We start from the raw sequence: 72,089 nt of genomic DNA on the forward strand, positions 1-72,089 counted from the left end.
CAGAAGCAGTGATGCTAGTGTTAAAGGCATGACCCTTCAGAGGGAGCAATGGACCCTAATTCAATGCCTGACTGAGATGCTGTCTCCTTTTGAGGTCTTCACACGTGAAGTCAGCAAGGAGGACTGTACAATGGGCCAAGCTATCCCATTGTTGCAAATGCTAGAGCATGAGCTGAATAATGTGTCTGAATCCTACAAAGGTGTAGAGGACAGAAGGCAAGCCCATGACTTGGTGGAGAGCTTATCCAGGCGCTTATCAGAAAATGTAAGGATACAAAATAAAATTTTGTCACAAGACCATTACATTTGTGCCACAATTCTGGATCCACGTGCAAAATTAGGACTATTCCGTTCTTTTTCCGACACTGATGTTGCCCGCTACAAAAGTTGTATAGCTGAAGCAGCCATCAAGTTTGAAAACGAAGGGCTGCTAATTAAAAGCCCGCCACATCAACCCACAACAAGTACTGATACTGAAGCAGGCCATGCAGAATCAAGTGCAACTTCGTCGGCTGAGGGCAGTGCGGTTGGCTCACAATCGCAACACTCACCATCACCATCGACTACAAAAACAATAACTGGATCATTCTGCCGAGTACAATCATTATCAGATTGGTATGTAAAGATGGGCCTTAAGCACAGTGCTGATGCACAGAAAAAACAGCACAAAAGCTTACCAGCAGCAACCCTGAACATTGAGCGGATGGTCCAGGCCTATCTGGACGACCCAACAGAGGTGTACGTTGATCAAAACCCAGTGCAGTATTGGCATAGGAAAAGGTCTGAATGGCCACAGCTCAGCAGGCTGGCGATAAGCTATCTGGCTTGCCCTGTCGCAAGTGTCTCTTCCGAACGTGTTTTCAGTGCTGCAGGTTCCATTGTAACCTTGAGAAGGACCAGTCTATCTCCCAAAAACGTGGAGAGGTTAACAATGATCAAAATGAATCAGCACTTCATACCACCAAATTACACAATGCATGAATCAACAGAGGAAGATGAGGACAGCGGCTCAGGTGACGGAAGTATTGTGTCAGATGATTACCTACTACTGGAAGATCCCCCAGAGTTTGAGGACGAGCTATACTTCCCTGACAATTAGGCTCGCACTTACTGTCTTCCTCCCTTTTTTCCCCCTTTGTTTGTGTCTGTTGTTCCGGTTATAAACGTGTGAATCGCAACCAATGCATTATCACCGTCTTCTAATCTTCTAATTTAAGATACAAGTTTCAGGTGTCTGCCATTTGACACTACAGTCCTCAGAATCCAGCTCCTCCGCTCGATCATACTGCATCTCCTGGTCAATTCCATTTCCCTCATGAATGATGATTGGATGATGGTAACAACAAATTCAAACTTTCCTCGTCCTTCCAAAACAAGTGGACCATGAATCTGATGACTTCTATAGCTATCCTCCTTCAGAGCCGAGAGAGACTGGCCATTAACTGAAAATAAGATGCAACAGGTAATGATTGATGCCATGCATTGTCCGCAGAAAAGCAGACTGAGTGATGTAGATTTTGTTGTGTGTGTTGCGCATGAATGAATTGATGTAATTGTGCACTGCCACTAATCAACATTCTACAGAACACACTAATTTTCCTCTTCTGGCAAACAAGAAATGTGTACTTCTCCTGCATCTTGGTGATACATTGCTTTTAATTCAATACAGGAAGGGGACTCACTACATCTGCGCAATGCAAATGACTGTGACTTAACAGCACCGTCCATCATGATGATGGCGAAAGAGACGGCCTGCAGCGTTAACGAGATGAGATGCAAAAGGTAATGATTGATGCCATGCATTGGCCGCAGAATAGCAGACTGAATGATGTAGATTTTGTGGTGTTGCGCATGAATTGATGTAATTGTGCACTGCCACTAATCAACTTTCTACAGAACACACTAGTAATTACTAATTTTCCTCTTCTGGCAAACAAGAAATGTGTACTTCTCTCCTGCATCTTGGTGATACATTGCTTTTAATTCAATACAGGAAGGGGACTCACTCAATCTGCGCAATGCAAATGACTGTGACTTAACAGCACCGTCCGTCATGATGATGGCGAAAGAGACGGCCCGTTAACTTAAGATGAGAAGTAACAGGTAATAAATGATGATAATTAATGGCATGCATTGGACACCTGACTCTGAGCTATTGGTCTTTGTGTTTGCGTTGTTTGTTGTGCACAAAGTGATGTCAAAGTGTACTAGTGTTAATCTATCTTTCTGTACACAATAAAGAATGACTCAAGTCAGTAATATTTATATTTCTACTCTTGTTGTGTTATAAAAATTACACTTGTACTGCAGGCCGATCTTCAGTCAGTAGAAGTATCAGAGCTGATGATGAAGTCAGGAGGATGTTTCATGAGTGGCATAAAACGGAAAAGCCTAAAGGTAAACACGTGAACCACAACCACAGCACACCCAAATGTCTGTGTAGAAGTTGAATAGAGTGTAGCGGTGGGATGACTGCAGTGCATTGATTTTACTAACTTTAACTGTAAAATGCTATGTCTGGAATGGATAATGTGCTTTGCGTTTGTCCAACTCTTTGAGAGAAAAAAAAAAAGGACTCTAAAGTGTTAACGTAGGATGTGCTAATGGTAAGCACTGTGGGCCTGATCTCTCCTGTTACTGTTGAAGGTCTATGCTGGAAACAGACTACAGTAGAGATGATGCATATGCATACATGCCACCTCGGAAAGTGTTCTTGTTGCACTACACCATCACTTGTGCATTTGTTTTCACTTTCTTTCTGAATATCCCCTTTGGTTTTCAATCTAAAATTACAGGCCGGGCCTTGTCCAAAACTTTGTAAAACATTACAATGCATATTAATTACCTTACCAATCAATCACCTTTTTATTCCAGCCGGGCAGTGGCGAGTGGTGAGGCGACACACCCAAGATTGATGGACGAGAGGAGCAAGAGGAATGCCGAGATGCAAAAAACAGTCCACATTTTTGACCAGGATAAGACAGTAACAGTATCCACTTTTCACTTCTTTTAAATAATTTGATTAATATCTTGTATACATTCTTTACAACAGTGTGTTCTTGGAGTTGTTGTTATCAATCATCATTACGTTTGCTCTGTGTTTACGATTCTTCACTACCAATATTTTAAATTTCTATTTGCTATCTGTTAAAGTATTAAGGCCGGAACAGAACAAGAAATAGAAGTGTATGTAATCCGGGTCTCATCATGCATGCATTTCCTTTTTTATACCTTAACATATGGAATGGATATGGTATGGTAGTCTTCAATGATTGTCGTTTGTTTGTCTATGTATGCATACTGTTTTTCTATGTCAAACCTTTCCCAAAATCCCCCTTCCCATCCAATCAACGGACCCTAACCCTCTTCCCCCGGGCTGTGTGACTTATTGTCGAGGTGTAACTAAATTAAATGTACACCAATACTTAATCACACACTTGCTGGGGCGGATGTGGTGAAAGCAACACTACTTCAATTTCAATGCAGAGCGATGAACTTCTTCTGCTTGCCCACCCATGAGTAGGATATTTCACAGGTTCTTTTATTTAACAAAGGAACATATACCTCAGCATGAATTGCCGGCATTGATTGGATTTGTTTGTTGTCATTCCTCATATACAGCACTAACTGTTAGACTGTAGGCATAGCCAAGTCGACAAAACTATAGTTTGTAACTCTGTCTAGTAGGCTATCCTCATAATAACCAGCATTCAGTTTTTTTGGCAAATATTTGAGCATATAATTGTTGCTCGGTAAATTCTGTGATGTACTTCATTCAACTACTCCTCTAACAGTCTCTCAAAGGCGATTGACTATCTCCTTTTCTTTTTTTGGAAATGCTGCCACCCTGCCAGTGTATACTACTACTACTATACTACCACCACCACCCCAATCATGGCATGTATGAAAAAGGAAACCATCTTCACCATGCAGCCAGTGCTGTGCCACAGTTGGACATAAACATCAAGCACCGGTAAGAGAGAAGTTTGGGGGAGGCAGAATCAATAATGGACATGTTGTCAATGATGTCAGTTTCAAACACCACTCCAAAGAATGCATAGTAGGACCAGTCAATGAGTGAGGTGTGTCGCATCTATCTGTTTGTGTCTTATACAGTCAGCAAATTATTGAAATCAAACACACGCTATGGGCGGCCATGCACCAGCAAAGAAACAGTGTGATGTAAAACAGTTACCCCACCTACAAAACATTAACAACATTGCATGTAACATAGAAAAATATATTTAATTGACCCTAACAAATAAACTAAACCCACAAAAGCTAACCCACCCACCTCCCTAACCCCAACGACTGTCCATAGAAATAGAGAACGCCCAAACGAGTCAAGAACGAACAGGAATTAAAAAAGGGGCAGTGACAGGGACTAACTGGTGGGGCGGGACTGGAGGAGGACACGAATCTGGTCCTCTAAATGGGCGACGCGGCGTCTAAGGCCGCGGCAGTTGCAGCCACAGTGGGGGGGGCACCGGAGATGGCACGGTGGCGGCGGGCAGCCGCCAGACGGTGGCGCCGTACCGCTGGAGGGCGGTGGCTGGGGCCCGGGGCACTGGAGGAGGCTTGAATTGCTGCTGCAGTCTCCTCCTCCTCCTCGGCTAGGACCACCAGCCGCCGGTATTCATGCTGGATTGCCTCCAGCTTCCGGCGCCGTGCCTTGGCGGCCAACTCCTTCCGGTTGATTTTTGGAGTAGCTGTGTATCAAAAAGAAAAAGCAAGACAATTGTAAAATATAGTCTTAATAAAACAGTAGGACAAGGTAATTATTTACACACATAGTGGCATGGTAGAGTAGCACTATAAAATAAAGCACAGTAGTACATAACATTTTAAATGTCGCCCGTCCTTCTTCCTTCCACCTGTCTTACACTTTTTAGTTGAACAGTGCACCAGGTGCTCTTCTCCATAAAACTTTCAAAGCGGAGTTGAAATCAGATAGATGAGGCCATTGGTTACTCAATACTCTGGCTCCTAGTCCTATACCAATTAAAGGGAATTCTAGTCTTCTAGTTCACTCTTCAAACGTCCCCAAGAACTCATACTTACTTACGACATCGGATAGCGGGCGGACTTTGTCCGCCCGCCATCCGACTGCTAAAAAAGGGTGGGGGTCCCGTGGGGACAATTAATTAGGATGATGCGCCCGGCACAGTGGCGGGCGCACCCTGTTATTTTAAATTTAAATTCTGGTTGGCTTTGCTGAAAGCAATGCTAAAATGTTGTGCTGCTTTTCCAAGCACAACATGACGGGCCTCGCACGGAGCCTGTCACGTTTTGCTTTGAAAGTCGGGGGGGTACCATAGCATCGGTAGGTACCCTCCATGGGGGCCCCCAAGCATACTCTGCAATGTGTGCATGCCTTTCCGTGGCGGACGGTAATGCCGCCACGCAAAGGCATTCCAAAATGCAGATTATATGGCTGCCGGTGTGGTGAGAGAGACACCCACCGCCATATTGAACCCTTTTCCGCCTAGACATGTCTGAATATTTTCTACAGGGATGGCGGGAGGTTTGCCCCTGCTGTGACGGCAGTGAATTCCAGCCAGCCCGGCGGGGGCAATACGCCCACCATCCTAATGGGGCCCTAATTCACATTTTTACAGTATACATATACATACAGTACACCTTTGCAGTGAGTGTGCTGTCAAGTTAAACAATAGTTAAAGATTATGAATCTAACTTACCACCGCCTGCCACTGGTGCTGCCACTCCCCCTCCGTTGCTATCTGCAACTGCCGCATCCTCGCCCTCTGCGTCGCCTTCGCTGGCCCCAGCAATGGTGGTCGGTAGTGCGCCTAGAAAACATTACACATTTATTAGGCAACATATACACCTCCCCCCTATTGATCAGTAGCAAGGTTGAAAAATGAGTTAATACTAACATAAATCACTAGTACAAATCAGGTAGTAGTAGAGTAGACACTAAGTTATATGATCATTGTAGCATTTGCTTGATTAGCCCTAGCCATGCACATGTGACGTTACCTTTACCTTGCAGCTTCTTAAGACACCTTTGAGCCCACATGACCTGCCTCACACTGCTACTGTCTAGTCTACGCGCTGCGTACAGGCGGTCAACAAACATTAACAAGCCACTTTTTTAGGAAGAACTGGTGTACTACTGTTACTGTTAGTCCATATTGCTTATCCATAGATGCTACACTTTTTGGCACGGCTGAGAAATGCTTGCAAGTTGCAATATACTAACGCACACCATTTCTTTTTTCGCATTACAGACGCAAGATTCGCTTCTACGAACCAGAGCTTCTGAACGATGCACCAACTACCAGTACTAGGTTCTTCTGAGGTGAGGGGTCCCTTCACTCACATCTTCATTTATAAATGTATATAAACTAAATTGCTATGGGATGGTGGTGCTGCCTTCCACCACTTCAGTTATCATGATTTAATTCCCAACTGTATAAGTGTAACAATGTATATTGTTTTAATGTTATTGATTTGCCGGTTGGTGCTGCTAAGAAAACAGTGTACAGACCTTCTCAAATCGAAATAAAAATTTGAAACTTACATAGACTTTGTGGTATTTGGTGTGGAGTGGACTAACTTACACGATTGAGCAAATTAAAGTAAGGGTGTGCATGTGAATAGCTTCCACGACAGAGGTTGCGTGTGTTAATGTTCTGGGTTGTCTACTTGTTGGTTATCTTGGGGGGAGGGTTCCGAGACCTAATAGGTATGACAAGACAGTACTATAGTCAAGCAGTGGAATTGTGGTGGGTGCGGAATTTCTGATTGAGGTGTGCAAGGAAGGTCCAACCTACCATCACCAACATCCTATTTTCTGGTGCAAATGTATGTGCAAGATCCCTACAACAGTTGTATGTCCTATAGGGTATCATATCAAAATATTAAGAAATCTGGTAGGGCTGTTGCTGTGAATTTTCAAAGCCTAAACATCAACAAGAGTAAAAAGTAGTACAAGACAACAACCCAACGGATTGTATGAGCTACTGGTGAATATGAGTTTTATATTACAACCTTTCACAAAGAGTGGCACTGGCCAACTGGGCAAAACTAGCTACTACAGTACAGACAGACAGACTGATAGTATGTAGTGGTACTCAGTCATCATAGCGGAGGCAGAGATAAGCTTTTTGAAACCGTACAGATCGAAGGATAATTGGTGGTAAAAGAATAGCATTTGGAAACACACTATAGTTCGGGAGAAATGGGGCAGTAAAAGTTATGGAATAAGAAATATTATTAAAAACAAGAAGACTTACTGGGGCCAGCAGAGGAGCCCTCAGCGGTGTCCTCCTCGTGGTGTTCCTGTCCCGCCGACTGCCCAGTCCCTGCCCGTCTGCCCCTGGGTGCTGGTGATGAACAGGAAAGATATAAGAAAGAGACAAACATTGATGGATGGTGTCAACTTAAGCAAATACAATATTTTTCAACAACGGTCAAAAAACACTTATGTAAACAATTGCAATAACTACATTGACCGATCTCATCTGGTCAACATGTAATATCGGGGGATTCGCAGTTCGACTACTTAAGTTACTATTTATCAACAGTAATCCATTCTTCCATTCTGATTCCAGAAAACTAAGTTACAAGTAAGCCTAAGAATTAGTACAACGTACCACCCAACCTAGCCCACCTATTCCAGGCATGCCAATTGTACATTAAGTATGCATTTCGACTGTATTCCTCAACAATGTGTATGATCCAATCATGGAGGACACATGAACATGACTACATTTTTTGTATACACCAAATTTTGGTTTGATTGATGCTGATCTGCTACTGCTAAGTAACTGCAAAGCCTACCTCCACTCATTGAACAAACTAGAAAGGTTCTAAAGACTGGCGTACTAGCAGCACGTCACGTAAGTGAGTGAGGGGGGCATCACGCATACCACTAACCAATTAGAAGCTCATACAAAGTACCTAAACCTATGTATCAATCCGCCCCTATCTATTAGTGACAGGACAAAGTAAGGAGTGGACGTGAGTCACTGTAGCATTACGTAACTTAATTTCTCTAAAATAAACTCGTAAAGAATCACGCTAAGCAAGCGCAAACGGAAAGCTGCAAACAAGTAAGATTAGTAGTAGCGCAGAAGAGCACCTGTGTCATAATCACAGAAGACTTTTAAACGTTATTAACCTGGAATGTATTGCAAGCAGCAACATTCTAGCTGGTTGGAAGGAAAAAAAGATATTCGCAATATATAACATAGAGCAGAAGAACAGACACAAAGTTGTAATAATTAAATAGGTACTCACCAAGCCCCGGGACCTCCACTCCTAGCAGGTCCAGGATGTCAGACCACCGGTGCGTCAGCTGTGCCTGGGTGCGCCGGACCCCAGAGATGCGCGACACTGCCCGGCGCACCTTCCCCCACCGCTGTCGACGCTCCCGGAGGCCGTACCCGGACCCAGGCCTGCCACCTGCTGCCAGGGTTGAGGGGAGGTGGCGCTGCACAAAGAAAATTAGTGCAGCCAACTCCGCCTCCCCAAATAAGGCCCGTGCATGCACCCCTTGTGGGCGCCGCCTTCCGCAAGGAAGGCGGTCGCGGCTCTGGCTGCGCCGGCGAACAGCCCTGCCCTTGGACATGGTTCTGGGGACGGGGCGGGAAAGAAAAGGTAAAATAAATAAAGGAGTAAAGGAAATAAATAGCGGGCAATACAAAGAGAAAAAGTAGCTAAAAAACTAAAAAAAAGTACACAAAAACCAAAAATATAGAGGCAGGAAAATAGTTAGAGAAATAATAAGTAATAAAGATCCAAAAAAAGTGGCTATAAACAAAGGATTGAAAAGATTTAGGGAGGATTGAAAATCAGGCCCCAGAACCATGCAATAGAGTGGAAAACAAGATGGCCGCGCCCGTTGCGACCACGTGCGCAAGTTCGCGCGATATTTTCTCCCTGAGCAAGCAAAAAGCAACGCGATCAAGTAAAAGCGATCGCGAACAGGAAATATCGACCGCGAACATGCATTGCGCGACCCGAAACAGGAAGTAAACAATGCCAGAGGGCGGGACAAGTGAAAACAAGATGGCCGCGCCCGTGAGCGACCGCATGGGTAAGTTGGCGACCCGCGAACACGCAAAAAATACCGCGAACAGGCGGCAAAAAAACTTCCGCATCTTCGCGATATTTCCGGCATGTTTGCGGAGATTTTCTGCATTCTCGCGATAATTTGCGGAGGTTAATTCCGCAAATTCCGCCCACCCCTAGTTTCTGGTCCAGGGAAGACATGGCTTGGCAGTTCGGGCTGGACTGTTCCCATGAGGCACAGGGTCAGACTGATATGGATATGGCCATGTCTGAACTGGGGTGGTGGAGTGAGCTAAAGAATGATGATGGATTAAACCCAGATCAGTTGACTGGGGGTGAGTGTTTGATTTGCTCAAACGCTCCGTCCATCATCCCCTTTGGTATCGCTTTGTTCGCCTCACTATGTTGCAGCACGATGTAGGAGTGGAATGCAGCTCAAAACAGCACCGAGTGTGAATGAGACCTTGCTATGGTGTCGGCTATATTGGTGTGTCCATTCCATTCACTGTCAGATGTCCCCTGTCAATAATGTATATGTGAGTTTCTGTGTGTTTTGTGCAATGTACTATATATGGATCTGCTCACTTGTCATCTGCAAGACACACCTCCACAGCCAGACCAGGGGGCACCCCTGGACACTGCATCCCCAGACAGTAAGTTCGAACATACGGTTGCAATGGCTGTGTGGGCGACCGTGTTTGGGTTGGCCAGTGCATATGTGTGATTTTCAGCCACATCATTTATCAGGCCCATGTGTCAGACATCTTGCCCGGGCATTATCTTTGTGAGTGACTGGTACCACGTGTGCAATGTGTTTTAGTATAGAAGGTGTGTGTATGGCCAGCATCGGTGTTATTTGTTTTCAAGTCAGGATCTCCTTCTCCCCCAGGCCAGATATCCTATCATGAAGCGTGCCACCATTGCAGTGGGTGCAGGTTATTTTTCAGGATGTCAGTCAGTGCAGTCCTGGTGTTTATTGGTGCCCAGTTCCCAGCATGGCCTTGTGCTCCCCACAACAGAGCCCATTGTCAGACATCTTGTCAGTCCATTCCCACTGCCTGTGAGGCAAGCATGGTTCAGTGTGAGCTTGCTGGGCCATGTGGGTGGGTGGAGAATGTCTGTGACTGCAACTCCCATCATGCTTTTGGCTACACCCCCCTTCCCAGCATGTCCATACTTCCTTCCTTTTGACTCTGCTTCCCTGTGAGGTAGTGTGACAGCAATGGCAAGATGGCTGACTGTGAAGTCCTGGTGTTTGTTTGGCTACAAGTCCAAAGAGAGCCCCTGTGTTTCACATGGCGGCAACCAGTACGGTGTATCTTTGGGTGATATTTCACTACAGTGTGAGTCAATGCATTATACCCGGTGAGTTGTGTGGAGTTTGTGTTGAGGGGTGTGTGTGTCTCCACATGCTGGTAAGTATGGTCAGAGTTGTCAGTCCTCCTTCCCACCTGGCCAGACATCCCACCATGAAACGTGCTTCCATTGGAGGGCGTGCACGTTGGCTTTCAGGATGTCAGGCAGTGGTGTCCTGCTTCTGATTTGCGCGCAACCCCTACCAGGGCGTTGTGCTCCCCACAGCAGGACCCAGTGTCAGCCATCTTGTCTGTCATTTTCCACTCCCTGTGATGTGGGCATGGTTCAGAGAGGTCTTGATGGGCCAATTGGGAGGGGAAGCATTATCTGTGACTACAAACCCCATCATGCTTTTGGATACACTCACTTCACCTGCATACCCACTATTCCTTCCTGTCAGTCAGCTGCACTGTGAGGTAGTGTGTTTGTGGTGGCAAACTGTCTGACAGTGTTTATTTAGCTTTGTGCCACTGCCTTGATCTATTTGTTGGTAGGTTTGTACAAGTCATGACACAGTTACAAGTCACTATGAGATGTCAGGTATTGTGTTTGTCTGACTAGCATACACATCTTGGGATGATTATCTATTGGTTACTGTGGCTTTGCTAACGGTGCATGGTTTCACTGTCCCCTTGCCACACAATATTGAGTATGTTGGTTGTGTACTCACCAGGCTCTGGTGTGTCTGTTAGACCATGGATGCTCTCTGGTGGTAGGATGTCCTGCACCTTCTCCTCCCAGGACCTGAAGTATACTGGTTTGGAAGGAGGGCCACCACCAGTGCGCTGACTCAAGGCGTGATCTTTCTCGATGAGTTTCTTGACCCTCCTGCGCACGTCATACCACCTGTTCTGGATATCATCCTTTGTGCGCAACATTGGTGCTTGTGCGTTCACCTTGTCCACGATCCTCGCCCACATCTTTGTTTTCTGTGACATGGGGGTCCTTTGGACCAATGTACCAAACAAATGTGGCTCTACTCTGATGATCTCGTCTACCAGCACTTCTAACTCACTATCTGTGAACTTTGGATTCTTCTTTGGGGGCATGGTGATGGGTGGTGGTGGTGAGTGATGTGTGTGTGAGGGTGCAAGTGAGGGTGGGTGAGTGTCAGTTTTGCTAGGTGTATGTGTGAGTGCTTTTGGTGAGGTGCTAATGGTGTGAAAGTTGTGTGATGGGTGAGTTGTGAGTGTGTCTGTGGTTGCTGTCCGATGGTGTTCTCTGCTGGCTGTTGTCTTGAATTTGCAAAGGATCATGGTAGTGATTGGTGTCCTTTATATAGGTGGAGTTGTGGGTGTGTCTTTGTTCCAAGTTTTTTGTTGTTGATATTTATTGACTTTGTCATTGCTTGTTTGGTCCTTTTTTTGTATTTTTTCCTTTGGGTTTTCTAGGCATGAAGGAGACGTTCTTCTGACCGAGACGGATGCTGATGTTGGCTTGTGCGGGTTTCTCCGGGTCTTTCATGCTGACTTTCTTCTGTGTTTCATACGCATCGGTCGCGGAGATCTCTATTGCTTCAGTTCCCTGTTTTCTGTGCATGTCGGTCATGCAGTTTGGGCTCTGTGTGAGTCGGTCTGGTTTTACACACATTGCATCGTACTGCGTGGATTGGACATCGCGGGTACGTATCGGTCGGGTTCATTCCTGGTGCGTGTCGGACAGTGCTAATCGCGTCCGGTTTCCTGGCGAATCACTGTTTTCCCTACGGCTCGGTCGTACGGCTTGTATTCCGTACGTGTCGGTTGTAATTCACAAGAGTTGGATCGTACTGCACGGGTCGTACGGTGCCAGTCCGTGTCGGTCGGTCTCCGTTCCGGGTCCGTGTCGGTCGGTACGTTTTGCAGCCGAAATCGGAATCAGCCCCTAAATGTCATATCTGAAAGCTACAAGAAACCCAATTACTTCAGCATGATTGGCGGCTATGCTCGCAGTAGTATGACCACCAATATTTCGCTTCTGGGGGGTCTAAAAAGCTGAGGTCACCATTCTGTTTGCTACCAAGTTCCTGGGACGGGTGGAGAAGGTTTTCCTGGACACACTAGGTAGATTATTAGCTATACAGGTCTCCATCTATGACACTAGATACACGATAGCCACAATCTATGCCCCAAACGATGGCCAGGAACACTCTATTAGGGATTCCTGAAGCCAACTTCTGATCAAATCAGACAAAGATGTGCTGGTGGAAGGTGATTTCAATATTAGATTGGACACACAGAGGGACTGGATCACCCCTAGGGTGGGGCATGCTGGGGGGCTCACTGCGCGTACCAAACGGTGGCTAGGGGAGGCATGTTAACTGATGTTTGGTGAAATATGCATCCACATCTCTAAAATACACCGTTTTCTCACCCGCACATCAAACATTTTGAGTCGCACCCAGTCTTACTCTTGAGGCCGTTTCAGTGGTTATTGGTGTGGTCACTCTGTCTGACCACTCACCCATCAAGCTGCAAATCGAAATACTGGGTCAGGCAAGGGCTGCGCCAACTTTGCGCCTTAATGCTAAACTCCTCACATATGGCCAAATACACTTGGACACCTTAGCAGTTTTAAATACCTTTCTGGATATCAATGACCTACCCACGACCATTGCGGCCATACTCCGGAGACGCTGAAGGTGGTGAAAGGGGCCACTTCATTGCAATAGCCACAGCCCATAACAGAGAGAGGCAGGCGAAATATTGTCAGTTAGAAATGCCTGTTAAGGACCTTGAAGAGAAACAGGCGCGTTCGGGCTTGGTTGCAGCCTGCCAGTAATCAACAGCCACCCGGAAACAACTCCAGGAGATTGACATGGGCAGAACAGAGTACGCGCTGCTTCGCATCCACCAAAAATACTATGTTGATGGCAATAAGGCAGAGCGGACGCTTTCACACTGCCTTCGAACCCAGGGCATCAACCAGAGAGTCCTTGAAAATAGAAAGTGGCCCCCTTCAACAAGATGCAAATATTGCAAATGCTTTTTGAGCATTCTAGGCATTCCTCTGCACAGTAGTCCCTATTGGACTCAGATACACAGGTGTGCCACACGCTGAAGCCGATGTTACCACGTTCTTTGCCCTGGACACTAACATCACCACCCAGGAAGTTCTCATGTCCATCCACTCTTTCAGTGAGATGGGCACGTTACCTTACTCTATTCGTCTAGCCACGATCACAGTGATAATCACAACTGGTAAAGACCCAAAATGCTGTGACTCCTACTGCCCAATTTCCTTCTTGAATGTTGATGCCAAAATCTTTACCAGCGTTTTTGCTCACATACTAGCCCCCTATGTATAGGGCCTGGTAGATCCGGATCAGTCTGGGTTTTCTCCGGAGAGAGGGTGTAACGATAACACAAAGCGGTTGTGCCATTTGCTGGACAAGGCACAGTGTGCTCAGATCCCAGCTGTGCTGCTCTCTATTGTCGCTGAAAAGGCCTTTGATCGTGTGCACTGGTCTTTCCTGCTAAGCGTCCTTCAGAGAATAGGCTTTGGCGTCAGGCTTTGTAAATGGGTCCAGTTGTGCTACTATGCCCTTCGAGCTAGTGTGCAGGTAAATGGAGTGAAGGCTTCCCATTCCTCATCACACGCGGGACCCGGCAGGGATGCCTCCTGTCTCCCCTGCTCTTTGCGCTCGATATGGAGCCTTTAGTGGAGTGCATTCAGAACAACCCCAATATTACAGGAATATGGATGGCTGAGAGAGAGCACAAAATCAAGCTCAATACGGAGATGTCCTCTTGACCCTTATGGACCCCGAACACTCCTTAAAAGCCATGGTGACCAAACTGGCCACATTCAGCGCCACCTCTGGTTTCAAGGCCAACCTGCAAAAGTCATTGGTTCTCAGTATAGGTATCCTAGTGCTGGAGAAGGCTCGATTGGCACCCCTTATGCCCTTTCAATGGGCAGAGAATGGGATCCCATATTTGGGACTTCAGGTCCACTCAACGCTCTCAGCTACAGTAGCTCCGAACTATGTCCCCCACCTGGCTAACACACGTTCAACTCTCCTCACCTGGAGGGTCCATAACTTGTCTTGGCTTGGGCGCATTGCGGCTATTAAAATGACACTATTGCCTGGGCTCCTCCACGTGATGCAAACCCTCCTACTTCAGCCTCCCCCGACACTTTTGGGTAAATTACAGACCCTGATCTAGGATTTTAATTGAGCTGACAAACGTGCTAGATGGCTCAGACGTGTGCTTATTTGTCACTGCAAAAGGGTGGATTGAGGATCCCAAACTTACACTGCTACCTTCAAGCAGCACAATTACGCTACATGGTGGAGTGGTCTCATACTTTAATGGAGAAACACTGGTGTTTTGTGGATCAGGCAATTGCGGGCATGCACATTTGGAAAATACCTTGGCTTCCAAAACCCCACAGGCCGGCTAGTGTCTATATCTCACCAGTGCTCTGAGCCACTATTGGGGTCTGGGACCGCATTCAGTTGCGACATGGGGTCTCAACGTCATTATTGCCTTAGACTTCCCTGATAAGCAATCCAAACTTTCCCCAAGCAGCCACTGGTGCGGCATATATGAATTGGCAGCAAGCCAACTGCAAGCGTATAGGGGATTTGTTTGATCTAGATGGCCTCATAGATTTTCGGTCGCTCCAAGCCACTTACGGCCTCCCAGAGACCTCAGGCTGGCAATATTTGGCAGTGGCTGCAACTCTGGATCAGGCAGCACGCTAGCAGGGTATTGACTCCCTTTGAAAAATGGCAGACCACACAACACATGTATTAGAAAATACTCTCTGACCTCTACACTTTTTTAATACACTTCAGTCCCCACTGAAATCACCAGGGCACGCTGGATGGGAAAAGGAATGCAAGAGACCTTTGAATGATAAGGAATGGGATGACACATTGCACTGCACCCGGACATCAGCTTTAAAAACCACTAGTAAGGAAATGCTCCTGAAGATTGCCCACTACTGGTACCTTACTCCATCTAAAATGGCTGTCTAGGGCCCCAGCCGGAGATGGCAGCTGCTGGCGACACTGTGACCAACAGGGCACACTCACTCACCTCTTATGGCACTGCCACAAGCTACAATCCTTTCGAGAAAGGGTCCTAGATGCAACAGATACCATATATGCAACCGCTGTTCCACGATGTCCAAGTTATGTAATACTGGGCCTTCCAAACCCCCTAACTAACCCCTTATGGTCCCCTCGGGTAGGGCTCCCTCTTGCACTGGGGGCAGCAAAACACCTCCTCCTTAGCAAATGGGGTCCGGAAGTTATTCCGACACATCTAGATTGGCAACACAAATTGTGGGATATAATATGGATGGAGAAGCTAAGGGCAGTGGCAATGCAGCGTCTTTCCCTTTTCAATAAGATGTGGCAACCTTGCCCTACGTACCTTTCTACCGAGTTCTGGGAACTCTCATGCCCCCACTATCTATGAGTCCTGAGTCTAACATCAACAGCTGCACACACCGACTATTCTACTATCTGAGTACACCTCCTAGACTTTATCGCTCGAGAATAACAATCCCCTCTCCTCCCCTTTTATCTGTTCTTTCCTAAACTTTCTATCTTACTTATTCTCTCTAATTGACTCTACATTGTCTGCACCTGCAATCCTTTTCAGCCACCACAGGCCAATGGATGTTGGTGGGCAGTGTTATACTGAGTCTCATTTAAATATTAATAATATATTAAATGTGGCTTGTTGATTGAGCCACATAGCACCCTTTACGATGCATTGACAGGAACCACCATGACGACCGTTCCTTCCAATGTAAGTGATGGCTGCTGGACAGTGGACACCTCTAAATACAGATTGAGGTTACTCGTCATGGCAACAGAGTATTTTACTCAATCGCCCTGACGGAGTAAAATCCGTACTTTGAACTGTGAATCAGCTACTTTAGACAGGGTTATTGATAGAACGAGTCCAGGGTACAACATCAACTAGATAGTCAAATTCATGTCTTCCATGAAAATGAAAATGAATTCAGAAAGATGCCAATCTGGTAGTGGTGTGTCCTGAATAATAGTAACTTAACAGTTTACCACGTTTTGCTGTTTTAAAAAATGGGCAATAAATTGAAAATGCAATTAGCACGGCAAGTGTGATTGTTTTGTTTTTCAACAGATTTAACTTGAAATACGGAGGGCTTTCAATCCAAGCACTACAAAAAGATAATTCTATGAGAATCACTACAATGGTGCTGTGTGGGTCCCAGTCTAGGAGAACAAATGTCATCTCTTGCTGAACAACTTTGAAGTAGCCATATGAAAGTATACTTACAGCTGTTAAAGAGTACTCTGGTCAATTAGATTGGTTGTGTTTAAGACAGACTTTTACACTTAGAAGACCAGAGTTAAATTTTAAATCATATTAAGACGTAGTCCCTTTTTATCAATTGCATATCTGATTTTGAAAGGACATTTGTATCCAGTTTTCAAAGTGAGAAATGAACAAGCAAGGAGATAGTAGGTTGAGCAACTTTGAGGCTGCTATTTTTACAGACTGGTATGGACACCCAGATAGCTATCTGCACTTCAAGATTCTGTCACATCTTCAGGTCAATATCTAGCCATGAGTAAACCACTATAAAACCCTTTGTTGACCATATCTGATATCTTGTTAGCTACTACTAATATATCTGAATATATCCCTCCTTTCAGCAGAGGCCAGTTGTCCTGCAACCAAATTGTAGAACACCTCAATCCTTTATGCATAGCACCTACACCATATTATTGCTCTCCTCTACCAGCCTCCATGCCTTCATTACCCTTTCTCCTTCCTCAAGCTATCTCTCATCACTCTATCTCTCTCTTCTCCGGCTCCCACTTGCTCCCGTACAACTCTCTAGCTCTCCTGTGAAGCAATTTCCCCACCTTCCCTGAATTTATATCACTGCTTCCTCTTGTTTGTTTGTGCCAGTTTGCTGTTTCTTTTACTATGCACATCACATCAATACCTGTCAGTGCCCAGACACTATATACAACTGTTGATTATTTAAATATAGTATTTTCTTCATGCTGCATATATACCCAGAATTCCTACTTCAAATCATTTGACAAAACCTGCTCATGTTGACTGATTACATTACTCTGCCATAATCATAACAAATCTCAAACCATCACGCACAACTGATACTCGTAACCCACCTCAAAACTGTCTGCCTTTGTGCACTATCTAAATATACAATGCTCTACCATTACTACTGGCATGTCCTCTTTAGAGTAATCATCCTTTTTTCCCTTATCAGTCCCAATTTGTGGACTGATGATGGTGCTTACTGATTCTGAAAGTGCCCTGGGCCCTGCTAACCAGTCCTAGGAGCAGTGCTCTATCCTCTAAAGGCATACACTGATTGGTATAATTCTAACTGGCAAGGACAGCCTACCTGTAAGTCCCTGGTATATGGTAGAGAAGTAGGTTTAGACAGCCCAGTGGCCTTAATGCACTTACATGTGCACTGACTTTCAGGCTGGATTTAAAATACAACTAAGTCCAAATTCGACTTTAGAATTAAAAGCACTTCCAAATTCCTAAACTACCTGTTTATTATTTAAAAGTCACCCAGAAGGTCTGCCGAATCACTGATATAATATCGAAGACAAAAATATAGAAGACAAAAATATCGATGTACAAATATTGATAGTCAAAATATCGACATCCCATCTTTAAAATGTAAATGACAAAAATATCGAAAAAAATGTATAATGTAAAAAATATCGGTGTACAAAATATTGTTTTTTTAATATATAAAAAATAATGATAAATTAATTATATTATAAAATTAACAACAAAAATTACTTCTTTATAATATACAGTAAAAACAATATAATAAACAAATATTTATTTAAAAAAATTAAGCATAGATATATACAATGTAATATATAAATGTATATTTACTTTAAAAAAACAAATAACTTTAATTTATTTTAAAATACTATAAATATATAAAAATTAACCAGAGCCGCCCTGCAGGGTTGGGGGCCCCCATCGTGGAGTTGTTTTTTGTGATGTTGCTAGCATCTTTGGGGGCATGACCCGCTCACTCTACACCTGAACAAACAGGACTTCCGTGGTATTTTTGTGGTGGCAGAGGTGAGAAAGGGCGCTGTGTGAGGGTACACCTAATATTGTTTGCCACTTTTGAAACATTTTGTGCACCTAAACATTTTATTCCACATGTGCTTTTAAATGAATGCAATGATGGTTCGAAACGCTACTATAGCTTCATTTCCAGTTTGCCATAATCTGCATTGTGAACACTGATGCATTGTGGAACCTGTGGTGCCTGCTGATGTCACATGACGCAATTGGAGCACTTGCAATTTATAAATGTTTCCCACCTGTGAACAAGGCGTAAGAACGCTGAAACGCGTAAGGAGCTAAGTGGCAAAAGGGAATTAAATGCCTGATTCATTCTCAAACCTGGCTCGGCAAATCTTCTTTTTGTGTTCAGGATGGGACCCTCCATTCCCGTTGTCGCCAGAGCCGCCCTGCAGGGTTGGGGGCCCCCATCTTGGATTTGTTTTTTGTGATGTTGCTAGCATCTTTGGGGGCATGACCCGCTCACTCTACACCTGAACAAACAGGACTTCCGTGGTATTTTTGTGGTGGCAGAGGTGAGAAAGGGAGCTGTGTGAGGGTACACCTCACTCGGACAGATTTGGAGCTTCATGGCATTTCGCTTATATTGTTTGCCACTTTTGAAACATTTTGTGCACCTAAACATTTTATTCCACGTGTGCTTTTAAATGAATGCAATGATGGTTCGAAGCGCTACTATAGCATAATTTCCAGTTTGCCATAATCTGCATTGTGAACACTGATGCATTGTGGAACCTGTGGTGCCTGCTGATGTCAAATGACGCAATTGGAGCACTTGCATTTTATAAATGTTTCCCACCTGTGAACAAGGCGTAAGAACGCTGAAACGCGTAAGGAGCTAAGTGGCAAAAGGGAATTAAATGCCTGATTCATTCTCAAACCTGGCTCGGCAAATCTTCTTTTTGTGTTCAGGACGGGACCCTCCATTCCAGTTGTCGCCAGAGCCGCCCTGCAGGGTTGGGGGCCCCCATCTTGGAGTTGTTTTTTGTGATGTTGCTAGCATCTTTGGGGGCATGACCCGCTCACTCTACACCTGAACAAACAGGACTTCCGTGGTATTTTTGTGGTGGCAGAGGTGAGAAAGGGAGCTGTGTGAGGGTACACCTCACTCGGACAGTTTTGGAGCTTCATGGCATTTCGCTAATATTGTTTGCCACTTTTGAAACATTTTGTGCACCTAAACATTTTATTCCACGTGTGCTTTTAAATGAATGCAATGATGGTTCGAAACGCTACTATAGCATAATTTCCAGTTTGCCATAATCTGCATTGTGAACACTGATGCATTGTGGAACCTGTGGTGCCTGCTGAAGTCACATGACGCAATTGGAGCACTTGCAATTTATAAATGTTTCCCACCTGTGAACAAGGCGTAAGAACGCTGAAACGCGTAAGGAGCTAAGTGGCAAAAGGGAATTAAATGCCTGATTCATTCTCAAACCTGGCTCGGCAAATCTTCTTTTTGTGTTCAGGACGGGACCTTCCATTCCCGTTGTCGCCAGAGCCGCCCTGCAGGGTTGGGGGCCCCCATCTTGGAGTTGTTTTTTGTGATGTTGCTAGCATCTTTGGGGGCATGACCCGCTCACTCTACACCTGAGCAAACAGGACTTCCGTGGTATTTTTGTGGTGGCAGAGGTGAGAAAGGGAGCTGTGTGAGGGTACACCTCACTCGGACAGTTTTGGAGCTTCATGGCATTTCGCTAATATTGTTTGCCACTTTTGAAACATTTTGTGCACCTAAACATTTTATTCCACGTGTGCTTTTAAATGAATGCAATGATGGTTCGAAACGATACTATAGCATAATTTCCAGTTTGCCATAATCTGCATTGTGAACACTGATGCATTGTGGAACCTGTGGTGCCTGCTAATGTCACATGACGCAATTGGAGCACTTGCAATTTATAAATGTTTCCCACCAGTGAACAAGGCGTAAGAACGCTGAAACGCGTAAGGAGCTAAGTGGCAAAAGGATATTAAATGCCTGATTCATTCTCAAACCTGGCTCGGCAAATCTTCTTTTTGTGTTCAGGACGGGACCCTCCATTCCCGTTGTCGCCAGAGCCGCCCTGCAGGGTTGGGGGCCCCCATCTTGGAGTTGTTTTTTGTGATGTTGCTAGCATCTTTGGGGGCATGACCCGCTCACTCTACACCAGAACAAACAGGACTTCCGTGGTATTTTTGTGGTGGCAGAGGTGAGAAAGGGAGCTGTGTGAGGGTACACCTCACTCGGACAGTTTTGGAGCTTCATGGCATTTCGCTAATATTGTTTGCCACTTTTGAAACATTTTGTGCACCTAAACATTTTATTCCACGTGTGCTTTTAAATGAATGCAATGATGCTTCGAAACGCTACTATAGCATAATTTGCAGTTTGCCATAATCTGCATTGTGAACACTGATGCATTGTGGAACCTGTGGTGCCTGCTGATGTCACATGACACAATTGGAGCACTTGCAATTTATAAATGTTTCCCACCTGTGAACAAGGCGTAAGAACACTGAAACGCGTAAGGAGCTAAGTGGCAAAAGGGAATTAAATGCCTGATTCATTCTCAAACCTGGTTCGGCAAATCTTCTTTATATATATATATATATATATATATATATATATATTATCTACTGGCGGTCGCCATTAGATAGTTATAGTTAGGACCGAGTTCCCATAGGAAATCTGAAAATTCTATTTTGAATAACTTTGGCGCAAGTTGACGAATCCTCGCGAAATTTTCAAACTAATGGGGCGCTCCGCTCAGCTCCTACCCTGAAAGTCTTGGGGTGATTCGTCAAGCGGGGGCTGAGAAAAAAGGGGGTCCCAAAACGCGTTTTCCCCATGCATTTTCCCATAGGACCTTTAGTCGAAGGTACAGCCCGAACGGCTGAACAGAATTACTTGAAATTTGGCAAAGAGGTAGTCCTCAGGTCAGGCATGTGCCTTTTGCATATATGGTGTCAATCTGCTCAGTAGTTCCTGAGAAAATTGCAGTTAAAAGAACATAAATATCTATATGCGCGCACCGAGCGCGCACGGTGCGCGCACCGTGCCGTGCTCGAGCGTAATTCTGATTGGTGGTTAGATGTCAGTCAACATTCGAATCGGTCGAAATCAGGAAGTGTCGGATGCCATTTTGTGTGTGGCAGTGAAAAAGAAAGGTGGAGAACGTGAAAAGGGGGCAGGGTAGAGAGTTCCTGACACCCTAGCCTTTGTCAGGGGGTCCCTGAAGGACCCCGAAGGATGAAAAAAACATTTTATTTTTTTTCAAAAAATCGCGGGGTGCGCGCACGGTGAAAAACCCTTAAAAAAAATAAATAAACATTTTACACTGTTTATAAGTTTATAGAAGATATTAACTATGCTGTTCAACTTTATCCAAATTCAACAAAAAAAGCTGAGCCATTCCATATTACAGGATACAGTCAATCTAAAACTATATACATAGGTAGTTTATTGTAAAATAAATATATAAAAAATATAATAATACATACATATATTGGCATTTAAAAAACCTTACAAATTCACTAAAAAAAACATAGGTTTCACACACGTTATAGTTTGGAATTAGCATTTAAAAAACCTTGCAAATTCACTGAAAAAACCATAGGTTTCACACATGTTATAGTTAGCTGGACATTTCACTCGTAAAAAACCATTGAAATTCCCCCGTTATAGTTAGTTCAGGTAACTATAACTCGCGCGACCGCAATCTACTGCTGATGACGTCACATATTACATCACTGATGACATCATCCAGTGAATATGTGTCTTTCTGTAAAATAATTTTTTTTATATATGTATATCTAAAGATTAATGGAAGAATAAACGGGTAAATAAGTGTCTAAATGGATGTTTTTTTGGTTAAATTAATTGTATAACTGACTTATTAACAGTATCTTAGTGAATACAGTGATGTAATATGTGACGTCATCAGCAGTGGATTGCGGTCTCGCGAGTTATAGTTACCTGAACTAACTATAACGGGGGAATTTCAATGGTTTTTTACGAGTGAAATGTCCAGCTAACTATAACATGTGTGAAACCTACGTTTTTTTCAGTGAATATATATATATAGATATATATATATATATACAACACAACATCTAGAACACAGCAAAATGCTTGTGGAAATGATCAAGTTCTGTCTGCGCAATAACACTTTTATGTTTAATAGCCAGCTATATCAGCAAACCAGAGGGGTAGCTATGGGGGCCAGCTTTTCACCAAGCTACGCATGTCTGCACATGGGCAGATGGGAAGAGCTGGTCCTCAAAAAGGAATTTAGTGATATTGTCATGAACAATGTTAAAATTTGGCTCAGATACATTGATGATTTGTTTATAGTTTGGCACGGTACATTACAACAAGCAAATGAGTTTATTCAGAATGTCAATGTTAACAACATGAATTTGCACTTCACCGCCACAGTCAGTCCATCTCAGATTGAATTTCTAGATACCCAAGTCTAGATTAGTAAAAACAAAATTGAAACCCGACTATATAGGAAAAAGACAGCGGGTAACTCCACCCTTCATGCATCCAGTGCGCATCCCAAGCACCTTATCAACAGTATCCCCTATGGGGAAATGCTACGCATAAGGCGCATATGTGGTAATGATCAGGACCTCAAGGTGGCACAGGATGAAAGTAAGAACCGCTTCTTGCAACGTGGGTACAAAAACAGTATTATTGACAATGCGATTAAAAAATATATGGCCTTGAGCAGGGAGAAAGCCATCAAGGATAAAAAAATTTATGAGAAATCTTTTGATAAATCTAGGATATCCAACCCTGACAATATGACCCAAAACAATACAGACAGTACAAATTCGAAAGAAGAATTCCGACTGATTATCCAATATAGTCAACAACACAAAAGTTTAAATAAAATTATTCAGCGAAATTGGCCATTGGCACTCAGTGACCCAGTAATAGGACCCCTGCTCTCGCAGAGGGTGTCCATTACTTACAGTAAAGCGCCCTCAATGAGGGACAAACTAGTCCACACAACTCCTGAAGTGATCAACAACAGTAGCTGGATACAATCGGTCAAAGGATTCTTTAGATGTAAAACGTGCAAGGCATGCATTCAGGGAGTTAATACCAGCACATAAAAAACTCCTTTCAGCGATCACAACTACACTATCTCTAAATTCTTAACATGCAAGACAGAGTACGCCGTTTATGTCCTCTCATGCCCATGTAATTTACGGTACATAGGCAGCACAAAATTACCTGTCTCTAAACGTATCCTCCAGCATCTAAGAGCTATCACAAATCAGGATAATACGTACCCCGTTGCACGGCACTTCAGGGAACAACATAAATCTGACAACCATTTCCTTAAATATTTTGTCATAGATTCAATTCCACCAAGCAGGAGAGGGGGTGACCGTGAAAATAAATTAAGAAAACTTGAAACACGGTACATCCTACAACTGGACACTAAGCATCCTGCAGGTCTTAATGCCACGGAGGACTTGTATACATGTCTGATTTGAAACAACACACTTGCATATTTTTACAGATAGTAGAAGTCAATCAGACGCAGCCCTATCTCTTGAATATCTACCACAATTCGGTTTTGTTTTTAGAGTTTTTATCATTGGTCGTTTTACCTTTCATCATCAAATCCTCTTATGTCTTTTAAAAAAAAAACCGATATTTTACTATTTTATAAGGTATTTTTATTGACATCTCGTAAATTAAAGTTTTATTGTATTTACTATGGTTATAACATAATTGTTTTTAGTGGCACCTATCTAGGTGAGAGATTATGTAGATAGGTCGATAGATATAATTTTGAGGTTAAATCACCTTTTTATCTATTTGTTGGCATATTTTGCACACACTAAATTGCACTGACACGTATGCACTTTACAGGTGCGGTCGGTTCACCTTGAATGAGTATTGATATACCTGGCAGTTGATCAAGGTTTTTATCCATCAGCAATACAAGACAGAGGATTTGCATAAAAGTTATGACCATAATTCAAAACGACTGTATTGTTAACAACGAATGTAATTATTACTAGAATACAGGTCTAGGTATTTCACAAGCACACATTTTTTACATCTTTATCTTAAACGAGATTGTAACAACTTGAGGCATGTTCTGAATCCCGCCTCATGTAAAGATGACAAATCAGTTCTCAAAATAGTAAAATGAAGTCCAAATGATAATGTATCATCTATAAGAACTCCTGAAATCCATGTTGGTCCTATAAATTACTGAAATCTGGTTTATTTATTTATTAGGCTACATTTGCACACATATTGCACTTTACACATTGCACCTTTACAGAAACAATTATCATATGTTTTTATTGTTTTTGTTTTTAATTCATGTACCACGAATTATGTATTAGCGTATTAACAAAAAAACAGATATATCCATATCATGTTTTTATACTCAGACAAGCATGGGCAAATAATGGACATTATGAACAAAATGACGGTATTTTACCTAGATGTATCGAATTGGATTAATATGACCAAGTGAAATCGAAAGCAAACAAAAGGGCATTAAAATGCACATTTGACAGTAAAATTGCATCAAATGTTTAAATATTATTTAGATATTATATAAGTTTCACACAATGCATACAAGGTCAAGCTTTTCTCTATGTCCATTCAAAATCTAAACGTCATGCCTGTCACGTGGTCATGTGTTCACCTGCATTTGCACTTTAAAAGGGAGTTACCTCCATTAGGCCACTGTCATGTGATCAAGGCTCTGGTGAGCCGAAACGCGTTATGGCGACAATGGAATAAAGGAATACTTTGCACGAATTTCGGGTCTGTGTCCATCCTTCGGGAGAGCCGTCTGGGGAAAGTCAGCGGAGGAACACTCTTAATACATATATATATATATATATATATCCAATTGCTGCTTCGAAACACCAGTCAGGTGCACTCGCAGGCGGGTGCTTCTTCGTGCGGGGGTGTACCCGCATTCAAATATTGCTGCAACTCTCCTTCTCACATTCACCATCCACTAGAGAAAGACAGCACTCGCGGGGGCCGTTTCCAAAGTTTATTCACTGGAAACTGTCACGTAAACAAACAGACGCGTTTCGGTAACAACCTTCATCTATGTTTACCGAAGCGCCCGCCCGCCATGATTTTAAATCGTCATGTAATTCATAAACATCAATGAGGGACCAACGTCAATCACGTAGTCTCCAACATTTCCTCCCCAATGTCAGCGCCATCTTAGAATGTCAGATTACCAACATGCCAGGGTGTATATACTCTCGCTAATGCGCGCAAATCTACTAAATATAGGGATTGAAAAATTAATCAATGTACGTTAATAAAGCCCTGAATGGGCATACACCTGGAGGAACTCTCCAACAGAAACCATGGCTAGGGCTTCCTACTACATTCTCTATACATTAATAAATCAATAGCAAAAATGCTAGAAAAAATGCTGAGTGGGTGAGCAACTACTGAGTCTATACATCTAGAGATACTATATACAATATACAATGTTTCTACAGGGAGCAACCAAAGCAAAGTAACAAGTCATCTACTCGGGTTCAAATACAAAGCGAAATCTGCATACATACAAATATACATATAAACAATATATATACACACTATATATACAACTGCAAAATCCAGTGTCATCAGGCTATGTGGTAGAGTGAAGGGAGGGGAAGGAAAAATGTTGAACTTCATTCACCTAGGTGAACAGCCAACTCTTCACTACTATTGAGACCCCATGGTGTTTTAGTTTGAAGATCGATAATGTACCGTGACTCCAATCTCCGGAGTTTAAGTATCCTGTCACCCCCTCTAGCATTCGACGGTACATGGTCCAAAAAAAAGTAGCTCAACTCACCTCGATTACGATTATGAGTTTTGTCAAAATGACGTGCTACGGGGTAGGTCTCGTCTCCTTTACTGATCGCCCGCATATGTTCTAAAATCCTGATCTTAGTAGGATGAATAGTACTGCCCACGTAGCGCAAGCCACATGGACATACTAGGCAGTAGACTGTATATGGAGAGGTGCATGTTAGGAACTTCCGGATGTTCCTACTAATTCTCATAATGGGGATTTCATAACTGAGCACTCTTTTACTCCCTTTGCAGGCTTTGCATTTGCCACATGGGAAAAACCCTCCTAATGCCCCAAAAGGTGACCTAGGGGCATCCCTCAAGTAACTGCACACTAAGTCATTTTTAATGGACCTAGCTTTCCTAAATGTGATAAGGGGGTGGGGTGGAAGATCTGTCCCTATCACGCCATCAGTCTGTAAAATGTGCCAGTTCTTGCGCATAATCCTTTTGAGGTCCCCCGCATCTCTAGAGAAGGTGGTTATGAGTCTGAATTTGCCTCCATTGGTGACATCACCCAAATCCTGAGTTCTTTTACTTTTAAGCAAATCCGCCCTTTTGGTGACCTTCACCTTCTCAAAAGCCTTCTCAAGAACCCCTCTACTATAGCCTCGGGCTTCGAAACGTCTAATGCTATTGTTGGCCGCCTCTTGAAACTCCTTATCATCTGAACTGTTCCTTTTTATACGGAGCAATTCCCCATAGGGGATGCTCCTGACCAAATTACTGGGGTGGCTGCTCGAGGCATGCAGGACAGAATTTCCCGCAGTCTCTTTGCGGAAAAGTTTAGTTTTCAACTGTCCCTCTTCTACATAGATGTTGACATCCAAATAATTCACAGAGATCGCATCTATCTCCCCCGTAAATTCTAGATTCACTTCGTTGTTATTCAAAACCTCTATGTAGTCTCTGGCCGTGTCGAGTGAACCGTTCCACACGATGAACAAGTCATCAATGTAACGGTACCACACGACAACCTGTTCTGTCCACTGTGTGTTAGAAGTACCCCAGGCTACCTGCTCCTCCCACCAGCCTACGAACAGGTTCGCATAGCTGGGGGCGAAGCAGGTACCCATGGCCGTTTCCGAGATCTGTCTATACAGTTGTGTATGAAACAAAAAGATGTTATTAGTAAGACAAAATCTGGCAAAGTCTATTAGCAGTTCATTGTGTTCTAGGTACTTCAAAGGACGTTTCTTAAGAAAATATTCCATTGCCACCAATCCATCACAATGTGCAATCGAGGTGTATAGACTTGTGATGTCTAGTACCATCAATTTATATTCCTCCTTCCATTGTAGAGCGGCAATGTGCCCCAACAGATCTTTGGTGTCTCTAATATATGATTTCAAGTTTTTGACATGGGGCAAAAGGAAGGAGTCAACATAAATCGACATATTTTCTGTAAGACTGCCTTGGGATGCCACAATCGGTCTCCCTGGTGGTGTCGCTTTGTTCTTATGTACCTTAGGCAGGTGATAAAAAGTCGGGAAAATAGGGTTCAGCCTTCTGAGAAATAGAAATTCATCCATTGTCAATAATCCTTTGTTGTGCCACTTGGTGACGAGGGAGTGATAATCCTCCATGCTGACATGGTATTCATTGGTGTCGATGGCAGTATACGTCTGTCCATTTGAAAGTTGGCGAAGCGCTTCCTTATCATAGTTAGCTTTAGTCTGTAAGACTATGTTGCCCCCCTTGTCCGAAGGCTTACATACTATTTCCTTGTCCCTCCTCAGATCTTCTAGGGCCTTTTGTTGTTTAAAGGAAAAATTACTTTTCCTTGTTGTGTCCTTTTTGAATTTTTGTTTCCGTCGGAGCTGTATCAGATCCTTAGTAACAGCTTCCGAAAAGACTTCAATTGCATCAGGTGCCATTTGTGGTAGAAATTGTGACACCGGTTTAAAAGTGGTAAGTCCCCCATGCTGTTTTATTCCAGTTATGGCCAGTTGTTGTGATTGCCTCAAAGATGTTAAGGTTCCGTCTTCCGCTTCTGTTCTCAGTTCTTCCAGAACCATGATGGCATTGAGGTCCCCACTTGCAAGTTCATCCAGAGCCGGAGTCGTACTGGCTTGATGTTTAGATCTCGTAACTTGCGGTTTAATTTTAAAATACTTGTGCAATTTCAATTTACGCGTGAATTTAAAAAGATCGATGCGTGTCTGCGTAAATTCCATGGTCTTGTGAGGACAGAATGTAAGGCCCAGTTCGAGGACTGACTCTTCGGTTTTAGTCAATTTCTTGGTCGTTAAATTGATAATGGTAAGATTTGCTTCCTTTTTCACCGTCTCCTGTTGGAGGCTCTTCTGGTGTACGCTGTTCTGCTCCGCGTTGCCGGTGGAGATAGGTTGCCTCTTCCGACCCCCTTGTCCCCTCCTGGTCTTCCTCTTCCCATTTGCTCAGGGGGCTTGTCTCTGCCTCCCCTCTGCCACGACTGGCGGATCAATTTGAATTCCTCCCGAAAAGGAGTATACGCTGGACCAGATCCAGAGATTGGCCTATGCTCTTCCTCCGAAGATTCATTTTCGGTGACTTCCGATTCCGATGTCACCGGTACTTCCGCCTCTGCCTGAGTTGGTCTTTTGGTGTTACTTATAAGTTCATTTCTTGGTTTATCAAACTTTCTGGCGAAAGTCAAGACTCTTCCCTGCGCATAGTCATTTTCGTCGCGGTCAAATTTACTCTGTTTGCGCGCTTTAATTTTCTCTTCATAGCTTTTTAGACGTTTCTTCATTTGCTCCCTGTATTCGTTAATCTTGGTTTGGTCTTCCTCCTTCTTTAATGCTTCTTCCAAGACCTCAATGTCTTTCAGTGCCTTATTTCGGTCACTCCATGCAAATTTAACCAGAATTTGTAGCATCCCTCTGCAAGACTCAGCGGTAGGTTCCGCCCACTCATCCAATAATAGGGGATCCGGGGACTCATAGGCCGGTACCGTGTATATCCTCAGACCTCTGGGTACTCTGTTGACCTCAATGTAATTTTGTAGTGAGGTCCCTTCCCACCACTTTCTGATCTCTCGCTCGTACAGCCGTTCGAGCGCAATACATTGAGTCGTGATGTTGGATTTGCCTGTGTCCCCTCCCTCTTGTCTCTTCTCCCCTCTCTCCTCCTTCTTTTTAAACATCGTAGAGGCAGCCTCGCGGCGCTCCAATTCACAAAACATCTTCTGTTTAATTAGAGTGTCAATACACTATCTTCTTCGTGTTCCCCCTCGCCTTACACGGGTTGGTAAAATATGTAAGGAACGCCAGCCGGCGTCTTACCCGGACTTCGCCCACTCTTCGCTGTTGCGGGCGCGTGCCTTTTCGGCGCCGTGGTCCGTCACTGGTCTTCGACTCAAACCCGTCCGGTGCTCCTAAATTTCAATTGCTGCTTCGAAACACCAGTCAGGTGCACTCGCAGGCGGGTGCTTCTTCGTGCGGGGGTGTACCCGCATTCAAATATTGCTGCAACTCTCCTTCTCACATTCACCATCCACTAGAGAAAGACAGCACTCGCGGGGGCCGTTTCCAAAGTTTATTCACTGGAAACTGTCACGTAAACAAACAGACGCGTTTCGGTAACAACCTTCATCTATGTTTACCGAAGCGCCCGCCCGCCATGATTTTAAATCGTCATGTAATCCATAAACATCAATGAGGGACCAACGTCAATCACGTAGTCTCCAACATTTCCTCCCCAATGTCAGCGCCATCTTAGAATGTCAGATTACCAACATGCCAGGGTGTATATACTCTCGCTAATGCGCGCAAATCTACTAAATATAGGGATTGAAAAATTAATCAATGTACGTTAATAAAGCCCTGAATGGGCATACACCTGGAGGAACTCTCCAACAGAAACCATGGCTAGGGCTGCCTACTACATTCTCTATACATTAATAAATCAATAGCAAAAATGCTAGAAAAAATGCTGAGTGGGTGAGCAACTACTGAGTCTATACATCTAGAGATACTATATACAATATACAATGTTTTCCTTCCCCTCCCTTCACTCTACCACATAGCATGATGACACTGGATTTTGCAGTTGTATATATAGTGTGTATATATATTGTTTATATGTATATTTGTATGTATGCAGATTTCGCTTTGTATTTGAACCCGAGTAGATGACTTGTTACTTTGCTTTGGTTGCTTCCTGTAGAAACATTGTATATTGTATATAGTATCTCTAGATGTATAGACTCAGTAGTTGCTCACCCACTCAGCATTTTTTCTAGCATTTTTGCTATTGATTTATTAATGTATAGAGAATGTAGTAGGCAGCCCTAGCCATGGTTTCTGTTGGAGAGTTCCTCCAGGTGTATGCCCATTCAGGGCTTTACTAACGTACATTGATTAATTTTTCAATCCCTATATTTAGTAGATTTGCGCGCATTAGCGAGAGTATATACACCCTGGCATGTTGGTAATCTGACATTCTAAGATGGCGCTGACATTGGGGAGGAAATGTTGGAGACTACGTGATTGACGTTGGTCCCTCATTGATGTTTATGAATTACATGACGATTTAAAATCATGGCGGGCGGGCGCTTCGGTAAACATAGATGAAGGTTGTTACCGAAACGCGTCTGTTTGTTTACGTGACAGTTTCCAGTGAATAAACTTTGGAAACGGCCCCCGCGAGTGCTGTCTTTCTCTAGTGGATGGTGAATGGGAGAAGGAGAGTTGCAGCAATATATATATATATCCATACACCTATAACATAAAATATAACAATACAAACATTATATTATAAAATAAAATACTAAAATAGTTATACATTTTTAAACATACATTTTGCACTCCATTAAGTGCAACAGTAGGAAACATTTTGAATAGCGTAGGGGTAAAAGTTTATTATTTCCACTACAATTACTGCAACAGTAGGGAAAGTGTTGGAAAGCGTAGGGGTAAGAATTACTATTCCCTCTCCAGTGAGTGCAACAGTAGGGAAAGTGTTGGATAGCGAAGGGAAAAAAAATACTATTTCCACTCCAGTGAGTGCAACAGTAGTGAAAGTATTGGATAGCGGAGGAGAACAAATTACTATTCCCACTCCAGAGAGTGCAACAGTAGGGAAAGTGCTGGATAGCGAAGGGGAAAAAATTACTATTCCCACTCCATTGAGTGCAACAGTAGGTAAAGTGTTGGATAGCAAAGGGTAAAAGTTACTATTCTCACTCCAAAAAGTGCAACAGTAGGGAAAGTGTTGGATAGCGGAGGGGTAAAAATTACTATTCCCACTCCAGTGAGTGCAACAGTAGGGAAAGTATTGGATAGCGGAGGGGTAACAATTACTATTCCTACTCCAGAGAGTGCAGCAGTAGGGAAAGTGTTGAATAGCAGAGGGTTAAAATTAATATTTCCCAAAAATTTAAATAAAAATAAAAAAGAAACAAAATACCAACTACAATACAAACATTGTTAAAAACACAAAAATAAAAAACATATAAAAATATAAAAATATAATAAATTACAAAAAATATTTTATTGTTGAACAGTACTAAAAGAAATTTATACAAATATAAAAAGCATTTTACAAACAAATACCTATATTTAATATAAATTAATTATAATCAAAAAATAAATTAATTATTAATGATTTTTAAATAAACTTCTCACCATATTCCCCCACAGACACACAAACAACTCCTACATAATTGACACAATTAGCATATTTAACAATGAATTAATTATAATTAACAAACAATTAATATTTAATTAATAATAAATAGATTACCACAAACAACACTATAAAATAAAAAATATAAAATAAATACAAATTATTAATTACGTTTTTCAAATTAAATTACTTCCCACCTTATTCCCCTATAAACCCACAACCCGCTCTTAAAAAGAATGACACAATTTACATAATTATTAATTAATTAATTAAATTGTATAACCAATTAATAATTCATTAATGGAAAATTAATTATAAATACTAATAAATAAAAAAGGATTAATTACTTTATTATAAATAAATTACTTCCCACCCTATTCCCCTATAAACCCATAACCCACTCTTAAAAAAAAGAACACAAATTACGTTATTATCAATTAATTAGTAACATTTGATAATCAATTAATAAATAATTAATAACAAATATTTATAAATACTAATACATAAAAGTTATTAATTACTTTAGCATAATTAAATTACTTCGCACCCTATTGTCCTATAAACCCACAACCCGCTCCTAAAAAATACACGATTTACATTATTATCAATTAATTAATTAATAAAATTTGATAACCAATTATTAATTGATTAATTCAAAATTAATTATAAATAAAAATTATTAATTACTTTATTATAATTAAATTACTTCCCACCCTATTCCCCTATAAGCCTACAACCTGCTACACAACTACAATACACAAAATAAATCACTTCAAAAAATTGCACACATATATTAAAAAACATAAAAAAACAGCTATACTTATGCAAAAAAATTAGATCACATACTTTTAACATACATACTAAAATACAGAACTCTAATATAAATATCGATATTATTAACAACGATATTTTAACAAACGATATTAATGACTTTGATATTACAGAAAACGATATTTCTTACCTTCAAGGCGATATTCTGGTCAACGATATTCTTGCAGTCGATATTCTGCCACTTCGATATTCACAACTCGATATTCTGGCACTTCGATATTAACATCTTGATATTCTGTCTGTGCATCAGGTCTGCCCTAGGTGCCCCAAGAGTAGGATGCACAGTTTTAAAAAACAAGGACAATATAATGAATGTTTCATATGTCGTGATGAGGAACAACAGTCAAATTCATTTTTCCTATTGTAGTACTGCTAAAATGTGGAGAGCTTTAATACATTTAATAAAGTCTGTCTTTGGATTGGAGCTATATAGACATATCATTCAAAGTAGCAAATTATTAGCTAAATTAAATGCAAAAAATTGCCATGGTTGCATTTAGCATAGCTATTACAGGAAAGTAGTTTTAAAACTTACTATCCTGTAGTTACATAATGCAGTACTGTAGTTGCCTGTTCTGATTGGGCAATCGGTGACAGCCCTAGCCATGCTACTCCCTGAGTAGGTGTGGAGAGGCCTGGGGCTGCAACAATTAAGCCATTTGGCAGGAGGACATCTCCTTACTCAAGAAGTCAGGGAGAAGAAGGGGGCTAGGTACATAATTTGGACTTCAAAGGTAGGAGCTTTTGCAGAAAATAGATGTTAAAGGATCCAAACCAGCCCCATTTCCTTGATCTCTAACCAGATGGGAGCCTCCCTAATTAGATTAGGAGAGGCTCTGGAAGGGGAGTGTTGTCAGTTATTGTCCATACCAAGGAAAGATTCTCCCCATTTTTATTTTTCTGGGCTGGACATCTGCCACACTTCACAAAAAGTGGTCATACTAGAGGGAGGTAGCTTTGAAACTATTGGTTAGGGTGCCCCCCCCGGATCAAGCCCAGAGAGAAAGGATAAAAAAGGCAGCTCTGCAGATCTCACCAGATCACTTTTTGAAAAAGAAGAAGAAAAGAAGGGCTGCCCTGCTAGACCCTGGACTGCACCAAAGAGAGGATTACACTCTGAAAGACTGCACGTGCTGCGCACACATGATTCTACAAAGAAATGACTGTGCCTGAGACCAAAAGAGAAGGAGTGGACTCCCTGGCCAGCAACAGGCACAAAAGAGCTGAAGAATTGACCTGCAAAACCGAAGAGAGGACACCCTAACTGACCAGTTGTATCTGGACTTATCCTGGATTGCGCTAGTGCATTACTGAGAATGGAGTCCTAGCCCCCAATTGGCAACCAGGGCCTCTGAACACTTGGCCAGTGCTAGAGAACAGTTAACTACCAAAAGAAACCATCATGAGGTGATGCAAAGCCTCGCTAACCAGCTGCCATCTCCAACAGAGCCAACACGAGTCAATGCTAAGCCTTGCAAACCCTCACGGCACAGCTACATTGGAACCAAAGCAGCATGATGCAACTCAGTCATGGACTTTCCATCATAGCCCTTTCAGTGCCTCGAAACCAAAGCAGATGATGGGAGGCCTCACAAAGCAATGCAGCTCAGACCACCCACCAAAGACATAAGGTACAATTCTCAGTGGGCCTAACTTGGTCTGTGCCCGGCCTGCGCTCCATCACAGTTTTTCTGAACTTGTGACTTTGTCCTGGTCTAGTGTGACCAAATATCCTCATTGACGCTTTGCGCCTTTTGACGCTATTTGAACCTAAATCTTTAGAAATTCATTTCTTTGGTTTCCTACATTGGACTTTTTTTGGGGTGTAAGTTTACAGGTAAACATTTTTCCTATCTTTATAAATTGGTGTTGAATTTTTACTGTGTTGTGTCTTTTACTTATTTACTATTTTGGTGGCATGAAATGCTTTACACATACCATTCTCCTAAGTTAAGCCTGTCTGTTCATTTGCCAAGCTACCAAGGGTCGAGCAAGAATTTATTTACTGAGGCTTAACTGAACCTCTTAGTGGTTGTGGTATTATTACTAGCCAAGGGTGCATATCCTCAGCTAAGAATAACCCACCTTTCTACACCCTGTCTACACCTTTTGTGTAACATGCATCAGTCACCCCAGGCTGCTTTGTTTTCTCTGAAATACATACTCCGCTCTACGTGCACTGCTCTGGACTAACTAACATCATTCCTATATGCACATGACGGCATTATAGTGTAAGATAACAATAATTTGGGGCCACACTATTGGCAGCAATATGCTAAATGAAGGGCAATAACATGCTCTCAGAGGACGAAACTTGTCCCATGCATTGACAGTCTTAAACAATTAAATATATGCCTGTTGTAACTAATGTTTTTCCTGGATTAGGTCACACTTAAGTTGTCATAAGTGAGGGGGGACAGTGTTAAGACTACTGTCAAACTGTTGTATGCAAATCCCCAATAGCTTGGAGTTGGTGATCCATTCCTTTACCTGGCACAGAAACTATGACTTACCACCCTGTGAAATGGTACCATTGAGGTCACTTGGATTTGATGCCAAATGATACCTTAGATCCCACTTGGATTCATCTTGGACACCAACCTCTTCCTCAAGGAACACATTTCTAAAAATGACTGCCTTCTTCAAGCTCTCTCTTCTAAAAGAAAGTGAAACTGTTTGATCCAGAAAGATAATTCAGAACAGCTAATCAAGCTCTTGTACTCTCTCATCTGATTGGTGATAATGCCCTGATCCATGGCCTATCAGACCGCACAATGGCACTCTTAAAGGTATCCTACAGGCCGCAGCACATCAAATCAAGGGCTTGAAGAAATATGATCACATCATCTCACCCTCATACTAATGGAACTCCATTGGCTGTCCTTGTCAGTCCCCAACATCTTTAAAATCTGTTGCAACATTTGCAAAACCATCACAAACAGCAACCCCACTTACCAGCTAAGGGACCATCATACTGCAGACTCAGGGCCTGATTATGAGTTTGGCTGTTTCGCAGTGGGCCACCACGCCAGTGCCCCCCTACAAGACCACTAAACCCGTAGTCAAAGCGCACGCCGGATTACGAGATAATTCTGTGCGGCACTCCCATGGCAGTGCGTATCTAAGGCCCAAAGGTGTTCCTCAGACATGCAACCCGTGAGACTGCTGCGGCCTGTTGCTTCACCTAAGGAAATGCACAATGTTGTGCATTTCTTTCCGTGCAGGAGCAGGGATTGCAAAAATACAGGGGGGTACAACATTTGCATGCATTCCTAGGCCCAGAGGCACAAGCCTTGCCGCCATACTTTCCATGGCGGGTTCACCACCATGGAAATTATGGTGGTGAGGCAACCACTAATATGCTTGGCGATGCAGCAGTGTCACCGCCAAGCATATTACTTCCTCTGACCGCTGCACAACTGCCATGGGATCACAGATCCCTAGTGGTTGCGGTAGTCTTGTGGCGGTCCAACTGCCCAAGTTGTTATACAGCAGGTGGACTGCCACCATAACTATGGAGGTCCTATGAATCGGCATATTTGTAATAAGGCCCAAAGTATAAACAAAACAAAACATAGAGGCAGGCCTTTTCCAACTATTCATCCAGAATCTGCAACAACTTCCATCAGTACTGCCACATTGCTCCACTAACTGAGGAGTTGAGGACTCGCCTCTTTAAAGAAAACTATCTCGCAACACATTAACCATTCACAACCCAGTTAGCTCTCCTATCTTTTGTTAACTATATGCTTGTCTTTGACCCTCTGCAGTGCTTCAGTGCCTTTTGGCTCAGTTTAGTGAACAGGAAATGCAAGAGAGATGATGCAGTGACATGAATGTGGCTGATATTGAGAGGCAATAAGTAATGTGACCTTACAATTTCATTCCCTCACCATGTGAGGTTGACATGTGAGGATGACCAATACATTATGACTACCTACTTTCCTGCTATTTTAAAGATAGTGACTATTGCTTTAAAAACGCTTTCTCCAATATTCCTACTCTGGCTTTTCTCCCTGAGAAGCATAACTATAGAAAAGCAGACTGAAAGTAAGCATAGTGCACATAACTTACTCGGACTGGGGAGGGTTTTTCTCTTTTGTGGGCGCTGCTCACCAATCGTCAATTGCATTGTGTGCCCTTGACTCTTCCTTTGTCATTCTGTTGAAAATCGAATCTGTGCAACTTTAGGGTGAAACCCTGGTTAAGCCAATGTTGTACACAATTATAACAATAATATGTACATAAAGAACTAATTGACCCACTTACATTTGACAAGCATGCACTCTTTATACATGCATGCACTACTTCTTATTTCCTTTCTATGTTTACATTAGACTGGGAAACTCATTTGTTAGCCCACTAGAGTGTAAAGTGCTACAGTATCAGTCAGACCTGCTTTTCATGGACAAGGCAGTGATGACAAGAAAGAGAAATGCTTTCTGCCTGCAGGCCGAGAAAAAGGGCGGGGGTCTTGCTGTGCTATCTAGACCTGATCAGTCTCTCAATTATTACAGGGAATCAGCTGTTCTGTTATCACCTCTGCTTTATCTGAAATAATGACTCAGTGCAGAAGCAATGCACAGAAGGCAACTGGACACCTTGACATTCCTTGCACTGAAAAAGAAAAAGAAGCCTCTAAAAACTTGATTGAAAGAAAGTGGAACACTTACTAAAATGATGCATTCTCACAATCAATTCTCTCTGAACTAGCTGCAACCTACAGTCATGAATGTGTCCTTCTCTACGATAACAAACACCCTCAGAAAAGAATACTATTTTTTGAAACTCTACATAATGAAATAATACTAGAAAATAGTGAAATTTTAATGATGGATGGGACATTCAAAACAACACCCCATCCATTCACCCAGATTTACACTGTTCATAGTAAAATAACTCCACAATGCCTCTAATTAATGCATTGCAGCCAAAGAAACAATCCTTGGCATATACTGATTTTTTATAATTTGTAAAAGAAAAAACAATACATAAAAAACCCTAGGAAAACAATATAATTACACTATTAGGAAAATGTATCTCAGAGCACACATTGAAGGATATTTTTCCACTTTTTCTAGGCATATTGAGGAAAAAAGATATCCTTGGCAGAAGACTATATGGCTCACTGCAAAGTATAATGTGAACTTAAAAGCTCAACTGAGTCATGTTTTATACCTCATGAACATGCTGATGAGTTGTATACTTCTATTATGCAATCTGTATGTTTTTCTCAAAATGAAGGAAAACTTGCACCCTTTCTAAATTATTTTGAAGGTCATCATGGAAGAAAACCATGTTTTCATATTGAGTGGTAGAATTGTTACTTGATCTGTTTAGAGAGATGTGCGAAAAACAAACATTGCCCTAGAGGGTTGGCAAATTTGGAAAATAGAATACAAAAATGAAAGTACCACATTAACTTTAATAATTTCCTGGGAATTTTTTAAAAGGAACAAAGATACCAAGAAATCAGAAAAGCACAATCAGGTAGTCTGCAACCACAAGTCATAAAAAACTGAGAAATTAATAAACAACTCCTTTCCAATGTTCAACAATTCGTAATGTTTGGCGGGAGAGGCTACCTCGAAATCATTGCATACATTTTACACTACTAACCATAATATTAAAGCATAATCACTAATAACCTAAATAACCTTTCTCTCTTGACAAAATATAACAATTGGCAACCCTCTAACTGTCTACTACTTCATTGGCCTTCTTGGGCCCCGATTATATGCATTTGTTCTGGGAACCAAACCCTGAAGGCCATTGAACAGCCTTCTAATATTTTATTTATTTTACTCCTATGTTCACTCTGTTTAGTGCTACTTAGATTTACATTTTTACTATATTTGTTTGTCCATGGACTTAGTTTCTTTGATTTGAATATAATGCAGTCTCCTTTTTGGCTCTTGCTTACTTATTTTAGGGTTATGTCTAGAGCTTAGCTGAACTACTCAAAGGAGACCTAAATAGACTCTGCAGTCTTTACCTCACCTCTGTATAACAACTTGATCAGTGTTTTGTGGAAGATGGGATACAGTGTGTTAAGCTTTTAATCTATCTTGCATCCCTCTACTGCCGTGACATACACACAAAGATCACTAGTTCCTCATCCTATTCCATGCATGTAGTAGTTTCATTCAGAGATGTTGCTATGTCCCTAGACAAGCATCCAGGTGCAAAAAAAGAAAATTCTTCGCTCCCCCACCCTGGGATGCACATTTACAGGCCAGTGCAGCCCATGCACACCTGTTTCCTCCATATAGACTTTCACTGGATCGTACAGGATTTTCTTTGGAGACATTATTTTTCACAAACAGAATTATTTACTTACGATGCTTAAACATCACTTATTAAGATTATGACAGATCTGGAACTTGGTGGAGCTTTTGCCTCTTTTCCAAGTTTTCTTGACTTAAGATTGAGGATGTGCCCTTCAACACATCTACAGACCTCCTCTGGATCCTGCGCTCCTTGGGTGAGGAGGTGTACTGGGAGTTCCTTGGGCAGAATACCAGGTAGGCAGAAGACTAGGGGGTCCTGGAGTCCTGAGTGATGTTTACAGATTGGAGGATGCGTAGGTGCTGATTAGGATAGTGGGCGGACTTTAGTCCACCCGCCTTCCTCGCGGTGCTGGGACCGGCCGCCACATGTGCGGCTGTCCCGCACCGCTAATTAGGATGCAACCGCCACCCTGGCGGTTGCATTCTGCATATTTGACATTGCGGCGGGTGCTGCTTACAGCAGCACCTGCCGCAATACCAAAGTGCCTTGTTGTGCATTGCCATACACAATGTGGCAGGCACCGCGCGATGCCTGCCACCTTGTGCATGGCAATGCCAAGTGCAGCTCCCCACCCCCCCGGGGCCCACAACGGGCCCCCACAGCATTTCCCTTCGCAGCCCTGGAAAGGCCGGTGACACCCTGCATCCTAAACTGGATGGCGATGCCTGCTAGGCACCCCCACCATATTGAGGGCCAAGTCCACTCGGCCGGCAATCGGAACGACTGCCGACCGGCGGAAAAGTGGCGGACGCACTTTGCGTCCGCCGCTTTACCCCCACCATCATAATATGGCCGGGGTAAATCAGGTTGGGATGGCGGTCAGCCCGCCATCCTAATGACCCCTCTAGTGAGGTAGGAGGACATGCTATGTTTCGCCGGGTTGTCCATCTTCATTGTTTGTAGTTCAGTGATACGAGTCTCAGTGTAGGTTTCTCCACCTTTTTTCCACTATAGGTTGGATGTCCTGGGTACTAAAAAGGTAGATAATAGTGCATAGATTCTGATATCTGTTTTGCAGCTGTACTTAGATTTATTTATAACTTCATTAATCTCACAGTATATTGTATTTTATTGGATGTGACTTATTTTTCATGTAATTAAAGCTGAAACTCGGTTCCCTGTTCAGTCCTCAGAATGGAAGAACTTGTTGGGGGACAGATCAAGAGTTAATGCCCTGGATTGCTACTGAAATCATTACTTGGAATCTCTCTTCCTCATCTCAGTATCTAGATTTTGCCTGCCTTTAACAGTTTTAGCTTTGGCAATCAGCACGTGCCGGGGATGTGAGCTGCATGTTGCTTTATGGGTGCCCGTAAGAAGGGAAAAGTTAATAAAGAGGTTTTTGCCAACTTATTAAATATTTCATTTTTATTCTTTTCAATCAATTGCACCTGACATACCTTGTTCAGTTTTAGGAACTGCAAGTTCATCACCATTTGAAGAGATACATTTTTTCTTTTTTTTAGTTTGCCAGGACCAAGTTTTGCTGCTCTGCAGTTTACCCCAGAGACGTTTTAAGGCAGGGGCAAAGTGGGCTCTGCCCCATGCCCCAGCCTTTTAGGGGGGGGGGGTGCCTGATAGATCCAGCTCTTTACTACACACAGTCCTGCCCTGGTGGCATTGAATGATTCTTAAACATAGATTGTTTTAAATACCACTTTCTTTTAGATTATGTTTACTAGGGGTGATGTGTGGGAGACGTTTACAGACAGTATGCAGAGACATGTTGTCTTTATGCTTTCGACACCATGCCACATCAATAAAACAAATTCTTTTGAGTTCGAAACAGGAACTCACATTTAAGAAATGGCAGTGACTCACAGAGATTATTTGCAACAATATTAGTGCACTGCTGCTATATTAAAATATTGAAAACACACATCACAATCCCTGAATATTAGATGGGAGCACATTTAGAATATGGACTAGTGAGCCTGCGTAGTGTCAATGACCTAGCCAAAGACAAAGTGACAAAGCTGAAATTGGATCATGCACTCAAGGCTGTTCCAAACAGGGGCCCTCAAAATATACTAGGCCCAGGGCCCCTAAAATACTTAAGATGTCCCTGGTTTACCCTATGATAAATTCTTTTTGTGGGGCTACGTAACTGAAAATATAAAACATCTTTTACATTTTGACTTAAAGAGCAACAATGTCATTGATATTGCAGAACATAAACAAAACTTGAGTTGCAACATTATAACTGAACAATCACCACTTTTAAGTCAGTTTTTATTTTTTTATTTTTGGTATTAGAGCAATTTAAACAATGCGACAGGTTATCAAGGTAGTGGCACTTTAGTTCTGAATAGTTACAATATTTTTCTTCTGTACTAAATTGAAAGGTTATACAATGAATGAGTTATTCTTGGTTTAGAGCATTTTGTCTGAAAAGATTAAATCTGCACTTATTTTAAGGGTAACTTAATGTTCTTTGTTTTTTTCAGAAGATTGTTTGGCTTTTATATTTTTGGAACCATTTGTCTGAACATGTTGTTTGCTTAGGGCTTTTGTTTTTCCTAGTTATATTCTGGGGCCTCTGCACTTTTTCTGCTTTGCTCCAATTAGTCTTCACGCTGTTTCCATGGTTATTTATGGTGCAAAAGATATACTCGTGCCTCGGGTCTCTCTTTTCCATCATCTGTGTGCTTAATGTGCTCGTTAGGTATGACGTGAAGGTGCTTGCACAATTCATGGTAAACTGCTGCATATGGCATACAATAAGAACGGACCTGTGGGACCCCTGTATAGAACTGCTTTGCAATTGGTTAAGAGGAAGATGTATGTAAGCGTCGTGGCCCGGGAATGGCTTATACATTTTTCTACATGATAATTCATTACCGTGACTTCAATTGGTGGACTATTTCAACTCACAGAAAAAAGCTATGTTTCTTTAGAGAGGCCTTTGTTCAGGCAATTCTTAAGATAGATGCAGATTTTCTAACAAGAAAATGCAAATATATACAATTTTGTTAAAGAAAATAGAATTCACAAATTTTGCAGAACGGACTGTGTTGTTACTGACACATGATTATTTTATAGAAAGGAAGCAATTCAGCCGACAAAGAAAGGGAAGTATTCCATCACCCAGAAGTGATTACACAAGCAAGAGGCCAACAATGGATTAGACGTTAACTACATCCCTTGGACTACCCATTGTTTGGGTCCAACAATTACCTGACACGAACCCATCAACCGCACAGCTGTCCTGTCTACTTTTCATTCCCCATATTTCTGCTGCCTTCTTGTGTGAGTTCTAACAATATACGTCTACTGTAGAACTATTAGTGTGCTGGTGCATTTGTTGTCCATGTGGGCCAGCCTTTCTTACTTACTTGCAAAAGTTTTTTTTAGGTTGATAATTTTGGGTGGCAATGAATATTGAGTATTAGTGATTTTTATGATGGATATGATATGCAAATTCTGAATTAATAACATTTTAGTTGAAACGAGTTTAATGTAACTCACAGAAGTATGTTTAATAATGTGATTTAGTTGTGCCATATTTTTACAAAGATGCCATATTAACTAACATGGTAGCTCCTTCTGATGCTATTCATCTAATTCTTCTTCTCATTTCCCCCTCCTATCTCGCCCCCCTGTGCATATTCTCTCCTCACCGGCTCTGCAGAATGAAGACACAATGATATGATGGGTTTTTCCTAATGTGAATTTGTTGTTAATGACCTTCCTCATATTTCCAATGTAACACATTTCCACTGTAGTTCTGTTGCTGAGGCCTAGCAATATTCACCTGTGCATGGGTTATTGTTTGCAATGTTTTAAATTATGCAAATCTGCGGACAACAACAGCTTAGAAGCTGATCAATGTTTTCTTTAACGGTGGATTAGTGTTAAAGTTATTAACATGGAGTGTTATGCTCCAATTTGCCTAAAATGTGTTATTGTTAATCATTCCACCATGAAACTGCAGTTTTCTATGCAACAAATATGTATGAGAACCCCTTGGTTTTGGGTGTGAGCCCAATTACATTTCTGTTCTACTCTTTCCATTTGATTTTTTTAGGAAACTTTCTTTTTCTTTTTTAATTTCTGACTATTCCCCGATCTAGAACTCAGTTATTGAGTGGTCCCAGTTACTTATTTGCTACCCTGCTAAGCTAATTCTAGGTCTGATGCTGCGACCGGTGCCTCTTAGTGCAATATCAGCCTTAGAGCAGAACCGCCAGAGGTAAATATTAGATGATTTGAATTTTGAAGTGACCTGAATTTTTGGTTGCAGGGTTCTTCTCCCACACACTAGAATCTTGCTAACACTCTACTGTTCCTAACTCTGCCACACCTAAGTTTGTCACGCTGTTTGCCCCCTTTGATTTATATCTCCTCCCCTCCCCTACTACTTCCTTCTTGGGCTGATGCGCTTTCTTTCCTCCTTCCTTCATCCACATTCCTATGCTCACCTGCTACTCAGTTACTACGGGGCATATCAGCAGCAACCGGCGATAATTATCGCTAAGCGCACTTAGCGCAAGGATAATTATCGCTGGCTAGCGTAGATTTTTATCGCTGAGATAGCGTGCTATTAGCAACGTTTATCTCAAAAGTGATAAAAATCCTAGTGCTAACTGCCAAACGTGAGATTATCGCCGGAAACCCAGGGATAATCCCATGAAGTTTGGCGATAGCTTGCTGATAGGGCCTCACATACTTAGCCATGATATCCACCTTACATAGGATATCATGGCTAAGTCAGTTTCAAAGCAGGCGTAAGATAAGTAGCGATAACAGAGGTTATCGCTACTTTTCTTGTCGCTATGCTGCTTTGCGTGAGGCTTGATAATAGGAGAAATGTCGCTTAGAGACATATCTCCCGTTATCCTGGAGAGGAACGCCCACTTTGCATCTCATTAGAGATGCAAAGATGGGCGTTAGGAATTCAGGCGCTAAGACAAGGTTTCACGCGATAGCGTTACCTTGCTGATATAGCGATGAAATTATCGCCGCGAAAGCGGCGATAATTTTATATCGCCGCCTTGTAGATATGCCCCTACATTTTTTTGTAGAATATAATTCCATTGACAAAGTTCTGCCTTTGCAGCCTCTCTTTTGTCCCCTTATAGCAGTATAGGGCACTATCCATGCAATCAACACTACTTAATTCATATCTATTAGTCTGTTTCAACGATTTACTACATGCAGGGTGGTGTATTTGTAAAGGTGGCTGTAGGGCTCTGCACATTGGTGCTTGTTTGTCTGTAGATCCATATGTGTGTGACTGCTGGTACATTGGTCTGCTTGCATATTGGGTCTGGAGGGCTACATGTATGGGTGAGTGTAGGCCCATCGCTCTGTCTGTATATTTGTAAAATCTCTATCAATATGTATGTGGGTGATGGGATTTATGCAATTTCTCCGAAACGTTTTGTGCTGATTCATCATATGGCACCAATGTTATTGGCAACCCAAAAAACGTTTTTCAAGGGAAGATGAGTTTTAACGAAAATCAATGATTTGCTGTCACTGACTATAAAATATGTCTATGGGTGTGAGCATCTGTGTCCATTTCTAATATTAATCCCTTACTATAAATACACTTATACTTACCTGTCAACGCAATGATAGATAATAATGTGGCATTGGTTTTAGTAACCTAATCAATGTATAGGGGGTTGATATGATGGTATTAGTATGTAATGGATTTATAATAGTTGGGCTCTGCCGAAACATATATGCATAGGCTTCATCTATCCCGTATTCCATCCTTTCATCATTAATCAGTGATGCTTTTAAATCAAATAGGCTGATAAGAAATATACCCTCAGATATCTGGTAAGCTGTGAAGTAAAACTGAGGAGAGTAGCCCACATGCCTTGGAACCAATGTATAACATTTAGCCCATCCAAATCCAAATCATGAAGATATAAAGAACTGTGACTGCACCTGAACTCAAAGTCAACGTGGCTCCTAATGATATAATTTACTGATACTTGCCTAACATGTTTTATCAACAAACAATAACATTTTATTGCATTATGGGGTTTATTTTCTTTAGCATTTATTCACAATTTTTGATAAATGTGAACTGGATGTCAGGATTCTCCCCAGTGGTCAGAAGTTTCTTTATTTCTTCTAACTGCGTCTTGAGTTTTAGTGTGGCAGATCTAGAGGAATAGGACACAGTACAACACAAACTTTTACAACGCATGCCTTTACAATGCGGTTTTTACATCGCAACATCCATTACACCGCATGATTTTACAACACATGCCATCACATTGCATTGTTAGAAACTACACTTACAACGCATTCCATTACAACGCATACCATTACAGCGCATACCGTTACAACGCATAATACTTTTAGGGCAACAGTAGTGTTAGTGTTGGATTGTGTAGGGGTAAAATTTACTATTCCCACTCTAGTGAGTGCAAAAGTAGGATAAGTGTTGGATAGTGTAGGGGTAAAAAATTCTATTCCCACTCCAGTGAGTGCAACAGTAGGGTAAGTGTTGGTTAGTATAGGGGTAAAAATTACTATTCCTACTCCAGTGAGTGCAACAGTAGGGTAAGTGTTGGATAGTGTAGGGATAAAAATTACTGTTTTCCATTACTTACCTCATTATGCACTGTAATGGGATGCGTTGTAGTGGCATGCATTGTAATGGCATGTGTTGTAGTGACATGCGTTGTAATGGCTGCTTTGTTATGGCATGCGATGTAAAGAATGTTGCATTGTAATGACTGCGTTGTAAAGGTACTGCGTTGTAATGGTTGTTGCCCCTCTAGTGTGTGTTGGTTATCTTTCTTCACCTCACAGCACCTTACCAATAACCATTAAAAACGCCCTATTGATAACATTTTCACTTCAGCCAAATGCCACACCAAGTTAAGCCTTGATAAGAAATTCTACTCATTGGGAGATTACCAATCTCTGTTTCAGTGCTGAAATATTTTTTATACAATCAAAAGCTCGTCAATCATACCATGTATGTTGTGAAACTTATAATGCCCTGCTGTACCCTTTAATTTGCTGAATTCTCTCTATTTCTGACAGATTGGTTCCCAAAAATGCAAATCAAAAATTCAAATTGGTTACCTCCATCCCTTTTATTGAACATCATGATGTAATTTAAGGCCAAGATGGTAGCATGCCTATTTTCCATAGGTTTACTATCTGAAATGTAAGAATACCAAAAAATATGAATTCTGATCAACTGTAAATATCTCTTTGCATCAATCACCTCAACCGAAAAAGACTGATAACAAATCACAGGACACCAGCAAATGGCTGAAGGAGGCAAAGAGGGGTTTGGTTGTTTCAATAATCTTGGACAACCTATCAGGAAAATAATAACGTCAGAACAGAAGAAATAAATGTGTTTTTCTTAAATGTGCAGGTTTTAGTACCTAATAAATAAAAATGTGGGTTTCATTTTTTTGCGGGAAGTTCAACTACACCTCTCACTTATATATGTTTCAGTCTATGTCTTAAGCATCAAGAAGAAAAGAGTGAATCACTAACAGAAATTTCTTGTTGAAAGATCATGTCTATCTTTCTCCACTTTAGTACCTTTCTTTTCCCAGTCTATTTCCTAAAGTTGTTGTTCAGTCCTTTTTCAACTGGGAGCACTTCAACCGCGTGAAGTCAGTTATGCTCTAGATGAAAGTCTGCTTGAGGCAAAGGGGTATGGAATCTGTCTCTGCTTTCCTTTCCTTTCCTTTCCTTTCCTTTCCTTTCCTTTCCTTTCCAAGAGGTCTCTTTCTTCTAAGGGAAAACATTTTAAGTAATTGGGGAATTTGAAATTTCTAACTATTTCACACTAACATTCTCACCAACCTTCTAAAACCTTAAACTAAACTTTGCAAAGGAATTAAGGTATCAAACCGTGAGAAAAAGAAGACTACTGCAGACAACAGAGCTGTTGTCACACTGTTTATTGTCCAAAAGTGTTCTTGTCAATTGTGCTGACCAGTGGAACTGTAGTACAGCTGTAAGTCAAGTAGTGCCCTTTAAGCAATGATCGACAACAAATTATTTTCAAGCTAATCTTAGGGATTGTGAAGAAAAAAGAGTAGCTAATGAAATCCGTATAGAGGCCTGGGATTCCACGGTGTAGATTAGAGTATGCATCAGTGTTGACCATTGGCTTGTTGGTATGACCCCATGGTGGTCTTCATGTACATGGACATCTACCACCTTGTTCACCCTAACTGTTATAATTCTTACATTAATATTTGGATCGCATTTCAAAATCAAAATTACATGGTATGAAGACCCCAAATGGGGGGAGGGGGCATTCCGTGGTGTGTTAAACACTACTAAAAGCCAGAAATAAATCACAACAACCTTTCAATGGAAGGAAAGAATACCAAAGAGAGTTATTCATATACCTTTACAAAGATGCCTTCTGTACCAGAAACGTTACCTATACATTGATTAAAATGAGCCCCTCTAAGTTTCTCTTGTGAGATAAACAGCACCAAACTCACATTATTCCCTGTAAGGCCCAGAGAGAGAGGATTTTCATACAGTAGACATTTATATATTCTGATACATGATTCTCTTTCACTACAAGTAAGATCCCTCAAAAGAGGGGGTGTGACTTGGACAACCAATATGGCGGCCACCAACGAACAGTGCTCTGACTGGAACCCTACCGACCTGCCTATAATCAAGATCGGTAGTTGCATTCATGCCCCTTCCTGCTGCTGAACCAGCCCTGTGGGGGCACCGGCCATGCCCCGGGACTCCTGGAGACGACCCCTGATCTCTGCCAGTGTGGTGGGGCCTGCTGCTCTGTTGGGGTACCCTCCCCTCCTTGAACCCTTCGGCAGTGGATGAGCACTCACCTGAATCTTCACGCATCCGACAAGGGGTGGGAGGTCCCAATGGATGCGGGCCTAATTTGGTGATCCTGGAGGCAGCCATGCTGCAGAGGTGAGGAGAGTGCTGGTGATACGGTGAGGCCTCCTGTCGCCTTTCCTTCAGCACCAGGATATTCTGTGGGGGTTGCCCGGGGCCCTGTCCTGATGGCCGGAGGCTGCCTCGCCCCCTGGGCTGATGATGCTGCTCCTGTCTGCTGTGACCCCTGCTGCCAGGGCCAGCTTGACTCTGCGTGAGGACCCGCAGTGTCACTTTCTGCATCGCTAGAATGGGCTCCGCCCTAGATGGTGACGGCAGATCAGACCCACTGACCGGCGCCCCCGCGCCTAGAGGAGGGGCGCCCTTAGTAGCGCCACGGGACTGGACCTTCCCCAGGGACGTAAAGGGGGCGGAATGAGGTGACGTCATCGAGGTGCGCTGGAACGGTATTTGAATCCGTGCCTGGCGATCTTCAGCCTCTTTGTCCCTTTGAACCTCCGACAAGCTGCAGGGGCACATCGTCAACGTCAGCTCAATGTCATTAGCCCGGATCTTGATATGTATTCTATTTCCAATCGGGAATTTCGGTCTCCTAATGCGCCGCATGTTAAAGAACGTTTTCAAGGCACCATTAAATCTGCCAGTGCGCTTCATGCAGAACTTTTCAAGGCATCATAGTCCGGTTATTTGTTCTTATTTCCCCTGCGATTTGTTTCCTTGCTGTCAATGCTTATGGATAACAACATATATAGCGGAGGTAGTTGTATTACATAGTATTCGAAGTCTTTGCGCATCATGCCGCTGGCCTCCTGTATTTGCTGTATTTTATTGTCTTGATGAACTGTAAGTTGGGTACCGGTCGGTGATTTACAGTGAAGAATGTGTCAAGGAGTTAAGGCATGGTTTTTAGCTTTGTTTACTGGCTCTGGGGAACGTATTTCATTTACCGATGAGTTTACCATATAACCTCATGGGCATTGGTGCAAATGCAGTTAAATTATGGCCTGGATTATGAAAGAGCAATTGTTAGTCTGGCGTCATAAGAGCGCTATTTTAACTCAAGGCGTTATCACAACTACAATGTTTTAAGTGCATGTTATGGGAGGGGCGGTGGCCTTGCACACCCTGATCTATGGGGTGATCTTTGCCCGCCAGGCGTCAGTTGCGAATATTATTTTATTTTCTGGAATACGAATGCGTGGTAATGTTTAAAGGGTCCTTGCCCCGGAAGCCCCAGTTACGATGTTGGGGGAATTTTTAGCTTGATACAACTTTGGTGGTAAGTGGGACTTGACTGGCATTCCGACCACGTGCAAGTGTTGTTATTCAAGCCTGGGCGATGCTGAAGCATGTTGTGCCTTCTTGCACAATGGTGGACAATTCAGGGCGGATGGTTCAGAAACACACCATCGCGTTCAGCGACCGCACCCTAACAGCGGGCATTATTCCTGGGGGGGTGTATAACTCATGCCAAATGGCGCCGAAACACACCGCATACTAATAGTTGGTATTCTTACTGTGCGGGCATCTAATTCATGCCAAATGGCGCGGAAGCACACCGCCGCGCACAGCAACTGCACGCTAGTAGTGAGCATTGCTACTGGGTGGGCGTACGCTCATTACCACTCTCTGTACATCGCAACGAGACAGTGGGATAGGGGCGGCACAGGGAAATACTAGGAGCTAATCCAGCACAGTTTTAATAGGCGCCGGATGCGTAACGTTCCGAGCCAGGCGCCTCCATGTGCGGCATTACGTTGCTCTGCTATGGGTCACCTGGTACAATGCATATACAAGTTCTCTAAACAGCAGGATTTGCGCACTGCTTTCCCTCATTGATAAGGTACACGTTAGAATAGGCTCTTGCAGGCGCAGCCGAGCAGAACCTTACGCATTCGTCCTAGCTCCCATTACACCAACTTCAGTAAGGTTAGTTAGTCCAGTAGGAACTCTGTAGATCTAAAACCGGACAATGCTGTTACTTTAAAGGCAGCACATACTCACTTCCGTTTCATGTTACCAGCAATAAGGAAGCCAGTCATTGGTCCCAGTCACCTTTAGTACGTTTGTTCCCTATACTCCTGTCTGTCAATATATTTGTATTTATTTATAAACATACTCTTCTAATCTAGTTATGAGATTAGACCCAGGTAATATTCAAAGATCAACAATTCTCAATAAATTAAGCACAAATATGGCTGTAGCCCTAGGGGCGTACCAGGCCATATATCAAAAAAAAAAAATGAAAATGGTTTAACAGTTCAAAACTTTTACCTTCTTCCAGTTATCTGCGAAACGTTAGGGTCAGTTCAGCACAAAGGACAAAAAAAAAACAAAAAAAAAACTTGTCTTGCCAACATAATCACATGGCTGGAGTGATAGTATAGGGGGAATCAGCCTTGGCCTGGAGGGAGAACGTCTCATCAAATGCGCATGGTTCTGCTTAGAAGTCAGGAAACAGATGAATTTTTGTATGGTTACAATTACCCTTGAGCCGCTAGTGCGGGGGAACCAATTCTGGCCTGGTTGTAGTTTCTTTTATGTTTTCGCGGTGATGCCAATAAGAGTGAGGAGACAGTGCAAAAACATTCCCAGGGCTTTGTTGCAGGAGGACCCCTTCTAAAACCCAAGTTACAATCACCAGTTTGTGCCGATATCCAACAGTATTTATTCCCTTCACGTAGGGGGACCTTTGCGAGGGACATAATAACCGTTAGGTTAGTAGTCAGTTTGGGGCTGAGCGGTGAGTATTTATAGCGCAGGCTTCCGGGTCTGGCTAGTTACCAGGCAATATATTAAATCATCCAGCCGCGGCTTCCCTTGACCAAGGGCAACGCCATCTTCACACGGTATTAGCCATGCGGGGGTGCGAAGTTTGTATATTAAAGAGGCACATAGCAGAGGATACGGTAACAGGAGGCTCCCGGGTAAAGGTGGTTATGGAGTCCAATCTACAAACTTCACCTCGGGCACAGGGTAATTACCCGGCAGGTGCTACATTATCATGGTAACCCAGCCACGTATACCCCTGTGGCAGCCTTTAACCACAGGTCTTAACTGTAAGGGGCGAAGCAAAACCAGCCTGTCATACCCCTGTGGCGGCCTTTAACCACAGGTCCTAACAGTCCAAAGCAAAACCTCTCACAAAGGGAGCAGCCCTGTCAGTGGGTGGAGCAATAGCTCAGAGGGTGGTGGTGCAGGAGTCCAGGCCAGTGAAAGTCTTCTGCTGTCTTTGGATGGACACAAAATATGTAGCATAGCTGAGTGGTTTCCAGGCACAAGGAGGTGCTTGGTTGGTAAGTTAACTATGACAGACGGCAGCAGGTAACGGTATGGGACAGTAGTTGTTCTTCGGGATTGAGGCTGCAGGGAGATGGGTCACAGCACAAGCATCCACACATGCTGTGAGTCATAGGGATTCCCAGAGGTTCTGGTGAGGTTGCATAAGGCTATCATCAGCCGGGACTTAGCTTCTGGGGCACCTGGCTGGCGACAGAAGGGACTGACCTGCCGGTGGTCCCGGACGTCACCTGTGTTCGGACCTGCTGGAGGTCCGGGATTTCAGTGGCATATCGAAGAGGCATACTGGAGAGGCTCGGGAGAGTACACGTAGGGTTGCGCTAAGGTGGCAGGCATCCTGGTAGGCGGAATCGCTATTGGAGGCCCCAAGGGATTAGTTTCCTGGGGGAGGGAGGTCGATGTCATAAAGGAAAATGAGTGATAGTGTGGGGCCTTCCCAACTCAGGGGACATTAAGCGTGGCTTCTGGACAATGTGCCAGCTACTGAGGTAGTTGCCAAGATATTTTATCTAACGCATTATTGGGCCTGGTAAATTATCACAAGGCGGTAAGAGAAAGGGTGCGTCATTACGTCACCACTCAACGACCGATGGTCTGAAGGGATGTTTCTATATGTGGTCAGTAGGATAACGCGGGCAGTTAAGTTAAGGGGGTTCTGGTTAAGGCCAAGGACAAGCGTGGGAAGTAAGATATACATAGGCTACCAGTAGAAGGAAGGCAGCGGGTCCAACACCTCCACCGCTGTCCCACGAGATCAGGGGAGTCTAATTGGGTTGCGCTAGCAGCTAGGCACCCGTACGGGCGAAAATTTTATGGAGGGCATGGGGTAGAAGTTCCCTTTAGGATAGCGGTGGTGGAAATACAGCTGGTGACAGGTTCCGGGCAGGTGGTCATACATTAATCCATGGGAAACAGGTGATGGTGTAAACTAGGGTCTTCACAACTCGATGGCCACTGAAAAGGGGGCAGGTAACGTATCACAGGATGGCCCAGAGAACAGAAAGGAGAGGTGGAATCAGGATGGAGGACATCATTTTGGTAGATGGGCAGTGCCTCATACAAACAATACTAGGGGCCATTTAGGTGCACAGTTAGCGCGGGGGGAGGGCGAGTGCGCCAGGGAGCTCCTCGCCCTGTGGCGGATCAACAACTGGATTGCCCCCAGAAAGGGGTAGGAGCCACGTGTGCAGAGGGTAGGCGGAAGGGGGGACTGGCCTGATGGTGGTCCTTGACTCTTCTGCCCTAACCCACAACCTATGGACTGAGGTGAACCCTGGGGAGGCTGCCTGAGTGCAGGTACCCCGGTGGGCATGCCAGCGTGCCATGAGGGGCCCTGGTTTACAAGTAGTGCAACTGTTCGCTGTAGCGCGTTGGGGCCTGCTGGCACAATGTGCACAGCAGAGTTGGGGCTTGGTGAGCCGAGACGGCCAAGTTCAAGTGTATGGCCAAGTTCAAGAGTTCCAAATGTAATGTGGTGCATATCTATATCTTCTTTACTGCCTTTGACAGGCCGAGGCCACTAAAGTGTACGGCCAAGTTCAAGTTCAAGTGTAATGTTGTGCCTAATTGCCTGGCAGCCTTCGTCAAGTTAATACCGCTAAAGAGTGATGCTTTGATAAGTTTATATCCAAAAGGGATATTATTACTCTCGTGTTGGTCACTGGTGAATTACCTGTTTCGTGAATAAAAAGAAAAGGCTACGCCGTGAACAACATGCACTGTTTCTGAGAGTTATTGGGCAAATGGGAAGAGTGAATGTCACGTGTGCGCCTACTATGTGATTCGGATAGAGACAACTTAGGATGCCTAGTGGGAACGGCCTGGGAGGCTTCCTTCCTTCCCATAGTGCACATGATTTGTGGCCTGTGAGAGAAAACTGGGCATCTTTAGAATGCCATGGCGCACATCACATAAGCTGAATCTCGCATTTCCATTGTTGAAGACGACGTCTCCACACTCAAGGTCCTGGTCTCGACCTTGCTCTCTCAGACAGCAGAGCCCCATAGGCAGGCTGAAGTAGCGGAAAATTGCTCTCAGTGGAAGAGCATGTGCATTATTGGTGTTCCGGAAGAAACGGACGATAATACACCCCAAATGGTAGCAGATTTCTTTGAGCAACGGATTAAATCCTGGATGCCCTCCACACACTTGTCCTCATGGTTCACCACAGAGAGAGTGCTTACTCCTAAACCTCCTTCTGGTACCTTCTACCAGGCTGATTATTTCTTGAATCCTTAACTATAGGGACAGAGATGCCATCCTTAGAGAGGCTAGAATACAATTGTAACTTTGATGTGGCGATGCTAAAGTTCTTCAATTTCTGGACTACACACAGGCGGTAGAACAACGTCAGCCTTTCTATACAGAGGTGAAGCATTCAACTCAGATCCATTGTACTTCAATACCATTTGTTATTTCCGACTCAACTCTGCATCATCCATGCTAATAAGTCACACCTTTTTGATGACTTAGAGTCTGCTTGGCAGTGGCTTACTGAGGACCCCCTGATTGGTGACTCTGCTGCCTCCATGTCGCGCTGTCCAGGCTCTCCTGTCTTGCGGGATCTGGTATTGCCGCCCAATCCCCTTAGGAGGTGTACTCATTCCCAGAGGCGGAGGAGAGTAGCCCACTCTGAGTCACCTCAGCGGTCTCCTTGGATGTGGTCACCATCGCCACCTTTTCCTGCCTTGCGCCCACCTCTGGGGGAAGGAGGAGGGCCCGGATAACCATAGGCTTCCAAACGTGCTGTTGCCTGCCCCAGCAACCTCCCATTCAGATACTGATCTTTCTCACATCCCTGTGATTTGACTGGTGTGCAGCCACACCGGCTAAATGACTTACCTGTTGAGGTCCTCGAGTAGCTGCTGAGCTGTTCACACATCTGCCTCTATTGATGCTTTCACTGGGTGAAATGGCAGCTGCCATCCTATCCTTCTAAAGAGGGGGGTTCCCTTCTTTGAAGTTTCTCATATGTCGAACATATTGTTTTTCTTGATGGGGTTTTGTCTTAGGGCAACAGATGCTTATGGGATAGGTGTGTGGGGTGGGGTGGGATTTGGGGATTTCAATGCACATTGTTACTGTTTTTACCAAGTGAAATACATTGTATATATGTTTACTTCCTTTCTTCCTTTTTAGGTTTTGGCACACACTCACACTATATTTCCAGCTGCAAGTCTCTTGTCACTGCATCACGTGGTACCCCGCTGACGTGCTTTCTATGCCTCCTTTGGGCCCTGGCAGGCTTCTCCCCTGTACTGTCCATTGCATCTGATTACACTTCAACCCCATAATGGTGAAATTTTGAGCATTGTCTTGGAATGTTATTCACCTTTGCCCACCATCACCTTCCTGAAGTTATCTATAAGAAAACTATTTTTTGGGGGACCGTTGCACCTTCCTAGTGCGTTAAAGATATAACAGGTTTTTCCATGCAGGGTACTCTTGTGGGTCTCGTTCAGTTACTATCCTTTTGCGGTGCTTGTTGCCACTTGCTGTCTCCCATGTCATACGTGACTCAAAGGGCTGCTTTCTTGCATTGATGGGGCCCTAGAGGGACAGGAGGTTTCCTTAATATGTGTCTATTCACCGCCCACAGTCCTTAATATGTTGCATCTGGGACCTTTCCCAGCTCCTTCTGAACCTACCACATGGCCTTACACTGTTAGGGGGTGACTTTAATGCAAGGCCAAATCCAGAGATCAGCTCAACTGGCCCTCCCACTTACTCTAGGTGTACCGGGGTACATCGACTCATTGATTGGACCACTGCCCTTGGCCTCTGAGATGCCTGGAAGGTATGGTACCCGAGACTTCGCCAATTTACACACACCTCAGCAGCCCATCATACCCAATCCAGCATAGACTTGATCTTCCTCACCACCACTGATTGTCAGCCACTCTTACAAATTTAAATACTACCCCAGGGTATATAATTCTCTGCTTCTTCTTCAAATTGTATCCTCCAAACCTGGCTTACACCCCATGTGGCGTCTTAATGCTTGGTGTTACCAAGACAAAACTTTTGTTCAAGCCCTTAGCTCTAAACTCCAAGCGTTTTTTTGCACCAACATGGGCTCAATGGCGAGGTTGGGCACCTTCTGAGCCACCAGCAAGGCGACTATACGGGGCTTCACCAGAAGCCCTATTAGGGCACAGGAATGAGCTTGCTCCTCCCACATTACTCAGCTGAAGGCCCACGCCTTCCTTCTAGAGAGGCATCTTGCATCTGACCCCCCAGGAAAACACTTCTTGCCAACTGCGACTTGTCTATGAAGAAATCTGTCATCACTGCCTTGAGGCAGTAAAGCGTCTCTGATCGGCCATGGGAAACTGGTGTATTGGCTGGCCTCTCATCAGCAGATAAATAAAATCATCACTGAAATTTTAGATGACAGTGGCCACTCCTGCCGGGTTCTTCGGGAGATCGCGCAGGCTTTCGCTTGCTACTACCAACGCTTGTACACGGCCCCCACAAGATTTTTGGACCATTTTCTGGTGGTGGTCCCTCTCTCACACTTGTCCCCTATTGAGGAACGAATGCTGGATCAACCATTTACAGCTGAGGAGGTTGGGGAGGCCCAATATTGTTGGCATCCAGGAAAACCCCTGAACCAGACGTTTTCCCATGGGATACTATACCGCCTTCTGTAACATATTGATACCCCACCTGTTGTCTTTGTACAAAGAAGTGTGCCACATGGGCACCTTCCCTCCAGATCTGGACTTAGCCACCATAGTGGTGATTCCTAAGACGCAATCGCCCTCCACGTCATGTACAAACTACCGTCCCATTTAACTCCTCTATGGTGAGGTTAAAATCTTTGCCTCCCTGTTGGCTAATTGGCTCTAGCACTTTCTGGCCACATTGATTCATCCAGTGTGGCTTTATGTCTGTTCGTTGCACTAGGTATTGATTTGCCTCTGTCGGCTTCATGTGGCCCTGGCTCACCGTCATCACTTAACATCAAATCTGGCTCTCCATCCTATTGACTCTGAAAAAACCCTTTGATACGGTGGGCTGGGGCAACCTTCAATTAGTGCAGTCATGGGCCGCTGTCGGGTCTCGTTTGTGTGGCACGGTCCTTGCTCTATACTGCAACCCCAGTGCACAGGTCTAGATTAATGGGGTCCACTCTGCTACCTTTCCCATTGGGCATGGGATGAGACAGGGTTGTCCCCTATCCCCTCTCTTTTCCGCGCTCGCAATTGAGCCTTGGCCTGACTTGTTCACGTGGAGGCCCAATTTTAGTGAAGGAATTGGATTGCTGCTCAGGAGGATCGCATAGCTCTATATGCGGATGATGTCCTCCTATACCTGGCGGACCCCGCTAATTGCGGCCCTCTGTGTCTTCATCTGTTATTGAGCTGTTTTGCGTCAGCATCAGGTCTCAAGATGAACCCCCCTGGGTCTGTGTTGGTGCTCTTGGCCCCTTCCAGAGACTGTTTTGACTGGCAGATGAGTATTCCTCTTTGTCGACTCAGTTTCAAATACTTAGGTATCTAGGACACCTTTCACCTGGAGCTCTCCTGGGCCCTTAACATCCAACCATTGATTCAGAGGGTCAGGTGGTTTCGATCTGTTGATGGGATGGCCATAACTTTTTTGTGGTATGGGTCTCGGTCCATCTCGCTTTTTTGCATTGTCAGCGGGGTCCCTATGTAGCCCATCACTCCTGCCACCCCCACTCATAGGGGACCTGTTGCTCATCACTGTTGCCACCCCCACTCATAGGGCTTATGTTGCCCATCACTCCTACCACCCCCACCCATAGGGGACCTGTTGCCCAGCACTCCTGCCACTCCCACCCATAGGGCATCTGTTGCCCAGCACTCCTGCCACACCCACTCATAGGGGACCTGTTGCCCAGCACTCCTGCCACCCCCACTCATAGGGCACCTGTTGCCCATCACTCCTGCCACACCCACCCATAGGAGACCTTTTGCCCAGCACTCCTGCCACCCCCACTCATAGGGAACCTGTTACCCAGCACTACTGCCACCCCCACTCATAGTGACTATGTTGCCCAGCACTCCTGCCACCCCACCCATAGGGCTTATGTTGCCCATCACTCCTGCCACCCCCCCATAGATACTATGTTGCCCGTCACTACTGTCACCACCACTCATAGGGCTTATGTTGCCCATCACCCCTGTCACCCGCACCCATAGGATGGGTGATGCGCCACACATCCATCATACACCAACATTAGGTATGTTAGCAAAATACATCTCCCCTAACATCATGACAACAGTGTGTAGTCTGAGACAAATGCCCACAACAGTGATTATGACTTCGAACATACAATGTAACTACCATTACATGTGTGACCAAAAACTGAGTGTTGCCTACACAAGGCAAGCATCACTCTAGCACTGTGTCAATATAAAACTAACACCCCCTCACTGTGTATAACAAAAGTTAAGTGTTTGGTTCCAAACTGCAGCAAATGTTGAGAATTGTGGTGATGGGGTCCAAAACCCCCCTCATCACAGTGACCAAGCGGTAAGTGTCATCATGGTCAAAGCTGCAAATGCCAAACAGCATGTATGATTTCTGGTCCCAACACATGAAACACTTTTGGGGCAAAGTAGTGGTTGTGTCCCATACCCACAGAGATGTAGTGAGGCTAACAGTCCTGTGAAACCCTAACATACTCTCGGCCATGTGCAGACAAGCACCACCCATGGGGGCTGACAACGCATACAGTGTACAATGACACAAAAGCTGAAGTGACCATCAGAAAGCATACACACATCTCGAAAAGAGACACACAAATCAAAACATTCTGTGTAGACTGTAGGTGTCAGCTCACAAACTCCCATTCCATGCCAGCAATGGGACCTAACGACCAGGATGAATGTGCAGAATGATGTGATATGACTCACAGTGACAGCAGGGTAAATCACAAAAAAAACATCCAGACAATGGCCCACAACAGCAATACCAATGCACTTGTGCAGATGCACAAACACAAACAGGCAACCTCACACTGCACATCTGCCACAACATGTGTGTGTCTCAGTATCCCCAGGCAACTACACAACACATGAGGGGGGCTGAACCACAGTGAGACAGATGTGGACACAGTGCCATACAAAAGTAACCCATCAATGGGCCCCCTTTAGTGGGCAATCAGGCATTGTGAGATGAGAGGGAGCACAACAGATACATGTGACACAAGCTGGAACGAACAGCAACTAACACAGCAAGAGACTGACACACAACAGCACTACCCCTAGGGACCAGACATTGGGGTAACACAAGCATGCATGATACGTCCACTGTGCTTACAATGGTAGATTTCGTACAAACTGTGAAACCCAGACATGTGTCCTGTGCCACAAACGTACATCACACCTACACAAACACAAATCACTCAGCATGGCCCATCATCCATGGACACACGGGAGCTAGGGGCCCATCCATGCAAACATTTACAACAGTCCACCCTCAACACCACACACCCTGAACTGCACCAATGTGCACCTGTGAAGCCCACATGGACAGGTGACATTGCACATGCACCCATTACAAACACATTAATGTTGGGAGGAACTACAGTGCACATACTCATCACACAAGGACAGTCTACAACCCTGGTGAATGACAGACATACTGCACAGTATGCAGTACATGGCCATGACGTCAAAGCTCCTGTAACCTTCGGAATACCTGCCACAGTCCCAGGACAATGCAGAAGCCAAGGAGAACCACAAGGCACACATGCTGACACCTGCCAACATTGTAGCCCTGAACCTGACAAGTGGGAGCAGTCACACACACATACACATGTCTCAAACACTGAAAGGTACCACCTAGGGACAACTACATGATATTGCAAACAAACTAGTGCCTTGGGGACACCTGACTGTGTCCCATCTGTGTCTGACCACACCATCACCACTCAGAACTGACAAATCCCAGTGATGAAACACCAATTAACAGTAGTGTGTCATGCACCCACACATCTGGTAGCCCATGGCAAAGTTGTGGGATGAACACAGTACAACTCAGCAAGCATCAACAACAGGAACATATCAAGGGAACACTGCCTGTGTATGAAAAGGGATGTGGACACACACACATCCTCACACAACACACTCCATGGGCCCAGGCAATGTTACGGAACAACACACTTACTTGAGGGGACTCAACTCCCGTGGAAGCTCAGCTGTGCCAAACATATTCCCAGCAGGTCTCAGTCATGTCAGCAGAACACTTGGTCAGTCAGCCATCAGTTACCACACAATATAGGCTCTGGTCACAACAGCCTGGGTACAGGAGTGTCCATTTAGTCATCTGCACATACTCAATATATATGTCCAGCAAGTTGCACAGAGGACCCAGTTGCTCCTACACCAATGATGCCCACACTTACATGTCCAGTGGAGATGCACCTACAGTCAGAGAAATAGACAAATTGGACAATGGGAAGCACATCATATGTGCATGTGTGCAAGCCACAGATGTGACCATGCAAATGAAATGTTTACAGAGATGTTCACAAATTTTTATTCATGACACACCCAGTTCGCTGCAAAGGATGATGTGGATAACGACCAGAATAGGATACATATCTCATGGAACACATGGAGTACCTCACATCAACACCTCAGTATTCCACATTGGAAATCCAGCATGACAACTCCAAGTTCATGCTAAACATGATCAACATAATGTACAGCTAAATCAAATTCACAAGGACAAAGACAAATGATTTATTCAGCAATTTTTAAATGCAAAGTCGTTTCAAAACAAAGGCCAATGGCCAGTCCATATGCAAATGACAAAAAGCTAACTTGAGTGACAACTGTCACATGTTGCTTGCCTGCACTGGTAAGGACAGGGGACATCCCCTCGGAGGGGCAGGCCAGGCACCGCAGGGACAGGATCAGGGCTCAGCAGAAGGAGGCAGTGAAGGGGTGGTGGATGCAGGAGAGTCACTGGCAACTGCAGTGGAGGTGACTGAAGTAGTGGGTGCAGTCCCAACTGTGGGGCACAAGTCAGATGGGGTGGGTGCCGGCACAACTGCAGTGGGCAGATCAGATGGACTGGGTCCACACTGCAGTGCCCAAGTCAGATGGGGTGGTCGTGGACTCCAGTGCAGTGCGGTAACTCAATGGGAGCGGAATGGGGTTCAGGTGAGGTCGGCAGGACAGGGGGGGAACACGGTCCCCACATCAGTGGCACAAACTGTCTGACCGGTGGTGGTGGGGGTGGAAGAGCAAGTGGTAGGGGGGAGGGCCTGAGCATTTTGGGGATGGTGTATCTGTGGGTGGGGGAACCTGGGGCAGTGTGTGGTGGGGGAACCTGTGGAGTGGTGGCCTGGGGGATAGAGGACGGAGACTTCATCATGGAGCTGCGGGGCGGGGGTGGGGTCTTGCTCTTCCGGCTCCGGGGGGACCTGCGGGTGGGGGCCTCAGGACTGCGGAGTGGTTGTGGGTGACTGTGTGTGTGTCTGCAAACCATCCCCTGTGAGTGTGGTATCAGTCCCCTGAGGTTGCATGTGTGCACGTCAAGCCCTTGGTTTGGGTGTTTGTGTGCTGCCAGTGTCTGTGGGTTTGTGAGCATGTGCTGTGTGTGTGTGCTTGGGACAGGTAGGGTGCTAGGAATTGTGGGTGGTGCAGGGGTAGGAGGGGTGCGGGACTGTTGGAGGAGGCACACTGCTGCCATCAGGGAGGAGGCCATGGACTGATTGGTCCTCTGTAGGGCAGACATGCCCGATGAAATGCCCTCCATGAACGACACCAGTTGTGTCAACAGACTGGTGTGTGCATGGAGAACACTCAGCATTGATGTCTGCCCTACATGGATCTGTCTAAGCAAGTCCACAGACTCCTCACTCAGGGCAGCAGGGGACACAGCGGCAGGGGGTGCGGTGCCTGGCACAAAGGAGACATGCTCCCGAACACGGGAGCCCCCACGGACCTCTGGGATGGGAGCCGATGGGAGGGTGGTGATGGTGGTGGTGGGGCGGTGGCGGGAACAGCCTCACTAGCTGGGGTTTGGTGGCTGCTGACAACCGCCTCCACAAGGGAGTCATCCTCCGAGCTGCTGTGGCCCTCAGCTGGGGTGGATGGTGCAGAGGACTCCTCGATATGGCTCCACTCGCCCTCGGTGTCACTGGGTCCCTCCGACTCCTCGCCTTCTGTCCCAGTCAGGCTCTGTGGCTCCTCCTGGTCCATGGAGCTGTCCACTCCTGTGGCCGTGGATGTATCTGGATAGAATTATGAAAAAAGAGAACAACATCAGTCACCTGCACTGACTGCACACACCACAGTGAGTACAGCACATCACAGGGCAAGCCCTGGCATCATCAGCTGAACACTGATCACAGTGCTCACACTGTTTAGAATAAGCCAATTGTCAGTCTCACCATCAACCATGGCACTCATATCCCTCCTGGACTTGCACCCATATGTCTGTTGCATGTTGGATGCTAATACCCCAATGTGCCGACATGCACCACCTACACATTTTTTGGACATGCAACTGAACATGTAGGAGTATGACACTATACACGCATCACATCTCTTGCCACTGACTCAGTACAGGTGTCAGGATGGAGGGATGGCCAGAGTCTCATTTCACATGCTTGTGATGCATGCCAGCAACACACACTATGATGTTCTCATGTCCTGATAGTCAATGCCACAATGGGGCACATTGAGCACATTTGAACACAATGCAGGTTCACTCATAGCAAGTTAAATGCCATTGCACTGGCATGCCTGGAAAGTCAGTCAACACTGTCTCCTGTCACAGGGGCAGGGCAGTATGCACTGTGTCACAATCATAGCTCATGGGTAAAGCAAACTGTGCAGCTGACAAGTGCACTTGTCCATCCCCTGCAAACAACATATCCCGGACCCAGAAGACCCCACATCATACAAAACAGACATATGAGTCTCAGCGAACACAACTCCCTGTACATGAGCACATCACAGTCTGTTGTGCATGAAACACAGCTGCCTGAAGTGCACAGTTGCATGCACCATTGTGCACTGTCTAGTGATCACACACCTATATGTCACACAGGGATTGTCTCTCATAGTCACATCTCAGATGTCCTGCTGACCCTCAAACTCATGAACAGCCCAGTTGTACGGAAAAGGAAGCCACACCACAATGACAGAGAGGCAGACACCTGATGGCACATGTCACTAAGCACAACCTGTAAGTTGATACACAGGAGTGGGATTACAGAGTGTTTCTAAATGCCCTTGAGTAGGCATGACTGCCCAGGTCTACGTGAAACAGTGTTTAGCCCTGGACAGTAGTCAGGTGGCTAAGCAAGTGTGAAACACTTGATATACATACTCCTGAGGCACACAAATTGGAGTCCCCTGCTGCATGGGTTTGTTTGAAATACCCCAGCCACATGTGGCGAGTCAGACCAGCAATTGTAACACATATCAAGGGCACACACAGATCACATGTCAGATCTCAGGCATTGTGTAAACAATTGACCCACCCATGAAACCCACAACAGAGTCACGGTAACAGATGCTGTCCGGAAGCTGAAGCATAGCTGACTGCAGGGACACAGTGCCCTAGTGACACAAGCAACAGACTGTAGGGTCCACACCTGCGGATCAGATGAGGAGGGTGCATCACACAATTGAGGGACATGAGTATTGGGCTACAGGACCTACGTAATATGGAAGTGTGACCAGGCCAAAAGACTGCAATTAGCATGTCAGACATAGTACACAGATTAGGCATGGACTTACCCCCTCCTTGTTGCTGTCTGGCCTTCAGGTGCCTATCCAGGTCCGGGAAGACCACCACCAGGATCCTGAGCATGTGGGGGCTCAGGGTACAGTGTCCGCCCCTCCTGCGTGGAGGTGACAGCTTCAGCTGGACTCTAGCTATCCTCCGGGTCCATCCCCAAAGGTCCTGCCACCTCTTCTGGCAGTTGCGGATCCGGCGCTTGTAGACCCCCACCGATCAAACTTCCCGGGCGATGGTCAGCCATATCTCCTGCTTCTGGTGGGCAGCAACCTGTGAGGATGACAAACTTAAAATCCATTAACACACATGGCCCATATTTGTGCTGCACACAGTTGGATATACATGTCGTCATCATAAAGGAAAATGAGTTACACAGGGAGTGCACCCATGGAAATGGACAAATACCCTGCATGTCTGACATCTTAACAATGCCTGGGAAGTTTAAGCTTGCACAAATGCACTTTAGCTGCAGAACACATGTTCATTACATGTACCTACACACTTTGGGGGATGAAAGTACTCAGTGAGTACGCTTGCCACTGGTGTACTCACTGCTAGTACTGCTAGTACTGCTAGTCAGACAACATTCACAATTAGGAAAGCAGTGGACTGCACACTCACCTGCTCCCCTGGTTTCCCATACAGCTTGCTGTACTGTGGAAGGAGCCCGTCCAGCAGGGCCTGGTTCTCCTCCTCGGTGAAGGCTGGGGCCCTCTCCAGAGTATGTGCCATAGCAGTAGCCAGAGGATGCAGAGACAGCAGCAGTGGTAGCAGGGATCTGGTCCAGTAGCAAGTAGTGCAGGCAAGTGAGCTCCCTGGGGGCCAGCCAGCCTTATATCTGTGCTGCAGAGGCAGAATCTGTGCCCTGTGTCCCAAGTGATGGGTCCAACACGGTTTATTCTATGAATCTGGCCAATCCATGGAAATGTACGACTCGTACACGTCTTCCACATCGTTCAAATTTTCACCTTCATAAAACCCTAGGAATTGCAACATTGTTGTAAGCATCCAACTGAATTTCCAGCGTACGACTCATACAAGTTTTGAATCCGCATCCGTCTCCAAGACAGTCCAGAGCCAATAGGTGCGCACGGCTCGGTCAACTGACTGTACAATGCGTAGTTTGAAAATACACACGCACCCGTCTCCATACGATTGAATGGCCAAGGCGTACGCAGGTCTTGGTCCATGTCTGCCCGACGCGTATGCATGATAGTCACCCGCGTCGGTCCTCATTGCAGTCAATGGCTAAGCGTACGCACGGCTCGGTCCTGAACTGTGCAATGCATACGCATAGTCACCCGCGTCGGTCCTCATTGCAGTCAATGGCTAAGCGTACGCATGGCTTGGTCCTGAACTGTGCAATGCGTACGCATAGTCAACCGCGTTGGTCCTCAATGCAGTCAATGGCTAAGCGTATGCACGGCACGGTCCTGAACTGTGCAATGCGTATGCATAGTCACCCGCATCGGTCCTCATTGCAGTCAATGGCTAAGCGTATGCACGGCTCGGTCCTGAACTGTGCAATGCATACGCATAGTCACATGCGTCGGTTCTCATTGGTGTGACTTTTTGACGGCTTCCATACACAATTACTTGCCAGGGACTCAGGTGCACACCTACCACACTACAGCATGTGCCACACTGTGTCCCATGGCATCTAAGGCTGCATTCCCTGTGTGTTTGGGGGGGCAACATTTTGTTTGTTGTGTGGCACTTTTGTGCAGCCACTCCCAGGCTGTGCACGTGTTCATGGGGACAGAATCCTTTGTGTGTTGTGCACATTACCACTGTGATATGCAACTGTACAGTTATGGGCATGAGCCATGGACACAGTTTCAGGTTGGATATGTTTAGGACATGTCACGCACACTCTGAGTCCTGGGGGTGATGGTATGTACGTCACAGTGAGACCTATAGCCCCAATTCTGATGTAAACCCACAGTCTGTGTGCATGCTGTGTCTCAGATGTGGCTGATCAAATGTGCCCAATGGGAGACAGTCTCCACATCCATGTGGTTTGTGCATCAACATTGATGTTGTGTGTGTGTCTAAGAGACATACATGTAGGGCCTGCAGAGACAACAGTGGCCACTACCTGTGGGACTCACGGTTGTCTTGTGGCGTGTACATGATACTCCATGTCATGCCAGTGTCCATATGACAATACAGGGACCCTGGGTATCTGCATGGCAAAGATCTGTGATGCCTGGGAGACATCAGGCCTCACTTGTCACTGTGGTGTGTGTTTGTAACGTGACAGCAGTACATAGGTAGTGTGACACAGCCCAATGATTGGCCATTGCACTACATGGGATTTATGTAGACATGTGGACTTGAGATGTGAGGTGATGGGCATGTAGGTGACATATGTATCCATGTCCAACAGCACACACCTCAGTACATTGTGTAGTGTCATGATGTATCATGTGATATTTTGCTTGGTCATAGCCACACGGGTGGATGAATCGACAATCTCCCTTTGTTCATCTCTGTACTGCAGGGCACCAGCTGTCCATAGACCGTTCCCAGACCTTGAAACCATGCAGGAACGCGACTGCATCCGACGGTACCGCTTCACCAGGCCACTGATTAAGGAGTTGGCGGAGTAGTTGGCGCCACATCTGCAACCTGGCCCGACATACCCTACAGCACTGACCCCAGAGGTGAAGGTGATGGCAGCCCTGCACTTCTTTGCTACTGGTACCTTCCAGTACTCTGTGGCTACTGCTGGTGGTAGGTCGCATGATGCATGCCAGTTGGGGGTCATCAAGCAGTCCAGACCCCTCTGCAAGGTGCGCCCTCTGCCCACCACCCCTCCCAGCACCCCTATCCACATGGACAGCACCTGTGGTGGCACGCACAGCTGACACTGGGCCCCCTTGGGTGTTGTTGCTGGTGGTGTTGTCTGTAGCTTTCTGGGGGTCCTGTGTCCCTGTGCTGTCGGTGTTCTGTGGCCTTGGTCTGTCCGTGTTGGTGGGGGTGCCCTGTCTGATGCCAGATGCTGGAGGCGTGGGTACAGGTGGTGCAGATGTTGGTACTACTGGTGCTGCATGATGACTCACACCGGAGGTGCCAGGTTGTTCGTCATCATCTGAAAAGGACGGAGACGGATCCACACCAGAGAGCTGAGGGTCCACCAGAGTCTGCGACAGGGACTCCTCTTCATTTGGTGCTGTGTCCCCAGTACCACCGGTGTTTGGAAGAGACACACAATGTAATTTATGTTTCTACAGGCATCAATGGTTCACATACATGACATTTTCAACTGTGCGCGAGGATGCGTGCCTGCACACTGCTTTGTCCAAGGTTGTCACGGACATAGATTGATATTGTTGTGGCACATTGCCCAGCCAAAGTGAAACATTTCTATGTGCATGTCGAAGTGTGTGCCTGCCCAGCTCATGTATAGATTTGGCCTCACGTTGCTGACACAGGTGTGTCATCCCTGTACACATTTGAGCTTTAACAAGGACATACGTGCAATTCCACTGAGGAGATGTTCTAAGATTGGGGCATGTGTGGTAGCAAATTTTGCTAGTCTTTGTGTGTCACATTGGTGTATTGGTATGACATGTTCACAGTCCCGTATGCCTGTGATCTCTTTGGAGAAAGTGTTTTTTTGCAGTGTTCCTAGTTTCCATCTCATTTCATACAAGTGATGATGTCACCATCGTTATTGAGTCTGGTGCTGAGTTTTGTACGTGCATATGTGATTTGACTTGTCAATGTTCTCCATGGAGACATGGATTGGGCAAGGAAGCACTCTGGCTTTTCAATGCTCATCACAGTGAGAGCCGGTAGTGTGTGTGTTGCAGTTTGGCTGCTGTGAGTAGCATGTCTCCTCCAAGGCAGTCCAGGTTAGACGTTGTGTCTACAGTGTCTATGTCAGTGAGTGGTGTGTTGTGTGAAGGATGCATATGTTGCGGCACGATGTAGGAGTGGAATGCAGCTCACAACAGCACCAAGTGTGAATGAGATCATGCTATGGTGTCGGCTATATTGGTGTGTCCATTCCATTCACTGTCAGATGTCCCCTGTCAATGATGTATATGTGAGTTCCTGTGTGTTTTGTGCAATGTACTATATATGGCTCTCCACACTTGTCATCTGCAAGACACACCTCTCCAGCCAGGTCAGGGGGCACCCCTGGACACTGCACCCTCAGACAGTGAGTTTGAACATATGGTTGCAAAGGCTGTGTGTGCGATCGGGTTTTTTTTGGCCAGTGCATATGTGTGATTTTCAGCCACATCATTTATCAGGCCCATGTGTCAGACATCTTGCCCGGGCATCATCTTTGGGAGTGATTGGTACCACGTGTGCAATGTGTTTTAGCATAGAAGGTGTATGTATGGCCAGCATCGGTGTTATTTGTTTTCAAGTCGGGCCTCCTTCTCACCCAGGCCAGTTATCGCATCATGAAGCGTTCCACCATTGCAGCGGGTGCAGGTTAACTTTCAGGATGTCAGTCAGTGCAGTCCTGGTGTTTGTTGGTGCCCAGTTCCCAGAATGGCCTTGTGCTCCCACAACAGAGCCCAGTGTTAGACATCTTGTCAGTCCATTCCCACTCCCTGTGAGGCGAGCGTGGTTCAGTGTGAGCTTGCTGGGCCACGTGGGTGGGTGGGTCATGTCTTTGACTGCAACTCCCATCATGCTCTTGGCTACACCCCCCTTCCCAGCATGCCCATACCTCCTTCTTTTTGACTCTGCTTCCCTGTGAGGGGGTGTGACAGCAATGGCAAGATGGCTGACTGTGCAGTCCTGGTGTTTGTTGTTGCCCAGTTCCCAGCATGGCCTTGTGCTCCCCACAACAGAGCCCAGTGTCAGACATCTTGTCAGTTCATTCCCACTCCCTGAGAGGCGAGCATGGTTCAGTGTGTGCTTGCTGGGCCATGTGAGTGGGTGGGGAATGTCTGTGACTGCAACTCCCATCATGCTCTTGGCTACATCCCCCTTCCCAGCATGCCCATACTTGCTTCTTTTTTACTCTGCTTTCCTGTGAGGGGGTGTGACAGCAATGGCAAGATGGCTGACTGTACAGTCCAGGTGTTTGTTGGTGCCCAGTTCCCAGCATGGCCTTGTGCTCCCCACAATAGAGCCCAGTGTCAGACATATTGTCAGTCCATTCCCACTCCCTGTGAGGCGAGCATGGTTCAGTGTGAGCTTGCTGGGCCATGTTGGTGGGTGTGGAAAGTATGCGACTGCAACTCCCATCATGCTCTATGCTACACCCCCCTTCCCAGCATGCCCATACTTCCTTCCTTTTGACTCTGCTTCCCTGTGAGGGTGTGTGACAGCAATGGCAAGATGGCTGACTGTGAAGTCTTGGGGTTTGTTTTGCTACAAGTCCACAGAGAGACCCTGTGCTTCACACAGCAGCACCCACTGCGGTGTATCTTTGGGTGATATTTCACTACAGTGTGAGTCAATGTATTCTACCTGGTGAGTTGTGTGGAGTTTGTGTTGAGGGGTGTGTGTGTCTCCACATGCTGGTAAGTATGGTCAGAGCTGTCAGTCCTCCTTCCCACCCGACCAGACATCCCACCATGAAACTTGCTTCCATTGGAGGGCGTGTAAGTTGTCTTTCAGGATATCAGTCAGTGGTGTCCTGCTTCTGATTTGTGCATGACCCCTACCAGGGCCTTGTGCTCCCCACAGCAGGACCCAGTGTCAGACATCTTGTCATTCATTTTCCACTCCCTCTGATTTTGGCATGGTTCAGAGAGGTCTTGATGGGCCACTTTGGAGGGGGAGCATTATCTGTGACTACAAACCCCATCATGCTTTTGGATACACTCACTCCACCTGCATACCCACTATTCCTTCCTGTCAGTCAGCTGCACTGTGAGGTAGTGTGTTTGTGGCGGCAAACTGTCTGACAGTGTTTATTTGGCTTTGTGCCACTGTCTTGCTCTATTTGTTGGTAGGTTTGTACATGTCAGGACACATTTACAAGTCACTATGAGATGGCAGGTATTGTGTTTGTCTGACTAGCATACACATCTTGGGATGATTATCTATTGGTAACTGTATCTTTGCTAACGGTGCATGGTTTCACTGTCCCCTTGCCACACAATATTGAATATGCTGGTTGTGTACTCACCAGGCTCTAGTGTGTCTGCTAGACCATGGTGATAGGATGTCCCACACCTTCTCCTCCCAGGACCTGAAGTATACTGGTTTGGCAGGACGGCCATCGCAAGTGCGCTGACTCAAGGCGTGATCTTTCTCGATGAGTTTCTTGACCCTCCTGCGCACGTCATACCACCTGTTCTGGATATCGTCCTTTGTGAGCAATGTTGGTGCTTGTGTGTTTACCTTGTCCACAATCCTCGCCCACATCTTTGTTTTATGTGACATGGGGGTCCTTTGGACCAATTTTCCAAACAAATGTGGCTCTTCTCTGATGATCTCATCTACCAGCACTTCTAACTCACTATCTGTGAACTTTGGATTCTTCTTTGGGGGCATGGTGATGGGTGGTGGTGATGAGTGATGTGTGTGTGAGGGTGCAAGTGAGGGTGGGTTAGTGTTGGTTTTGCTAGCTGTATGTGTGGGTGCTATTGGTGAGGTGCTAATGATGTGAAAATTGTGTGATGGGTGAGTTGTGAGTGTGTCTGTGGTTGCTGTGTGATGGTGTTTTCTACTGGCTGTTGTCTTCTTTTTGCAAAGGATCATGGTAGTGATTGATGTCCTTTATATAGGTGCAGTTGTAGGTGTGTCTTTGTTCCAAGTTTTTTTTAAAAATATTTATTGGCTTTGTCATTGCTTGTTTGGTCCTTTTTTTGTATTTTTTCCTTTGGGTTTTCTAGGCACGAAGGAGACGTTCTTCTGACCAAGACAGACGCTGATGTTGGCTCGTGTGGGCTTCTCCGGCTCGTTCACGCTGACTTTCTTCTGTGTTTCATACGCGTCGGTCACGGAGATCTCTATTGCTTCAGGTCCCTGTTTTCTGTGCGTGTTGGTCACGCGGCTTGGGCTCCGTGCGAGTCGGTCTGGGTTTACACGCATTGCATCGTACTGCGCGGATCGGACATCGCGGGTACGTGTCGGTCGGGTTCATTTCTGGTACATGTCGGACAGTGCTACTCGCCTCCGTTTTCAGGGCGAATCAATGTTTTCCCTATGGCTCGGTCATACGGCTTGTATTCCGTACGTGTCGGTTGTAATTCACACGAGTTGCATCGTACTGCACGGGTCGTACGGCGCCGGTCTGTGTCGGTCGGTCTCCGTTCCGGGTCTGTGTCGGTCGGTACGTTTTGCAGCCGGAATCGGAATCAGCCCTTTAGTGTCCACACATTATCTGTTATGCTTACCACAGTTCTTAGCTATGAATCACCCTTATTATCACAGTTGTTGGGTTTTAGTCCATTTTAACGTATCTTCAAAGTTCATGGTGTAGTCACCTGGTGTTTCACATTTTGTTTTTGTAGTGGGTTTTAGTCCCATCTACGTCATTTGTAGTGGGTTTTAGTCCCATCTACGTAGTTTCAAATGGGTACAAGTTCCATGTTTTGTAGTGGGTGTTAGTCCCATCTATGTAGTTGAAATGGGTACAAGTCCCATGTTTTAGTAGTGGGTTTTAGTCCCATCTTTGTCCTTTGTTTCTCCAAACTGTCAACCTCTGCACAAGAGTCTCTAATGGGTTTAAGTTCCATGTTTCTGTAGTGGGTGTAAGTCCCATCTAACTTGTTCTAATGGCTACAAGTCCAATGTTTTGTAGTGGGTTTTAGTCCCATATACGTCGTACTAATAGGTACAAGTCCTTGTTTGGGTTTGAATCACATGTGTATCATTGTTTGTGCATACTTTGTGCACACTCGTTGGTTGTCTGCCCCTAGGCCTGATTAGCTGTATGGTTAGCAGTCAACATTTCTTTCCCCTTAACCATACTTTTTTTTGTTCATGTTTGGTGTAGATGTTCCATGTTTCTGGTCCATTTATTGACCAGTTTGTTGGGAAAAGTCAGTTCAGGTCTCCGTCACCCATTTCAAATGCTTTCTTGAAAAATTATTTGAGGATGATGGGTGGGTGATATGTATATTCATCTTTGCATCTCCTCTACATTGTTTATTTTTATTGCATGTACTTTTTGTACATCTCATGTATATTTTCTCTGTACTCTCTTTCCTTTCTCTTGTATTTCGGTCTTAACCTGTTATTTCATTCTCTCTTTCTATTTTCTTCTTTGCTCACGCCTGATTTTCTTGGGTTTCTTTGTTATTGATCTTTCACGCTTTGTCTCCACTTTCTTCTCGCATTTTCTCTACTTTTCCACTTTCTATTTCTTGTGGTTCCCCTTGTTTGAGCCTTCCTCTTCTTGGTGGTTGCTATTTTTGTTTTGTAGAAGAACAGCAGGTATGTATTAACCTGTGTTGTGTGTATCTGGTTACTTACTCCCTTGCTGCTCAGCCAGTGTGAATGTGATGCATGGAATGTTGGTGTGAGAGTCTTGAATGGAATGTTTGGGTGCCTGTATTCTTGAGTGTGTCAGTTGGAGTATGAGCTGAGCAGCAGGCAGACTGCCCCTGGTGGGGCTGTATCTCTACTTCTTAACTACATGTAACTGGTCTCAATAAATCCACGTAAAACTACAGCCTGGCTGCAGACCTCGTTACTACAGAAACCTACCCATATAATCCTTCTAAAGGGGCCTAACTAGCCTTCCATGTTTCCACACTGACTAAAAAATAAGTTTTAAAATGGACAAATTATAGGGCCATCTATGACTAACTAGTCCTGGGAAGTAGATATACCTCCACATCAGTAAGATTATCTGATTGTGCCATTTTGAGCTTCCCTTTTACGAGGCTTCACAAATTCGCACAGGCAAAATGGCGGCTTGCTACTTGCCTACCATATTTTGCTTAACCCCAAACACCAGGTCTACATTCAGTTTTTGTTTTCACCATTTATGCATTGTGGTTGATGGCTCTAAAATGCAGGGCATAGTACAGAGACCAGGGGTACTGACTCTTGCGATATCCACAGCATTAAAGATACCAGCCATATCTGAGGTGAGCTCTGCTGCTTAGCTTTTGGTGTTTTATAGTGACACAGATTGAGGACAAAATGCATGGAATCGATGAGGTGGAGGCACCAACAGCAATAAGGATAAAGCTCTCCACAGGTTTTCTGCAGCAGCTAACTCCACAAGAGAGGTAAAGCCTATAATCATA

General features: G+C 44.7%; 1 protein-coding gene across 1 annotated transcript; it reads right to left on the bottom strand.

Annotated features, from left to right (window-relative positions):
* Positions 1-4,324: 4,324 nt before the first annotated feature.
* LOC146855972 (uncharacterized) lies at positions 4,325-48,257 on the bottom strand. Its single transcript, XM_085650688.1, has 4 exons — positions 47,859-48,257; positions 7,260-7,349; positions 5,700-5,810; positions 4,325-4,709 (listed from the first exon to the last, which is right to left on the bottom strand). Exons 1-4 carry the CDS (start codon positions 48,151-48,153, stop codon positions 4,429-4,431), a joined length of 777 nt encoding a protein of 258 aa, XP_085506814.1. The 5' UTR covers positions 48,154-48,257; the 3' UTR covers positions 4,325-4,428.
* Positions 48,258-72,089: the final 23,832 nt, after the last annotated feature.

The sequence above is a fragment of the Triturus cristatus genome, chromosome 4_1, assembly GCF_964204655.1.
Source record: "Triturus cristatus chromosome 4_1, aTriCri1.1, whole genome shotgun sequence".
Taxonomy (NCBI): Eukaryota; Metazoa; Chordata; class Amphibia; order Caudata; family Salamandridae; genus Triturus; species Triturus cristatus.

Excerpts from the sequence above, each read along its gene's own strand:
- LOC146855972 (XM_085650688.1), bottom strand. The coding sequence starts at position 48,153 with ATGCAGAAAGTGACACTGCGGGTCCTCACGCAGAGTCAAGCTGGCCCT. Across the intron at positions 7,350-47,858 it reads TCGGATGCGTGAAGATTCAG|CACCCAGGGGCAGACGGGCA; the intron begins GTGAGTGCTCAT and ends GTTCATCACCAG. Across the intron at positions 5,811-7,259 it reads GGGCTCCTCTGCTGGCCCCA|GCGCACTACCGACCACCATT; the intron begins GTAAGTCTTCTT and ends AATGTTTTCTAG.